This window comes from Lycium barbarum, chromosome 8 (genome assembly GCF_019175385.1).
Source record: "Lycium barbarum isolate Lr01 chromosome 8, ASM1917538v2, whole genome shotgun sequence".
In the NCBI taxonomy this organism is placed as follows: Eukaryota; Viridiplantae; Streptophyta; class Magnoliopsida; order Solanales; family Solanaceae; genus Lycium; species Lycium barbarum.
In genome coordinates this window covers 90,157,317-90,229,405 of record NC_083344.1, presented here as the reverse complement: position 1 = coordinate 90,229,405, position 72,089 = coordinate 90,157,317, and the positions used below count along the sequence as shown (strand labels likewise).

Below are 72,089 nucleotides of genomic sequence, written 5' to 3'. Positions count from 1 at the left end.
TTTTTTTCTCTTCTTTTCTTAGTCTCGACCGAATGCCCCTTTTTGTGGTGTTCTTGAATTTGTTAGTTGATCTTGATAATTACTAAATGAGGATGATACATATCCATATAATTGATCATGTGCATAGCACATGATCATTAAGGGAGAGGCTTGGGCCATGGATATGGCCGGCCACTTCACAAGTTTTGGGCCTCAACTTTGTGTCATATTTTTCTTGGCCCAATTCATGAAAAGTCCCGTTTTGTAATTCCCGAAACTAATTTCCGAAATTCCAAATTTACCCTCGGCCTTCCTCGATGTCTTAACATTTAAGATTCCATAACCAACATAGTCATATTCACCAAAATCAAAATATTTCCTTATAACACATAAGTCGTAATTATTTCTCGATTTCCAATTATACGAAAACACGGGACATAACATTCTCCCCCCCTTAAGAACATTCGTCCCCGAATGTTAAATTAATCTTATAAGGTCTTATGATCAAGGCAGGAGTGTCCCTTTTTAATAATGACATACATAATTCATTTTATCAATCAACACAACAAACTGAAAAAAAATTAGATTACCTGTGGACGTCGGGAACAAGTGAGGGTATCTCCTTTTCATCTCGTCCTCCGCCTCCCAAGTCATCTCCTCCCGATTATTGTTGCGCCACAGGACTTTGACGGCGGGCACTTCTTTAGTGCGTAGTCTCCGCACCTGTCGATCCAGAATAGATACAGGCTGCTCGTCATAAGATAACTACTCCGTCACCTGAATGTCATCAACTAGGAATATCCTGGAAGGATCGCCAATACATTTCCGCAACATAGACACATGAAACACCGGGTGTACGGCCTCCAAGTCGGATGATAAGTCTAGCTCATAGGCGACCTCGCCTATCTTTCGAACGATCTGATACGGCCCAATGTACCGGGGGCTCAACTTACCCTTTCTACCGAATCTCATGACACCCTTCATGGGCGACACCTTCAGGAATACCCAGTCGCCAATCTGGAACTCTAACGGTCGACGTCGTCTATCTGCATAAGCTTTCTGTCGACTCTGAGCAGCCAATAATCGTTCTCGAATAAGCTTTACCTTATCTACAGCTTCCTGGATCACATCTGGCCCAATCAGCTTAGTCTCGCCCACGTCAAACCAACCAATAGGAGATCTGCATTTCCTGCCATAAAGGGCCTCATACGGAGCCATCTGGATGCTGGAGTGATAACTGTTATTATAGGCAAACTCAATAAGCGGCAAATGATCATCCCAGCTGCCCCGAAAATCAATAACGCAGGCCCGCAACATATCTTCGAGCGTCTGAATAGTGCGCTCGGCCTGTCCGTCGGACTGAGGGTGAAAAGCTGTACTGAGGCTCACCTGAGTCCCTAATCCCTCCTGAAATGACCTCCAGAAATTAGCTGTAAACTGGGTACCTCGGTCAGTAATAATAGATATAGGGACTCCGTGAAGTCTGACTATCTCTCTGATATACAATCTGGCATAGTCCTCAGCCGAATAGGTAGTCCGAACCGGAAGGAAATGGGTTGATTTCGTCAGCCTGTCAACAATAACCCAGATAGAGTCGTACCTGCGTGGAGTGCGCGGTAACCCAACAACGAAATCCATATTAATCATCTCCCATTTCCAGGCTGGAATCTCCATCTCCTGTAATAATCCACCGGGCTTCTGATGCTCGATCTTAACTTTCTGGCAGTTCGGGCACTGACTAACAAACTCAGCAATATCTTTCTTCATGCCGTCCCACCAATACAAACACCTGAGATCCCGATACATTTTGGTGGAACCAGGATGAACAGAATACCGTGCATTATGGGCCTCGCCCATAATCTGCCGCCGTAAGCCCGCAACGTCCGGTACACAGAATCTGCCGTCATATAATAATACTCCGTCAGGCGAGATCTCAAACTGAGTCTTTGCTTTATTAAGGGCCACATCTCTGTACTGAATCAAAAGAGGATCCTCAAACTGGCGCTGCTTTACCTCCTGAATAATAGATGACTCAGCAACTGGACGAACAGAAATCTCAGAATCTCCAGAATCCGCCAAACGAACTCCGAGGCTGGCCAGCTGACGAATGTCACGAACCAAATCTTTCTTACCAGACGGTACATCAGCCAAGCTGCCCATAGACTTGCGGCTAAGTGCATCCGCTACCACATTGGCTTTCCCCGGATGGTACAGAATATCAACGTCGTAATCCTTTAGTAGCTCAAGCCATCTCCGCTGCCGCAAATTTAGTTCCTTCTGCTTAAAAATATACTGGAGACTCTTATGGTCCGTATAGATATCAGCATGGACCCCATATAAATAATGCCGCCAAATCTTCAAAGCATGAATCACCGCGGCCAACTCAAGATCATGAGTGGGATAGTTCTTCTCGTGCGGTCTGAGCTGCCGGGAAGCATAGGCTATGACTCGACCGTGCTGCATCAATACACAACCTATCCCAATACCAGAGGCGTCACAATAGACAACATACCCGTCAGATCCCTCTGGAAGAGCCAAAACTGGTGCTGTAATCAATCTCTCCTTCAGCACCTGAAAGCTGCGCTCGCAGGCATCTGTCCACTGGAATTTTGCTGCTTTCTGAGTAAGCCTCGTCAGTGGTGCTGCAATAGAAGAAAAATCCTCCACAAACCTATGATAATACCCAGCTAAACCCAGAAAACTGCGCACCTCTGTCGGAGTAGTAGGCCTGGGCCAATTCTGCACAGCCTCAATCTTCTGCGTGTCGACCCGAATACCGTCTGCGCCGACAATATGGCCCAAAAATGCCACAGAAGTCAACCAGAACTCACACTTAGAGAATTTAGCATATAACTTCTGCTGACGGAGAATGCCAAGTACCGTCCTCAAATGATCTGAATGCTTCTCGGCTGATCGTGAGTAAATCAAGATATCATCAATAAACACAATAACAAACATATCCAGAAAAGGCCGAAATACCCGGTTCATCAGATCCATAAATACTGCTGGAGCATTAGTCAGCCCGAAAGACATAACTCTGAACTCATAATGCCCGTATCGGGTCCTGAAAGCAGTCTTCGGGATATCTGACTCCCGTACTCGCACCTGATGATAACCTGAGCGCAGATCTATCTTTGAAAAATGCTTAGCACCCTGCAGCTGATCAAACAAATCATCAATCCGGGGGAGGGGATATTTATTCTTAATAGTCACCTTATTTAGCTGCCGGTAGTCGATACACATCCGCAGTGACCCGTCTTTCTTTCTGACAAACAATACCGGCGCTCCCCAGGGTGATGTGCTGGGTCTGATAAAACCCTTATCCAGCAAGTCTTTCAGCTGCTCCTTCAACTCTTTCAACTCAGCCGGTGCCATCCTGTACGGAGGAATAGATATAGGCTGCGTATCCGGCATCAACTCTATAGTGAAATCAATCTCCCGCTCAGGCGAAAGGCCAGGAAGCTCGTCAGGAAAAACATCTGGAAACTCACTGACGACCGGAACGGACTGAAGGGTAGGTATCTCCGCTGCAGTATCGTGCACACGAACCAAATGATAGATATAACCCTTCTGGATCATCTTCTTAGCCTTGAGGTATGAAATAAACTTACCCCTCGGCGATGCAGTGGATCCAAACCACTCTATAACTGGTTCTCCTGGAAACTGAAAACGGACTACCTTTTGCTGGCAGTCGACATTAGCATAACAGGAAGACAACCAGTCCATACCCATAATAACGTCAAACTCAAGCATGTCTAACTCTATCAAATCAGCCTTAGTGCTACGATCATAAATGGTCACAGAACAATCTCTATAGATCTGTCTTGCTATAACAAAATCCCCAACTGGCGTAGCTACCTCAAATGGCTCTATAGGCTCAGACACTATCCCAATTTTACTAGCAACAAGCGGGGAGATATATGATAAAGTAGAGCCAGGGTCAATCAATGCATATACAGATCTGGAGAAAACCAGCAATGTACCTGTGAGGACGTTTGGCGAAGCCTCCTGATCCTGGCGGCTGGCCAAAGCATATATGCGGTTCGAGGGACTGCTAGAACCTGAAGCGCCACCGCGGCCTCGACCGCGTCCTGCCGGTGCTGGCATACCTCGCCCTCCAGGGCGTGCAATAGATGGAGCAGAAGAAGAACCGGCGGCTGACCCTGTCGGCTGAGCCACACTACCAGAACCGCTCGCCAACGAACAGTCTCTCATAAATTGGCCCTGACCACCACAAGAAAAGCAAGCTCCAGTAGCTCGATAACACTCCCCAGGATGAGACTTCCCGCAATGAGGACAACGGGGCCTAGGTGGTCTGGCCTGGCTGGGACCCCTGGATACCTGTGAACCTGCCGCTCTGGAGCTCTGACCGGCCCCAGACGGTCCTTTACTGTCAAATCTCCGGCTGCCTGACTGAGTACTCCGGCCGGACGGAGGTAGCTGTCTGCCTGACTGCTGCTGCTGAGGCTGTCCGCCTCGAGGATCCCCGGAATAACCTGCGGACCTAGCCCTCTTGGGCGGCCTCCTATCCCGGTCTCTACCAGAATGATCAGACCTGTGACGATCCTCCATACCCATCGCATAGGCCTGAAGTCGGGCAATGTCCATATCTGTCTGCAATGACACTGCCATACAGCCGTCGATCAAATACTGATCCAATCCCATAACATATCTGTGCATCCGATCGGACATGTCTGCTACCACGACCGGTGCATATCGGGCCAGAGAATCAAACTCAAGATTATACTCACGCACACTCCGACCCCTCTGCTGCAAATGTAAGAATCGGTCGGCCCGTGCCCGCCGCAACTCTGGGGGTAGAAAGTGGCGGGTGAAAGCAGTCACAAACTGGTCCCACGTAGCTGGGGGAGCACCCTCACCCCTGGATAACTCCCAAGTCTCATACCAGTGAGCGGCAACATCTCGAAGCCTGTGCGAAGCCAGCTCGACCGACTCGGTCTCTGAAGCCCTGACCAAGTCCAGTGAGCGCCGCATCCCCCGAATAAAGTCGTGGGGGTCCTCGTCGGGCTTAGACCCGAAAAACTCTAGAGGGCCACATAACAAAAACTCCCGAACTCTCAGGCTATCCCGCCTGTCATCGTCATCATCGTCCCTCCGCCCGCGTCTGCGAGCCTGTCCTGCTACCAGTGTAGTCATCAACTGTACCGCCTCTCTCAGGGTCCTGTCCTCCGCCCCTGGCTGAGGAGCTGGAGTCTCAGGAGCGGGTACTCGGGCCTCTCGAGCTGCTGAAGGTCCTGCTCCAGGCTGTACTAGTGGGGGTGTATCAGACCCCTCAGAATGAGGCACAACCTCAAGAAAATCATAGACACGAGCTCGGGTAGATCGTTGTGCCTGACTAGTCTCTCCCGTCCTCGCTTTGCCCTTCTGGGCCGCCGTTGCCTTCTTCGGAGGCATCACTGCAAACACAATAGCGAGTCAGATCAAAATCACCCTAACAGCACAGCTCTATCGCACGATCTAAGATTCCAAAGAAAGTAACATCCTAAATGCCCTGTAGCTTCCTGTTTATAGATGTGGTGCACAACACATCGATAAACAAGACTCTACGAGACATGGCCTGTAGACATTCCGAGGACAAACCGCTCTGATACCACTTTTTGTCACGACCCAACCCCGTGGGCCGCGACTGGCACCCTACTTGGGTACCCAGACCAAATTACGTATTCCATGCCAAATCCAAACTTATTTCAGAATTTCATAAAAATCATATCAAACATAACTTATCGAAATATGTCTTAAGCGGTCGCACAAATCAAATACAAGCTGAGCGGCGGAATAGACATCGCCGGTCAAAAGGGCAAACATAAGCATAAGGGCCATTTGGGGCCATCATATCAAGCAGACCGCTTTAAGACCAGAAAACGAAATCAAACCAACATATACAGGACCCTCACCCTACATATGTGACTACAGGCCTCTACGAACTCAAAATAAAGACATATGGCGAGACAGGGCCCCGCCGTACCCAAATAGTCAAATGTACAGAATATATACAAAGCAAAAGGAGTCTGTACCAAAAGTGGACTCCGGATCAAAGAGGAGTACTCCGGAATAGCAAAGAGGGAAGCCTACTGTGGAGGATCACCAATGTCTGTACCTGCGGGCATAAAACGCAGCCCCCGAAGAAAGGGGGTCAGTACGAAATATGTACTGAGTATGTAAAGCACGGAGTACAGAAATATGGATCAAAACTGAAAGCAAATCAGATAACAAAATGGAATACAAATCGGTATGTCAAAATCCGTATCAAAATCATATACGTATATATAATGCAAACGAAATCATGCAAACGCTTAGGAACGTGGTCGCCACTCCGACGCTGGCGCCACACACAGCATAACACCAGAAGGTTTCAAATCTCCGTACATCCCCGAACACAAACATAATCATAGGTGAGCGTATCGCATCACGAGCCATATCACAGCATAACTCCAAACGGAACCCGGCCCTATGGCGAAGCCTCGGGAACCGTAACACAGCATACGGCCGAATTATCATAGGGCGCACGAATCATAACCAGCCCGGGAACCGGTGAACGAAGTCATAATAAGGCACGAGCGGAGTCGTGAGCAAGCAAATGCAAATCATACTTCAAAATAGTCTTTCAAAACATAATAGTTTTACAAATCGTTCCATAGCACAAGATAAGCGAATACTTAGTCGATACAAAGATCCGTTTCACAAAAGTTTCCAAAGTGGTACGTATGGCTCAAAACGTAACTTATCATATCATAATATTCCAAATATATCTCATAGGAGGGAGTTCCAAAATCGAAAGTATCATATCAAACTTTATTCACAAAGATAGCCCAAAAAGGCAAATAGGGCGTATCGGGGTTAGCGGGCCCACCTCGAGTCAAATTGAGGTGGCGAACATATTTTCTGAACATTTATAGGCCAAAGGGTCATACATAATCATTTCTAAGTTACCCGACCACATTTCGATAGGTTTCGGACGAGTGGTGGCATTCTAGCCAAAATAGAGCCCTTAGGCTTCAATTGAATTGAATGAATAGTATCTTTTCCGTGGATCGGGTTTCGAGGAGCAGGAATGCTCCGGAAGTTCTCATATTCGCCTATCATACTAAGATATGCCAAACGAAGGAGTGGGAAGCTTCACATACCTTACGGACGTCTTACGCTCTCCCAAAAGTCAAGTCCCGTTTCGCCCGAAATCTGCAAATGGTCAAAGTTACCAATTGAGACTCTTAGGCTTAAAAATGCCTTTAACTTCATTCTTGCCTACCGAAATTTCGGCAGCATTTCCCCTATAAATCTAACACCCCCGAGACCTAACTCGGCTCAAAATACATCAACAACAACAGCCCACACATCATCAAACAATACAAATCACTCTAGCTTCAAAGTTCTACTTTAGTACACAAGTTGACAACTTTTCATTCAAACTTCCAAAACTCCAAATCTATATCCACATCATTATATTCATTTACTTATTCAAGATTAGTCAATCACATCCCAAATATATTCCAAACCATATACGAAAGTTCCCGAAATTCATTATTCTCCATATTTCATTCAAAACATCAAAAGTCACGACGGACATTCTAACTTGCGTCGTTTCATTCCGAATTCATTAACATCAACTATATGTCACATTTAAAGTCTTTTGCATCAAAGATATACAATGATATACGCGAATATACAAAAGGTATATACTTTCCGATAACGTTCCGAAATCATTTTCCAACACCAATCCAATTCATCAATCAATCATTTACGACATAAAGATCACAACAACACATTATACAAACTAAACAAGATCAATTCACACCACTTTCTTCTTCCTAGGGCTCACGGCCAACATGCAATATACACACACACCCACGGCTTCATACACACATCAAAACTACGAAATTCTCGTCTATTCTCAATCCTTATCATATTCATACCAATTCCATAACATTAGAAGGGCAAAATTCTTACCTTTACTTGAAATTCTGACTTTCCGCAAACGTGATTCTTCCGCCAAATAAATTGTGTCACGTTGAAGAGCGTCTTGAGTACACTACAATTATGGAAAGAACGTGATATTTGGATAAAAAACAAAGCTTGGGAATTTTTTTTTTCTCTTCTTTTCTTAGTCTCGGCCGAATGCCCCTTTTTGTGGTGTTCTTGAATTTGTTAGTTGATCTTGATAATTACTAAATGAGGATGATATATATCCATATAATTGATCATGTGCATAGCACATGATCATTAAGGGAGAGGCTTGGGCCATGGATATGGCCGGCCACTTCACAAGTTTTGGGCCTCAACTTTGTGTCATATTTTTCTTGGCCCAATTCATGAAAAGTCCCGTTTTGTAATTCCCGAAACTAATTTCCGAAATTCCAAATTTACCCTCGGCCTTCCCCGATGTCTTAACATTTAAGATTCCATAACCAACATAGTCATATTCACCAAAATCAAAATATTTCCTTATAACACATAAGTCGTAATTATTTCTCGATTTCCAATTATACGAAAACACGGGACATAACAATAATTGTATAGCGAGTTGGTTGGTTGTGGAAATTGGGAAAACATCGTGTGGGATGTTTTATGGTACATATTGGTGTTGGAAGTGATGTTATTGATGTTGGTATTGTTGTTGTTGTTATTGGTTGCTGAATTGAGATTTCGGGTTAGGCATATAAATAGGGGAGATGCTGCCCGAATTTCGGCAGATTCTAAAGGGATTTTAATTAAAGGCTTAAGACAAGTGTATGATGGTGGGCCTAATAATAGTATGAACGATTTTATATGTAGATTACAAGTCAGGAGATAACTGGAAAGGTCAAGGAGCAAGATTCCAGGTATGTTAAGGCTAAACCTTTTTTTCTAAAGGCATGATTCCTTGTTGTAAACCTTTGTACTATATCCACAATATCGTTGCTTCCACAAATGCTAGAAGCCTATGAATCTCATGATCCTTATGATATTATTGAGCTTATTCATGACCTTTGGAATTATTCATTGTGGTTGATCTCACCTTATGATACTTGTTCCTTCAAGGTGAGATATAGCGATGGTGATTGTTCCAATAATCCAACGAGTTTAGGAAGGTGTCTTAAGGAATGTTTTGTGGGACATGAATAGAGTGCTAGTAGAGGGTCCCTAATGATGTATTTAACGTTCGGAGAGAGGGTTATGTTGTATCTTAGGACTTGGTTAATGTTTAGTCAAGCGGGAAGAAGTACTAATGGCCTGAGTTGTGCTTATAAGTCTTATGTGATTATGTAGACCCTACGAGTTAAGTGATGACCACAGGAAGGGCATAGAGATTACTAGTAGATGTTTAATTATGATGTTCATTATAATTACCACTGGTCTATGACCAGTCGAGCAGATGTTACCACTGGGCTATGGCCGGTTGGGCAGATATGTGTTTACCACCAGGCTACGGCTGGTTGGGCAGTTATTACCACTGTGCTACGGCCGGTTGGGCAGATGTATATATTTACCACTGGACTGCAACCATTCGGGCAGTTACCACCGTGCTACGACCGGTCAGGCAGTTACCGCTGATCAGTTGGGCAGTTGCGCTCTACCGTCGGGCGATAATCAGACGGGCGATTACCACCGGACTGCAGCCGGTCGGGCAGTTACCACTGATCAGTTGGGCAGTTAGTATAGGATGATTAGTAAGATAAAGGCACAATACTGTACATAGATATGGTTAAGCATGCGAGAGTATAGAGAGAGACATGTATCATATATGGATCGGGTTGCACGCCGCAACACATATTCAGATAACGTTTGATGATATGGTAACCAAGACTATGGTAGGGTATATAGACCTAGTAAAGATCGCAAGAAGATGAAGAGGTATGTTTACATATGCTAGATTTCCATCGGTAATTCAGAAATGCCAGGTTGATTCTTATTCTTCTCATCTTTAGTATATGGCTATTTTGTTTCACTTTCCGCCTTGCATACTCAGTACATTGCTCGTAGTGACATCCCTTTGTTGGGGGCGCTGCGTTTCATGCCCGCAGGTCTTGAGATACAGCTTGACGGATCTTTCAGTAAGGATACCAGCTCAGCAGTCAGAGTCGTGGCGCTCCACTTGCTTCGGAGTTGCCCTGTGAGACAGCATGGCCGCATATGCATTTGCATGGGTATGGCGGGGCCCTGTTCTGGCCACTTTATGTTATGTACTCTTGTAGAGGCTCGTAGACAGATATGCACAGTTAGATATCTTATAATTATCTCGACTTGTACTATGTTGTATCATTATTATGGATAGCCTTACCGGCACATGCACTCGAGATTAGTTTGAAGACGTAAGTATGTTATCTTTTGGACTTGTGCCCCTATGGCTTATAGTACCTTGGTCTTATGTTGCCCTTCGAGATACAGAAAACGCGAGTTACAGTTGGTTCGCTCGGTTCCCGTAGGGTGACGAGTGCCAATCACGCCTTACCAAGGTTAGGGTGTGACACTACCATTTAGAATTCAGCAGTCTCGTCGCTAGTAGCGGAAGTGCAAGAGCGACAATATGAAGATTCCATGCTAATGCATTACAGAGATACGCTCTCTCAGAAATAGGAGTCATCATTTGAGATTGCAGGAGACGGAGTTCTCCGATGCCGAGGGAGATTATGTGTTCCCGGTGTGGCGGGTTTACGCCACCAAATATTGAGAGAAGCTCATTGTTCCCATTTTTCTATTCACCCTGGAGCGACGAAAATGTACCATGATCTTAAGTCCATATATTGGTGGAATGGGATGAAGAAAGATATAGCGGAATTCGTAGCTCAATGTTATAACTGTCAACAGGTGAAAATCGAGCACCAAAAGCTGGGCGGATTGTTGCAAGCTATAGAAATTCCAACTTGGAAGTTGGAAGTAATTAACGTGGACTTCATTACCGGCTTACCCCGTTCTCAATGTAAGTATGATTCTATATGGGTGATTGTGGATAGACTCACGAAGTCAGCTCATTTCTTACCAGTCCGAACGACATATGTGGCGGAAGATTATGCAAAACTTTATGTTAAAGAGATAGTGCGACTCCGTTTACAGCTAATTTTGGAATTCCTTCCAAGAGGGTTTAGGGACCCAAGTGAGCCTTAGCACGACATTTCACCCGCAGACTGATGGACAAGCTGAACGTACCATTCAGACTCTTGAAGATATGTTATGGACATGTATGATAGATTTTGGAGGTAATTGGGATGATCATTTTCCACTCATTGAATTGCTTATAATAATAGTTACCATTCTAGCATTCGAATGGCACCGTATGAGGCTTTATATGGGCGAAAGTGCAGAACCCCTATTAGGTGGTTCGACGCAGGAGAGACTAAGTTGATAGGACCAGACTTGGTCCAGCAAGCCATAGAGAAAGTCAAGCTCATACAAGATTGCTTGTTAACAACTCAAAGTCGTCAAAAGTCCTATGCGGATAATCGTCGAAGGGACTTGGAGTTCCAAGTGAAGGATTGGGTATTATTGAAAGTGTCACCAATGAAGGGTGTAATGAGATTTGGCAAAAAGGGGAAGCTTAGTCCCCGATACATTGGGCCTTATGAGATTGTGCGCAAAGTAGGCAAGGTGGCCTATGAGTTAGATCTACCTGCTGATTTAGAGTCAGTTCACCCAGTTTTTCATGTCTCGATGCTTCGTAAATGTGTTGGAGATCCTACTAGGATCGTGCCAGTAAATGATGTTCAAGTGACAGAGAAATTGACTTATGAAGAGGTACTCATTACCATACTAGATAGGCAAGTACGGAGGCTTAGAAACAAAGAAGTGGCCTCAGTTAAGGTATTATGGAGAAATAACAAATGAGAAGAAATGACATGGGAAGCGGAAAAAATTATGAGATCCAAGTACCCGCATTTATTTAAGCCCCTAGAAGAGATTCAAGATGAGACGCCAAGATTATAAGGTATGTATGTTTTCCTTTTATGCTTTTTAGTCGTGTGTAGCCAAATTTTATTGCTATTATGTTGTGGCCCTGTGAGGCATTGTTATTATGGGTTGTCGTGATAGGATGGTAGTACCATAGTATAGGGGAAACACTGGCAAAATTTTTATAGAATCCTCGAGGACTTAACATTCGAGGACGAATGTTCTTAAGGGGGGAAGAATGTTACACCTCGGAAATTTCCGTAGGTGTTGCCTTGTGGATAGGCTAATGTGAGCTTATGGTAATTATGAAATACTTGCGAGGACAAGCGAAGGATTAGATAGCTTTAGGTTCATACAATAAGATTTTGAAGTTCTGAGAATATGTGAAGTTTGGTTTGTTGAAAAGAGCGAAACGTAAGTCGAGTTCGGAAAGATTCCGTTATGATTGAGCTAATGTTTATGTGGTGATGTTTTAAAGGACTGATATAGAGCCTATTGTATGGATAATGAAGTATTATACAAGTGTCAAGAAGGTTCCATAAGGATTGAACATCAAACGAAACGACGAGAACAACTTCGGAAAAATTGTGAGTTACACGACCATATTATACGGCCCGTGGAATGTTATACGGACCATATAATGGTCCGTATTACCTAACAGCAACAAAGTGTTCTATGGTGGTGAACCACGGACACTTATACGGACAGTATAATGTTATACGAACCGTATAAGGTGTCCGTATAACTCCCAGCAGGGAGTTGGTTTGATGGTTGGTGAACTATGACCGATTATACGGTCCGTACAATATTATACGGACCGTATAATTGCCCGTGGAAGTCCCGACGGGCCGTTTTTCAATGTTTGTATAAATAGATGTCTTGGGTTCTTTTACTTCATTTTTCATATTCCACAAGTGTTGAGAGCTCAAAAACCCTTCTCTAAACATATTCCACTCAAGTCTAAGAGAACACAAAGATCAAAGACTAGAATCAAGTGTTTATGTGTTAGAAAGCTTCCAAGGGTTAGAGGACCATAAGAAATTCCATTGGAGGAGAACTAGGGTTTGGTTCAAGCAAAGTATATCCACTCAAGATTCATTCCCTCACCATCTAAGGTAAGTTTTATGATATTTCCATGTTGTTTAAGGTGTTTGAAAGTTGAAACACTTGGATTGTAAAAGGATATAGAAAATGGGTCTTGAATGTGAGAATAGTGATGTTTGTGAGTAGTAGCTTGGGTTGAGTAATGATTCGTGAGATGATATGATTATAATCATGTTATAAATGATGTTAAGAACATGGGATAGACATTGTATATGAACGAATGTAATCGTGTGTTATGACCATGGATAAGGATGACTAAAGTGAATTGAGAAATATGGATAATGTAGAATGAATAAAGACTATTGTTATGATATTGTGAATGTATTATTGACGTTCGGGAGTTGATTTACGATATGGAGGAATGTCGTATAAATAAAGGGGATGTTGTACAATTTTCTCTAGCCTTAGTTATGTATGCTAGCTATCGATTTCTAATGATAGTATGACTTTAATGAAGGTAGAGACGCGAGCTTTGAAGGAGAACGTGCAAGTGGTAAAATAGTTGAACAGAAAGGTATGTAAGGCTAACCCTTCTTTCTTAAGGCATGGTTCTTTGGCCAATCATTTAAATCTTCTATAAGTCCATGATGTCCTTCAAATGATTCTATCTTTCGAGCTATTAAACTCATGATTCTCGATATGTTACGATTGCACTAAGTTCCTCATATGACGAGTAAGTCTATAAAGATAGATGTAATGAATGACGATCATAGTGACAATGATATTGATGATGACTATAATGATAATGACGCTGACGATGACGATAACGATGACGATAATGATATTGATAATAATAGTAAAGATGCTTATGAGCTGTTATGTATATGTATCTATATATGACTATTATGGAACCCCGAGCTTATAAGGCCGAGTAGAATATGTATATATTTATGTAACGTGCGCACACCTCTGCAGTTGGTACGGATAACCCTGAAGCCTTGGTAGGGCCAGGTAGATGTAACCCTGAAGCCTTGGTAGGGCCAGGTAGATATAACCCTGAAGCCTTGGTTGGCCAGGTATGTCTATGATATAAATATGTATGTGATTTGGATATGTATATGGTATGTAAATGAGTATGAATACGAATATGATACGAATATGAATAAGGCTATGTATATGAACACGACTATAGATATGAATGCAAACGAGTATGGATAAGAGTACGGATACGGATATGAATGTATGTACACGAATACACGCTAGAAATGGAAAGTCCCTATGAAAAGCAAGTAAGTGCATATGACGATGATTCTACTATCTTCCATCTTATGCTATTTCCCATGTTGCTTATTCTGCTTCTATATTGATATTGATCATGCTTTACATACTGAGTACATTCTTCGTACTGACGTCCTTTTGTTGTGGACGCTGCATCATGCCCACAGGTGCCCAGGGAGACAGACTTGATCCATAGCTACATTTCTCAGGGACTACATAGCGGAGCTCCATTTCATTCGGAGCTATAGCTTTTGGTATTAATTATTTTGTGTACATAATTATGGGCATAGCGGGGTCCTGTCCCGCCTATATGATATGACATACTCTCCTTAGAGGCTCGTCGACATGTTTATATAGTTAGACGTGTATGGCCTTGTCGGCCTATATTTTGTATATCATTTTGTTAGCCTCGTCGGCTTATGTACATTGATATGGGCATAAATGCCAATGATGATATAAAGGCATTATTGTCCAATGGGATTAGTATGATTGATGAGTAGAAATGTATGTTTTATTATGTGGCTCACCTAGATGTAAGTGTAAAGGTACGCTAAGGGGTGCCCGGGTGGGCTAGCATCGGGTGCTCGTCGCGGCCCTCCGGTTGGGTCGTGACATTACCTTTCTCTTTTTTGCAGCAATCACACTCTAACTTCATATCTTTTCCACAACATTCTTTCTCTAACTCCCTCTCAGGCAATCTACCACCACCTCCCCTGCTGAAGAGTTAGGCCAAGGAAGAATCTTCGACACTGGTATGTCGAAGAGGGAAAGCCCCTATATATGGGTGAGTCCTCGAGTGGGGTTGACGAAGGGCAAGCTCCTCCCATGAATTTTCACCGAAGTCACATTACTCAATCCCATCTATTTCAGGCCCTTTCATCACAAAGTATTCCAACTTATCATCTTATTGGATTAGCTCGGCCTGTATTCATATATGGTCTCTTGCCTATACTCGTAGCTGTGTTTACTATTAAGAAATCACTGTTTTTCACTGAAAAATGTTCGGTGGCTATTACCTCAGATATTTTGATTGAATGAGAAAAGAAAAAATAGTAGCGTTTTCGCACGGAAAAATTAAAAAGATTCCCAGCGTTTCAATGAGGACATGTTTCACACTATGCGTTCTTCCAGTAAGCTGGTTCAGTGGGAATGAGGTGGAAAAATCATATTTTATAGCAAAAAATTTCCATTGAATGTTAGTGGGAAAAACCTCAATTTCTAGTAGTGGTCGTAGAGTTTTGACTTTCAATTATAACGTTTTTTGTCATTTTAGTATTACTTGGGACCCAATTTTCAGTTTCATACATTGCTCTTTTTCTACTTGAAAATACTAAATGTATACTTCACCTCTTTGCATTAATTTTTTGTCGTGAAACTGAAAGACCATAAAATTGTGAAGGGGAAAATGAAAGAGGTAAAAAATTTAGCAAAATGAATGAGACAAAAGTAGAAAAAAAGGAGAAGCAAAATTAAATGTGATTCATTTATAATATATACGTAGTGTAAAAACTCAAGGTAAGAGAAAGAGAAGAGACAATAAAATATGAGAATTGAAAAAGTTAGCGGTAACAGATTGTATGAGAAGTTCAAGAAATTAAACTTTGTATTATGTGAAGAATTTAATTAGATACATGTACCTTAATAAGTTTTTTGAAAATTCAAACGAAATTTTTTAAAGCTCACAAACAATTTTTTGTAGCTACCTTTTTGTTAATATTGAAGGTATCGTTTATTATTTTAAGGGCATAAAAGTGTATCAAGATAATAGGGTCATTTTGGTCCATTTATTTTTGGATCTTCATTTTTAGAATAGTATAAATAAATATACAGTGAAATACAAGTTTTATAGACTGGATCACATTGAGTACCAAAATCTGTTAGTCAGATAAAATATAGAGTGAGTCACATGACTAGAGGAGAATATAATTAGAACCAAAGCGGGATAAATGGAGTTTAAACCATGCCATAAGCAATTCATCTTTCTAAAATCACAATCACCACGAAAAAATCGAAATTAGCTACGAACTTCGTCGTTAATCCTCATTAAATTGTTCATAGTTAACAAATTTATTTGACAATCCGTCGCTACATAGTATTAGTGACGAATTTTGCTCTTTAATACAGAATTTGTCCATCGCTAATTCCTATTTTTTCAGTAGTGTATGCTAAACTAATTGAGCGTGCACAAAATCACATATTAAGTAACAAGATCACAAGTAGTAAATTGCCATTTGTTACGGTTCACTTTTATGCGGGCGAATAAAAGCTACTAAGAGGTTGTTGGTGCTCTAATTGAATTTTAGTATTTTTACAATTGCCACATAATTTATTTAAGGAAAACCGGGTAAAAAAATATTTTTCAAGCAAGAGAGAAATCTTTTGGTACCAAAGTTCGAGGTAAGGGTTCTGGTGATCCCCTAGGGAAGGTTTTACGCACCCTAATATTAAAGATCCGGAGAATACGGTTGACCTACGAGCTTCAATGTATGATTAATATATGATTTGATTAAAAGTGTTTAGCTTTCCGTAAAATGTCATTTCTTTCTTTATCATAAACTCGAGAAACATTTGGCAAAAAGTCCCCTTAAAAAAGGGTTTTTGGGTTTGAAATCCGCGTAAGTGTTCAACTCACTTTAATGCCGGACTAGGACACACCTGAGATTTCTCCGGAGTAGAGTCACTACTATTCTAGTCCTAATAAAATGAGTTTAGTTCTTACGGATATTATTATATATAATATACAAAAATATGGAGTATATCTCCGATTTTTTATATGTATATACATAAGAAAAATGAATGTATTTTATTAAGTCCATTTTATACACCTTAAAGTTCATAAGTCAACTTTATATTCCAACCAAAGTCCATCTTTCCTCAAACTGGCCCAAATATATTTCCTTTATTTCAGTCCATGGGTTTATGGGCTTTAGGCCCAAATAGTCTCAACTTTCTTAAATTTCACAAGTCCAGAATTAGTTTTTAGTCTCTGAAAATGTCCAAAATGTGGTAACCTCTTATTTCAACAATTGGTCTCAATCTAGTAAGTTCTTTTACCATCATAAAAACGCATTTTGAAGTCAACTTATTTACAAACCAGATTCAGTTTTAATGAAAAACATTAAGCAGTTTTTATTCTTATTACGGGCTTAAGGCCCAACAAAATCTGCTAGATTTTACTAAGGACGAAAGGTCCAAAATTTGTTACTTGATTTTTTGAAAAAATCACCTAATCTTACTTACAAAAGAAAAGCCGAACTAGTTTTAAGTTTTGGCTTTAACACTATTAAATACTCGGTTCATATAACTTTAAAAATTAATCAAGTTTGGAAATGTTTTGAGGCGACTTTCCTAAAATACTAGGCGTTTTCCTAAGTTCTAGCATATAAGGGTTTCGATATACTACACATTTGTTTACATATACAATACAAATATACACATGCAAAATATATATGAAGCAAGAGAAGGGAGAAACAAAGTAAATTTTAACTAATGGGTCTACCAAAACCCATTAGTGTCATTTTCACCCTTGAATGGGCCTTCAATATATTAGTGTCACACCCTAACAATGGTTGGGCATGACGGGCACCCGACTCTCATCAGAGTCGAGCGAACCCTTAGACATTCGCTCTATCAAAACCTATCATTTCAAAAACTTTTAAAAACATGAAACTTTTCCAAATAGAAATCATTATCTTTATAACGATTATGAAAACCTTCAATCAAATAAGTACTTTAAACCAATTGAAATCATCTAAAATACATATTCTTTTAAAATCCACAAATGACTCAACTGACATCACTTTGTCGACATCTCGACAAACATTAGTCTGCAGAAGTCTCTAAGAAGTAAACTGAACATTATGAGTCAGGACAGGGCCCTAACATACCCATAATCATACATATCGATACATGACTCAGCACAGCTCCAGAATGAGGTGGAACTTGCCAATCCCAGCTGACGTCCAAGCATCCTAGCTATACACTTAACCTGCCAAACAATCTGGGGCTGCGGGCATGAACGCAGCGTCCGCAGGCAAAAGGACGTCAGTACGGACAATGTACTGAGTATGTAAGGTGGTAACAAGTCATAATCATAATTTGACTTAGGAGAGAAGAAATCACAATCTAACTTAATACTTGCAGCCTTCGCTGGAAGAAACATAAATGTGCACACGAAGTCTCAAACTAATCTTTAAGTAAATAATGCAATCCAACACATATGCCGCTTCCGACATCTTAACAGAATAGTCCCTTCGGACGGCCGCTTCCGGCTAGTATCACATTAGTCCCTTCGGACGGCCGCTTCCGGCATAATAATGATGGCCCCTTCGGGCAGCCGCTTCCGGCTTAGCTAGGGTGGCCCCTTCGGGCAGCCGCTTCCGGCTCAAGAATATCATAGATACGTATCAAGACCTAATAAAGTAAGTTCTGAGAATCAAGAACATTAGCCATCTTAGTGGCTCTAAGAATAAGAGCTTCTTTGGAGTCATATATACGTCATCTGTTTGTTTCATAAAGACCATGCCAAAAGAAAGAAGGGTTAGCTTTACATACCTGTCGTAGATCAACCGTAACCAAGCATGCTTCGTCGCCCCTTTAGCCTATTTAATATGAGAGTAACACTATTGTTAATAAACTACGACTTCCCAAACTTATAAATTTACGGCCAATCACTTATGGGAATCACTTCTTAGTTCATACTTCTTGATTAGTATTTTGATTAATTAAGAACTTAACGGAAATTGGGCAGCATTTCCTCTATATAATTCGCCTAACCCGAACTTCCAATTAATCTCCGATTATCACAACAATACCAACAACAACGATCACAGAAATAATCATATCAAATCTTTAAATTCCAGCAGATGCTCAACTCAACAACCACCAAACAACCTACACGACAACAACAACAAACAACTTATACGATTTGCGGCATAATTTTCGTAGTTCTCATCCCACAATTTAGCTATAACTTTAATGAATTTTAAACACACTTAGAAGAGGATAATTCTTACCTTATATGCCAAGAAATATTCTTCTTCCACCTTACTCCCCTTCAAGAATAGCCAAATTCAACAACGCGATAAAACGGTACAACGTGATCGAAGTAGTGCGCCAAACCCGTATGTTGTTCTTGAGAAGAATTACACTTCATGTTCGTGAAATTACAATTCACGTTGCTGCTATAGTAATACAAATACACGTTCCAATCTTTATATTGATGTATGTCAATGTTGCCTATACGAAGTAGATGCTGTACATTTATATTTTCAAGTGAATTCTCCCAAAAAGAAATCAATTAGAGATATACCTATATATAGCGTTTTCTTTTGTTAATGGGGGCCACACTTAATATAATGATACGTCCATATCTGTAATGACTTTCATGAAATCACTACACTATATGTAATGATGCCACCTCAGCTAATGATATGTATAGTCACCAGCCCCTTTTTTTCCATGGCTACACGTACATAGTACTAACCTTAGAGCCCGTTTGGATTGGCTTATAAGTTGGCTTATAAGCTGTTTTCAGCTTTTTTGAGTGTTTGGCTGGTCAACTTAAAGTCATTTTATGCTTAAAATAAGCTCAAAAAAATAATTGGACCCATTTGACTTAGTTTATCTAAAGCAGCTTATAAGCTGAAAACAGCTTATAAGCCAAAAAAAATAAGTTGGACTACCCCAACTTATTTTTTTCAGCTTATAAGCTGCAAACAGCTTTAAGCTGTAAGCCAATCCAAACGGGCTCTTAGTCATTAGTTTCTTGGTAGGATGCCACATGGCCGCCCACCAAAATTCCTCCTCCACTTAATTCTAAATAACACTTTAATTAGTTCCGTACTCTTCAACTTTATCCCGGTATTTAATTAATTACTCACATAATTAATTTCTTGATTTCAGTTCACTCAATATTGATCACTTCTAACACACTTCATATACTCATTATTATAATCATGTAGTATAACATAGTCCATAGCCTCATTTGCCACACATAAAATATTATTTTCAATCATCGTCACCACACTTTTTCGTCTTAAATAATTTTGGGACTTCATCCTTGTACACACCGAGCTCTTGATTTTCATCCTTGGATATGATCGAATTCTCCGGGCTCGGGTAAATTTGCTCATGCTGGACGATTCAATTTCCTAGTCCAAAAATACGGGATGCTATAGCTTGGACCGTATTTCATTCAAATAAATTTCGAACCTTGACGAAACTTATTTTCTTTGATTTGTTTAACTTCTAATCTTTATGATACATCCGAAATCACTCTAACCACCTATAAGCTTGAGGGATAACCTCATTTTCATTACTAGTATCATTTAACTCGCACACTTTCCAACGCATGAGAATACGGGATGTAACATCCTTCCCCTCTTAGAAACATTCGTCCTCGAATGTTAAATGAAGACCAATACTCGTATCCAATTTCAACACTTACTAATATCACGTTACTCCCTTTCCTCAAACACATATAATCATGTTTCTTTCTCCTCCTTGTTTCATTCTTGACTCGTTAAAGTTTTTTTTTTTTTAATACTAACTCACCTCTCGAATGACTCCCTGCTTATCATTGCTTCCCCTCTTATGTCTCTTCTCGTAATCTTATCACATTATTCGAATCACATTAATCTTAGTTCACCAACCTTACTTCTAATCCCCGAGAGAACTTATCTTAACCCTCGACTCACTTCTATATCATCGAGTAATTTCAACCTAACTCTCAAACTCATTCTGAACCCATCTCATAACCCTCCTTTAAGCCGATTTACAACTATTATTAACTTTTCATTCTTCAGTTTACACTTGTGCATCTTATAGATCATAACACATATATATATATACACATCACAATCAATTTTTAACCAAATTTTAGCAGAACCTCCTCTGTAATTTGTACTACCCACCTGTACACAGCTAACCAACAAGCCTCACAGGGCAACAATCAAAATATATCAACATATATATTATATCATAGCCACACAGGGCTCCCAATATCAACAACAGTATGAAATGGTGAACTTACCTCATATATCTAACTCAAACTGTGCGTGTTATACTTTCCTGCTTACTTTCCCTTTCAATATTTAAATGCAGGTTCCAATCATACCTGCAACATTCATACCATATCTGACATATACCCTGCTTACCGTTACTTATCCTTTTACTGATTCCTTCAGCTCCTTCTATTCACACCTTATAACTTGATGATGACCGGTTCGCCATTCTGTATATACAAATTTTGATAACGTAACCTCAATGAAATATCTTGCCTCTGTAACTCCCAGTATCATCATTTACCTCCTCTTGTCGACACCGCTCTCCTGCTGAAATAAAAGGTTAGCACAAGGAATCTCATTTCCTATGGCTTGGCTCTATCGCACGATCTTAGATCTGAAAGAAGAGTAACCATCCTAAATGCCCTGTAGCCTCCTGTTCATAAGTGTGGTCGACAACACACCCATGAACAAGACTCTACCTGACACAACTTTGCAGACAACCCCTAGAACGAACCTGGCTCTGATACCACTTTGTCACACCCTAACAATGGTTGGGCATGACGGGCACCCGACTCTCATCAGAGTCGAGCGAACCCTTAGACATTCGCTCTATCAAAATCTGTCATTTCAAAAACTTTTAAAAACATGAAACTTTTCCAAATAGAAATCATTATCTTTATAACGATTATGAATACCTTCAATCAAATAAGTACTTTAAACCAATTGAAATCATCTAAAATACATATTCTTTTAAAATCCACAAATGACTCAACTGACATCACTTTGTCGATATCTCGACAAACATACCACAAGACACTGTCTGCAGAAGTCTCTAAGAAGTAAACTGAACATTATGAGTCAGGACAGGGCCCTAACATACCCATAATCATACATATCGATACATGACTCAGCACAGCTCCAGAATGAGGTGGAACTTGTCAATCCCAGCTGACGTCCAAGCATCCTAGCTATACACTTAACCTGCCAAACAATCTGGGGCTGCGGGCATGAACGCAACGTCCCCAGGCAAAAGGACGTCAGTACGGACAATGTACTGAGTATGTAAGGTGGTAACAAGTCATAATCATAATTTGACTTAGGAGAGAAGAAATCACAATCTAACTTAATACTTGCAGCCTTCGCTGGAAGAAACATAAATGTGCACACGAAGTCTCAAACTAATCTTTAAGTAAATAATGCAATCCAACACATATGCCGCTTCCGACATCTTAACAGAATAGTCCCTTCGGACAGCCAATTCCGGCTAGTATCACATTAGTCCCTTCGGACGACCGAGCTTCTTAGTTTAAAAACCTTCTTTATTAGGTTCTTAGATAAGTGATCAAAGACTAATAACTAAGCCAATCCAACATGATCCCAGATAAAAGCTAAACAGGTCCTTCATTTTAAAAATCAAGAAAAACAAAAGGGCATATAGAACATCACAAGTTTAGACTTTAACAGACCCAACATAGTATACTTTCTTAAGTAGTTGTGACTTCAGGAAAACAGGATCTAGACCACTTAATCATGTTTCCAAACACACACATATACATCACTATATCTTAACCTTTAAAACAGACAACACAGCCTCAAAGTAGAATCATTCCTTATCACATGGAAACCATATTAGTCAACCTGTTTACAAAGGCATTCCAAACACCTATTATCTAATGCCAGAGTTACTTAGTGCACCTTTTAATCTCACTCATATAATGAGTATGATTCTAAACAGTCTCACCATAATATTAAACCAAACAGGACAAGCTAAACCAACTAAGCATAGTTTTATACTACACTACTATATTAAATTAAGCAAAACCGGCTAAGCAAACAAAGCATAATTCTATACTAACTAAAATATTAAACTAAGTAAAGAAAGCTAACTAAGCTAAACACAGTTTCATACTAACTATCATACAAAACTAAGCAAAAATAAGCTAAGAAACTAAGCATATAACAAATTAGTACATGATTAACCAACAAAAGGATAAAATATTACCTTTGGTCGAGTATTGAAATTGGAGATCCTTATGCTCCTTCCACCTCACACTCAGCCACAAAATAAAGAAAAAGACTTAAAATTTTAACTTAAAACTCGAAATTAAAGTTTTAAAGCAAAAAATTGCCAAAACTTGAGAGAATCGAGTTTTTTGAGTGAATAAGTGTATATTCAGTCCTAGCTCCTCTCTTTCCTTTTTTTTTTTTTAAAAAAAAAAATGTGAAGAATGGGTTTCTTTATATAGAACCCCCAAATTCTCAAACCCTAGCTTACCACCGATGTGGGAGTATAGCAAATTGAGATTTGCTTCTCTCAAAACCACATCTAATGGCCAGAAAACAAACACACAAATAAACTAACGGTCAAATTTGACTCAATCAACTTCAATCCGAGTGGTTCCTTGTGAACCAATAAAATTTGAGGATTCAAACGTATGCAAACAAAAACCATTAAGATTTTTCAGTCATGCCCGTTGAAATCACAGAAAAAGCAACGAAAGATGGAGGTTTATACCTTGTTTGGGTGGCATTAGGTGAGAAAGAGAAAAACAATTAATCTTTGCTCGATTCATGCCAGGCCTTGTTAAAGCATTGTACGTCCGAAACATTGCCAAAATTTGTGAAAATGACGATGAGAGAGAAAAGGTTGAGCCGCCGCGGCGCTTAGGGTTTCCTTAGAGGAAACCTTTTCTTACGCGTAGAGCGTCATTTGGCTGTTGAAGGAAATAAGGGGTTTTACCCCTTTAATTTGCTGACTTGGGCTGGGTCTCGGTCCTGTTGGACTGTGCCTGGTCCAAATTTTAAGGGAAGGGAAAGGGGACAGGTCCAATATACATATGTACATGTGATTTACACGTGTATATCTATACACGGGTGTATATCCGTGTATAAATGTATATGGGGGGATAAAATACGCAATATTTAATAAATAGCCAAATCTGAAACAATGTTCATTAATTGAAGATTTCAATTATGACTGGATTATAACCAAATGACTAATTGACTGCTAATTTTGTAATAATAACCTCAATTGACTTAAATCATGAAAATTGGTTGTTTCAATTAAGGCCAGTATTGCCCGACAATTGATTATTTCAATTGTAGTCTTAATTAGTCATACAGTAAGCAGTTTATGAATGTGACCACAATTAACCACCTGATTAATCATGATTAACTTCAAAACAAATGCACAAATGCATATTGAATATGCATAATTAAGAATTAAGGAGTAAGAAGGATTAATTCATTTAAATAATCAGATTTCTTGAATTTAACGGAGTAAAATGCTTGCTAATTGATTTTCTGACTATTTTAACAATCAGATAAGTAATTGTTTTTGAATTATCTTTTTGATTAACATTTGACAAATGCTCCATATTAATTATAAAAATGTAAATTGATTTCTAAATTATTTATAATATTATCGAAGTTATTTTGCCAAACGAAGTGGAAAAATATTATCTAAATAATTTTATAAAATCGTTTTGACTTGTAGAAAATACACATTTTACTCCGTTTGATATCTAAAGATTCTGCATAACTAAATAAATTACGGGAGATAAAAAATTAGGTGTCAACACCCTTACTAATTATGAATAGTGAATAAAGAGAACCCAAACATAGATCCACAACATAGCAATAGATTCTTACTAATAACAACCCATGATCTAGTGACAGAACATCAGAAAGTACAAAAAAATAAGTAATACTCAATCTAGAATATCTTATTATTACATGGACATTAGATTCCTAGTGTAATTACATCAATAGGGTGAAGCAAACTCAAGTATCTTTTGTGCACTTTCAAATGCATCCATCTTTTGTTCTTCTAGTTGTACTAGTGCTTCAATTCCACCCTCTGCTCTAAAATTATCCGTCAGAAAAATCACATTTTTAACATAATGTGAACGGGGAAACATTAATCTTTTAGGACTGCCCCAACCAAAGTCCATGTCCTTTACTGGTTGTTTACTTAAACAACTTAATAGATATAGGTCAAGTTGGTCAATTTGATTGAACATACTGGCTGCCTTTCCAACTGATTCAATTGTAGTTTGAGTAAATTTTCTCTTGTAACATTCTTATATGCACTTGAAATTCTTTCTTTTTCCTTCTTGAATTCAACAACCAATCTTTGCGACTCCATCTCTGGTCCCTTTTCGGATACAAATAAATGTAATGGAACAACAACATTTCCAATGTAGTTTTGAAGAATTGTCTTAGTATGTCGACGAATATCTGTTGTTAGAAAAAGTAAAGATGATCTGTTTGAATTACCGGCTGTAGATTTTAACACAAGTGAAGAAATAGCTTCAATTGAGGTAGTGGTTCCCAATTTCGATGAGTTATCTATATTAGTAGTCGCTATTTTATCCTTTAAGGCATATATTTTTGTACGGATCCCATGTCGCCACGTGTGTCTATCTAAATGCTTCTTATTCAAATCTCAACATGTTTTTCACATCACATTCAAACAGCCTTTTATCCAAGCTCCCATTTTCCATATAATCATAAACCAAAATCAGGCTGCCCTGCCTTTCTTGCACCAGCCTCTTAATGCTACCAAATTTCGGTGCTTTAGCCTACCAAGACTTGATATCTCAGCCAACAATTATGTTTCCCCTTCACTATTTTCATGAATGCGCTTCATTGCAACCTCTGAACCCCCAGCTAAAACCCCTTTGTAAACCTTCCCATTACCTTCCATCCCAATCACATTTTCATCAGCAAAACCCTTTGTTGCAACATCGATTATTACTTGATAACTAATCCTATATGGTCAATATTCCAGTTCCCAATCTTCTATAACCTCACTTTCCCTTTTCATTATCCTATTTCTCTTAATCAGAAACAATGAAGCTATAGAAGCGACCACGACAAGAAAGATGAGTGACATTGTCATACCTTCAATGAATCCCTTCGATCGATAAAATTGATGTAATTTAGAAAGCTCAAATAATGAAGGCAAACCATGAGTAACTAATACAGATAGTCCCCGCACTTTCCTGGTAAGTCTTGAGGCTGTCTTGGGAAGTAGAAGAGTTTTGCACGGGAAAGAGGTATTAAACCTGATGTTTTGCTGCCTTGGGTGGGAATACTTCACAACCGTCATGTCATCGTGCAGATAGGCCAATAGGCACTGCCATTATTACTATCTTCGAATCTAGTCCGTCGATGCCTTTTAAGTCTGTCACTTAGGGCATGCGTCACGTTGCGATTGGGATGCATTTACGATTTCTTATGGCAATGATGATTTCTTCGCCTATATAAACCAGTTCAAGCTCTGATCAACCTCTTTTTTTTTCTTTCACTCTTCATTCATATAACTAGCAGGCTTTAGAGTCGTTTTCTTTTTCTTCATCCTACCTTTCCGTTTCTTGCAGCAATATTCGCACTCCAACTCCATGTCTTCTCCACAACATTCTTCCTCTAACTCCCCCTCAGGCAATCCTCCACCGCCCCTCTCCCTCCCCCTTTCCTCCCGGGCTAAAGAGTAGGTCAAGGAAGAGTCTCCGACGTTGATATGTCGAAGAGGGAAAGCCCCTATATATGGGTGATTCCTCAAGTGGAGTTGACGAAGGGCAAGCTCCTCCCTATGAATTTTCTCCAAAGTTACATTACACAATCCCATCTATTTCAGTCCCTTTCATCACAAAGGATTCCACCTTATCTTCTTATTGGATTAGCTCGGTCCATATTCATATATGGTCTCTTACCTATAGTCGAAGCTGTGTTGTAGAATTGCGATATTTAATTATATCATTTTTTGTCATTTTTGTACTTGGCATCCTTCTTAGTTTCATACATTGCTACTCCCTGTTTCTCAATTTATCTGATACATTTTTTTTTTAGTCTGTCCTAAAAAAATGATATATTTTTATATTTAGAAATAATTTAACTTAAAACTTTCCCTTTTATCTTTAATGAAATAATTTACAGCCACACAAATATCTATGGCTTGTTTTAGACCACAAGTTTCAAAAGTATTCCTTTCTTTCTTAAACTCCGTGCCTAGTCAAACTATATCACATAAATTGGGACAGAGGGAGTATTTCTTTTTCTACTTGAAAATACGAAACATAAACTTTACCTCTTTGCATTACTTTTGTATCCTGTAAACTGGAAGACCATAAACTTGTGAAGGGAAAATCAAAGAACTCAAAGGTTTAGCAAAATGAATGGGAAAAAAGCAAATAGAAAAAGAAGAAAAGGAGAATAAAATAAATGTGATTCATATATAATACATAAAAAGTTAGATATATTTCCCGTTTGTACAAGAATTTGGTAAAATAACTTTGAATCAATTGTATCTATAAGCAAAGAATTGCATTTAGAAATCAAGAAAATTTTAAAAACTCAAGCTAAGAGAAAGAGAAGAAGAAGATGAAATATGAAATATGAAATAATTGCAAAAGTTAGCGGTAAAAAATTGTTAGCGGTAAAAGTTTGTACGAGAAGTTCAAGAAATTAAACTTTTTATTATGTGAAGAATTTAATTAGATACATGTACCTTAATAAGTTTTTTGGAAATTCCAACGAAAAGTTTTAAAGTTCACAAACAAATCTTTGCACCTACCTTTTGCCAATATTAAAGTATATTTATTATTTGTAGCTGCCCTTGGAGCGCGGCCCTTCCGCGGATCCAGTTAATGCGGGATGTTCTGTGCACGTAATTGTTCTTTTTTATTTATTTTTTATTCAAGGCATGGAAGTCTATCAAGATAATACGGCCATTTTGGTCCATTTAATTTTGCATCCAATTTTAGAATAGTATAAATAAATATACAGTGAAATACAAGTTTCATAGACTAGATCACATTCATTACCAAAATCTTTTTAGTTAGAAAAAATAGTAGAGTGATTACATGACTAGAGGAGAACATAACTAGAATCAAAGCGGGAAAAATCGAGTTTAAACCATGCGATAAGTAATTCAATTTTCTAAAATCACTATCACCACAAAAAAACTAAAATTAGCTACGATATAATCCGTTGCTAAACTGTTCATAGTTAACAAATTTATTTGATAATCCGCCGCTAATCCGTTGCTAAATAGGATTAACGACTAATTTTGCTGTTTAGCTACAAAATTTATCCGTCGCTTATTCCTATTTTATTTTATTAATGTATGCTAAACTGAACGAGCATGCATAAAATCAAACATCAAGTAACATGGACACAGGTGGTAAATTGCCATTATTAATTATGTATACATTGAATAAAGAGAACTCAAATATCGATCAATCCACAACATAGCTGATGGAATATATGAATCCACCAAACAGTATAGAGAACCAGGTTCTCTATCTATTCCTTAAGTCAGACAGAAAGTAAATAACACAAGATATTTACGTGGAAACCTCCTTACTCAAGGGAGTAAAACCACGACCCACTGCAGTAGGATTTTGCTCAAACTTCACTATAAATGAGCAAACTTCATATTACAAACTATTGCAACCTAGGAATTAAACTCTTAATCCCTCCCCCTTACAATAACCCTATTGAAAGACCTTTACAATAACTCTATTGCAAAAACACACCTTGACTAACTCTAGCCAGGTGAACAACTCAGAATAGTTGAGAAACTGTCCTACTATGACACTTCTTGAAAATAGTGTAGGAATACAAGATAAATAACAAAAGACAAAGACTCAACAAACCTAAGGACTTAAGACATCTTCAGTGATTGGGAACTGGTCCTTCTGTTTGTTGTAGCTTTGTTCTTAAGAGCACTTTGAGAGGCGGCGACTTGCACTTGAGATATGAGATATTTTTAGATTGTAAGTGTTAGGTTTTCACTTGTAACATGTTGTTTATATAGGTAGAGCAAGTGAGTTGATATGAAAGTGACATTTCATTTTGTTTTGGCCACTAGCAAATTGCAGCTGTGCTGCTGCACTGCTGCCAGTCGGTACAGTGTCAGCAGCTTTACAGCTGTAGAGTTGATCTACAACGTCTAGAACCTGATCCCATTTGGTTCCTCTAAAAACATATTTGGTTCCTCGAATTAGTTTGTCAAACCATCAAAATACATAATAGCATAACTTATCAATTTCCTCCTTTTTGATGATGACAAACTCATAATTGATGTTCTCCTGAGAACCAGATGCCCCACTTGTTCCCCCGTAGAATCAGAACCATCAACATAACAACATAACAACATTTACCAGCATGGTATCTTCCCTTAATTACCTCCCCTGATTTCTTCCCCTTTTTGGCATCATTGAAAAGAGTAAGTACAATAGCACGAGCAAAAATATAGCAGAAACAATATTAACCTATGGCCACTGAGGCAACACAACATGAGCAACAACAAAACAAATAAGGTTGAATAACGTTGCATAAAAAGAAAGATAATGCCCAATTTAATACCATAAAAAACTTAGTAGAGTCAGGAGCACAAAGTATGATAATTAAATAACCAAGAGTACCACAGTCATTACCAAATAAGGATTAAAAGGATGGAACAAACATGAGAACAGGGAGACACAGGGGTTTAGAAATAAGCACATAGGAAGTAAGGAAATTGGAGACTAAGTGGATGGACTAGCTCAAGGGATCATTTTGAGAAGCTTGTCTATCCTTTCATTTGCAGCCCACTTGTCATGGGCCAGTTGTCCAGTCAGTTCCACCACTTTCGCCTTCAATTTTTCCACTTCAGCCTTCAGCTGAGCATTTTCTTCTTTCAAAGGCCCACTGGCACCTGGTTCCTCCCTTCCTGTTGCACATTGCTGAAGATCAGTCTTCAGAATGGCATTTTCAGCCCTCAACTTTTTGATCTCATCATTTGTCCTTTCCTGGGCATCAATCAGACTCGAGATCGTTGAGCTACTGCCAAAACCTCTGTCACGACCCAAATCAATGGGCTGTGACGAGTGCCCCACCAATACTGACCAAGCACCTCTAAACTCGTATTTGTCATATACTGAAAAACCTGGTGCCCCATTTCTAACTTATATCTGAACGATAACATCTGCTGTAAAAGTTATGCAATAAACTCTACCTCGAAAACTCATAATTTATACACATGGATATATATATATATATATATATATATAGGCATACGTGCAAAAGATGACAACGCAGTCCGACATGGCCACTACATGCACTGTACATAAAATAGGAGACCACAAAGCTACATGACACTTTCACTATTTACAACTGTCTACAGACCTCTATGGAATATAAGCTATAGAGAAGACAGGACAAGGCCCTACCATACCCACATATCTACATAGCAAAATAGCATACCAAAAAGGGCTGCAGCTCCGGACCAATAGAGCACACTGACTGCGGCTGAGGGGTGATCCTACTGGTCTGGATCGTCTGGCTAGCTACCTGATCCTGCGCGCATGAGCGCAGCGTCCACAAGAAAGGAAGTCAGTACGAACAGTGTACTGAGTATGTAAGGCATGAATAATAACATAACAAGAAGTATGGAACATAACATGAGATAAAAAGATAACCTGTACATTTGATTGTCTCATAAGGCGGATATCATGCATGCTTAGCTTTCAAAAGAAAACATTTCTCATATACATATATCATAATAGTGCTGCGGAACGTGCAACCCGATCCATAAATATATTATATTGCTGCCGAACGTGCAGCCCGATCCATAAATATATTATATTGCTGCGGAACGTGTAGCCCGATCCATATATATATCTTATTTCCGCGGAACGTGCAGCCCGATCCATACCCATATATCCCGCGTCCGGGACGATGTCATAATATACCAACTGATTAGGTGGCTATGCGTACATAACGCCTCGCCCTTTTCCCATATCCTATGTATATATACATATATATATACATATGTATATATGTATAGCATACATATATAATATAAGTAGCATGTATGAGAGCCCAAATAAAAGTTATCACTCTATTGCAGTGACGTAAGGTCGGTAACCTCCGATTTATATTATGGAATAATCGTCATCGTTATATCTCACCTTGAAGGAACAAATAACATAAGGTGAGGTCAACAACAATGAATGGAATCAAGAAAATCATGAAATAAGCTCCATAGTCTCATAATGGCATCAATTCATAAGCTTTGGAATTTCTAGAAATAGAATCATCATCATCATCATCATAAAACATACTTCATTTTTAGCATTATAAAACCTTGAGAATCATGAACTTCTAGGTTTTGGGACATAGGGACGATATGGAAAACATATATGGGATCATAAGAAGAGAGTCATGCCTTCGGAAAGAAAGGGACTAGCCTTAACATACCTTTTTGTCCTCTACCACTTACGCTTATCCTCCCGAGCTCGTAAATCTACATTTTAGAGAATTCATACTATTGTTAGACTTATCGTCGTATACTTATATTGAGCTTCCAAATTAAACTACTTCATATCCGGCCAAAAATCGGGCAGCATCTCCCCTGTTTATATGCCTAGCCCGAAATCATTATCCAACAACCAACAAAAACAACAACAATACAAACATCAACAACACAACAACAACAACAACAATACCAACATAAACAACAACATTATCAATACCAATATGCTCCATAAAACATCCATCACGATGTTTTCCAAATTTCTCAACTAACTAACTCGTTATACGATTATTTAATAACTTTATCTCCATAAATAAGCCAAAATCAATATCAATAAAGGAAGATTCGTACCTTACTTCCGCTAGAACCACAATATCTTCACTTTCCACCTTGAGTTCAAGCCAAGACTCGCTGCAATATGATTTTATAACCGCAACTATACGCTGTCTGGGCTAGAATCCGGAGATTATACTTGATTTGCATTAAAATTTGATAGGTGGAAGTTGTGGGAAAATTCCAGAAGTTTGAAAGGGGTTTGGAAGGTGTTTGAATGGAAAATAAAGGGGTAAACCCCTTTTCAAAAATGTTCTAGAGTCGGGTTGCACCGACCTAGAAATTGCTCAGCCCGTTCGCGCCCACTAGTGGCGCGTTTGTGCTGAGTTGGACCTTGGTCCTCTAAGCGTTCGCGGCACTCCCTGGCGCGTTTGCGCATACTATTTTCCTGGCCTGCAGCCCGACTTGTAACGTCCATATCTCTTTACTCCGATACCGGATCGATGAGCAGTTTGTTGCGTCGAAAACTGGACTTCATGAACATCACTTTAGGCTTCTACTTTTCCTCAAAACTCCTCATTTACTATAATATATTCTTCTTCCAATTTGGACCAAATTTTCCCTTCATACTTTCTCCAATATTCCAACAAATTCAATTTCCGTAATTCACATGCTCTCCAATCCTCCCTAACTTATTGTATGAGCTAGACCTTCACAACCGGAAGATAAAAGCATACAAATATATTTATCCTTGAAGGCAAATCCAAAGTCCATACTTGAAACGATCAGCACTTAGGAATTTCAACGTACAAAACTACGGGGTGTAACATCCTTCCCCCCTTAAAACATTTGTCCTCGAATTTGTAGTTGCAAATCCATGACATTTTCATTGATTTCTTGAAGTTATTTCCCTTCTCCTAGACTCCGATTGCCTTATCTTTAGAATATAAGTTGGTCAGCCTCTTCTCGTTCCCTCTTAGCTCTTTATTGAACTTTTTCATAAATTCTGTAGCCTTCTGTTCTTATGTATACAATCAGGAATCAACTAATACTTGGTCATCGTTCTCCTTCCATTAAGGTAGTTCTGATCAGCAGCTGCTATGGCTATCCGTTGACTTGCAAGTATCTCTTCTTACTTGCTGATACACAATTCTCTTATTCAACTATGGCACCTTCCTTTGCTTGCCTCTTTGGTGCTAATTTGGGCCATCTCTTTTCATACTTGTCGATCTCGCATACGCACCACATCATCTCTTTGTAGTCTATTGGTCAGACCCCTTGATTTCTCACAATCTCATCATAGTTACTTTCACAATAGTATTTTTATTGCCGACGAATCCCTACTCTTAACGGTTGTTTACCTCAACTATCCATTCCAATTCCTTTCCAAGCTTAACTATAACAATACCCTCACACAATCTCTCAGATATGTACATACACAATGTTCCCTCACCATCTTTATTATTCCTTGTAGCAGGGTTACACTAATGATAAGCTAATAATCATAGTTCAAACTAATTCATGACTCAAAATATACTTGAACTCATATTGGAACTTTTCCTTTACTTTCTTCTCCTCAATTTTTGCAATATAGACCTATAAGTATGGGACTAAGGTAAACTCTTACTTTACCACAACTTCCTTCTAACATAAGTACGCTTACTCTTGATTTCCTCATACCAGTGATCATTCAATTAACCTTTATTCTTCGTTGACTTTCTATTGCTGCCCTTACATAATTTTTATTGGCCATTTCTTCTCGATGATTATTCATATAGTTCTATAATACACGCTCTCATATTCTGCATCTCATAATACATGCTCTTTAATCCCCGGCAGTACTACTATCTTGCTACCCATAAGCACACTACCTTCCTCCTCTTTGGAGATCGCCGCCTGCCTATAATTATCCTTTTTGTTAAGATTCTCACTTATTCTGGCACTAAGATTCCCTTTCGCTGTAACTCAATTGTCCTTGGTATTCATTTCATTCTTCTTATTTTTCTGGATGACCTGCAAACCTTTCTTATCCTCTTGTTACCCTTAAGAATATGTCACTGTGTATTTAGATGCGGTCAAAATTTCTCCGGTACGCGCGATTCGAACCATGTTCTAGAAACATCATATCTCACGTCAATGAGAATCGTTCTCATTGACTCATTAATCCCCTTACTTTCCTATCATCCTTTCTTTCCCGTACCTGCCCCATAATATACTTATTTCTAATCCATTTCTGCTTTCTCCTGATACATTCTCGATATATCAATACATCTCAAACTTTGGCTTCTTTAAGCGAATACATTTCTTTCTTTGGAATTTTGGGAATGTCATAATTCATTTCAGGACTAAATCTTCTCTTCCCCCATTTTAAGAATGTTTTTATACACTAGTAACCTTTGAGTAGTAATCATCTTTGATAATCCTCTGGCCGACAACGATCCTTCAACTCCTCTGTTTCTTGTAATACTGGAGTTCCTTCATCGTATGGTTTGACTTATTTTCCTTTCTGCTAGTTGAAGTCTAGTATTAAATCAATGCTCATACATATCCAATCCAAAGCAGTTGCCCCCTTTATTGTCTTTCCAATTCTACCTTTTATGACTTGTAATTCCCTGGACTAATGGATTAATAGGGATAGTGAAATTCATTAAGCCCCTTTATGGAGCGTCCGATTATACCTCGCTCCTTCTACCCTAGTCTTTTTCCACGATCATCTTCTTAACACCCTTGAAATTCTTCTTGCTCTGCGTTCCCCATTCCGATTTTCGTCTATATTATACCATTAAAGTGAATATTCTATATCTTTCATTTGCTTAGCTCATTTGTCCCGTAACTCTCCCTAACTACTTTTCTGCATCACAGCTATGCATCGTAGTTCTTCCAGTGTCCTGCCGCTTCTTGTTCTTATCATGAAATCCTTACAAAGTACACTCTTTCCCTTCTTCTTTTGGTCAAGCCTTCATTTTTATTTTTGCCACTACAGCTAGTTCATATTTATAAATATTCCCCGTGTATCATTATTTCCTTTATGATCGAATCTCTATACTCTTTACAGAGGTTCTTATCCTCTGTCATTGATATATTGCCTCCTTTACAGAGGTTCTTATCCTCTGTCACTGATATATTGCCTCCTGGTCAACTTTGTTAACTTATTAGCCTCTCTCTTGTCCTTGGTGATTGCTCGACTTCCTTCAACCAATCCGTTAGTGTGCCCTTCTTACTTTCATCCTTGGGGGTTTTGAGTTCCTTTACTCCCAAATGCTCTTCTCTACTTGCCATTTTATAACGTTGGCCCTGGAGTTCGTAGAATAACCTTTCAGAAGTGCAAATCCATTCTATCTCTAAGTCATTTTTTTAGAAGGGCTTCTTCGTTTCCGAGGTAATTGTGGCGTGTTATTATGACTATGCATTCACCTCTTCGGATGCCCCTCAAAAGTCAGAAACTCTTTAGCATATTAGCAAAATCCTGCTTATTCTTTCCCAATTCACATCCATATTCGTTGTTACTGCCCTTCAATCCCACTTATCAAAATTTATTTTCGGGCCCTATACATTCGTCCTTTCGTTCCACACTACCATACTCTATTCTTTCTGTATTCTTACTTTTGAAATTCGCTCAAATGGTCCTTTACCTCTATCATCGTCCTAACTCTCTCTCGGAAGCTTTACTTGACCCTTGTTAGCAATATACTTCCCTTGCTCACACTTCTCCTTTTCTCAGGGCATCCTAATCTTCTTACTCTTGTATACTCACTTTCTTCTTTTCCCTGATATTATTATATTAGGCTTATCCAACTCTAACCTTTAGAGGAAATAATGTCAACTTGCCACTTGAACTTGAATACCCTGTTCAATTAGTACCCCTAACATATCGCAACGTCGATCATCGGGGCACGCATACCGGTTAACCACACATAGGATATCGTATATACCTTTACTAACACCTTACTTACAAAGTATCCCCCAATACTATTTAAACTCGTCCTAATTCTGTAGCTGTAATACGTCTTCTCTCTCTTTGCTAAGCCGGTCCACCTTATCTCTAGCAATCATTTAGAGTTTCCAACCGTGAGTTTCACACGCTTCCAATTTCCATCAAGCTATTCTAGTTCCTCATGCTTCTCTTATGTCTGGATCTGTAGGACTTCTTAGCATACTTCCTAAATCCTTGATTACGAATTTCTGACAATATAGGCTTAGTAATTGACCCCCACTCGAACACCTATTCTCTTTTCATAAGCCGACATCACTCAATTTTTGTCTTATGTTTTTTTTTCCTACTGCCAAATAACCTTTATCACCTTTGTCTAACAACTCGAGGTGCCCATAATGATAAGAATCGCATCCGTTCTGCTGCGTGGCCTTTATCATTTGACCTAAAACAAGTTGAAGTTATAACGGATCCCAATAAAATTCCTGTAATGCATCTCCATCCGGATTGGAAAGGTCCCTTACTCTTCTGACCGATAAAATGCTGGCTTAGTCTTTGGAACCCCCCAATAATAACCATCAATCAACACACACGACTGTCTTCCATTCCTAGTTTTAAGATTCCTAGTGGTGGCAAAAACATCTTAGTCGCAGTACCTAAAATACTTAGGTCATTGGATCCTTTAGAATTCCTATTGGTCAACTATGAATTATATCCTACAATGATTATACACACATAAGAAATTACAATAAAAGACTCATGTACCTGTAGCCGGCCTATCCTGCTCTTGGTCTGGAGGGCTGTGAAGTGAAGTATCCTCCTCATCGTCCTCCTGCCATCTACTGGTCTGGAGCTCCTCATCTCCTCTATCCGAATTCGGGGGGAACAAAAACCCTAGTAACTCCTGATTTACCGAAGGACAATATAAAGGGCTAGAATAATCGGTAACACGCTGCCCTAACATAGTTCTCCACCATAGAAGAAACTGGAGGGGTCAACTCTGGTACATCCTCGGGAGCCTCCTCCACCGGTGTCTCATACGAACCCTCAGACGGGTCCGTCTCATAACTGTCTTCCGACGGGTCTTCCTCTATGGAAGTTACGAACTCTAGGGGGATCGTTTCGATGTCCTCGGAAGGGTCTGTCTCAATATAATAACTAGAACTCCTCCTACTCGGTCCTGGGACCTGAGGTCTCGAATCCACCCTGGGGGCCTTCCTGGCACCCCCACTGTCTGAAGCCGATCTCTTCATCTCTTATCAAGCTGCACCTACCTACAGGAAAAGAGGGTCAGAAATGATATTTCCTAGACTCTGGATCTATTGCACGATTTAGGATAGAAGGAAAGGTCAATGATTCCTAAATGTCCCGCAGCCTCCTATTTATAAGTGTGGTCGGCTTCATACCCATAAACAGGACTCTACCGAACACGGTCTGTAGACAACCCTAGAACGAACTGCTTTGATACCACTTTTTTCACGACCCAAACTAATGGGCTTTGACGAGTGCTCGACCAATACTGACCAAGCACCCCTAAACTCGTATTTACCATATGCTGAAAAACCTGGTGGCCCATTTCTAACTCATATCTGAATGATAGCATCTGTCGTAAAATTAATGCAATAAACTCTACCTCGAAAACTCATAATTTATACACATGGATATATATATAGGCATACGTGCAAAGGATGACAACGCAGTCTGACATGGCCACTAAATGCACTGTACATAAAATAGGAGACCACAAAGATACATGACACTTCTACTATTTACAACTGTCTACAGACCTCTATGGAATATAAGCTATAGAAAATACAGGACAAAGCCCTGCCATACCCACACATCTACATCGAAAAATAGCATACCAAAAAGGGCTGCAGCTCCGGACCAATGGAGCGCACTGACTGCGGCTGAGGGATGATCCTGCTAGTCTGGATCGTCTGGCTGGCTACCTGATCCTGCGGGCATGAGCGCAGCGTCCACAAGAAAGGACGTCAGTACGAACAGTGTACTGAGTATGTAAGGTATGAATAACAACATAACAAGAAGTATGGAACATAACATGAGATAAAGAGATAACTTGCACATCTGATTGCCTCATAAGGCGGATATCATGCATGCTTAACTTTCAAAAGAAAACATCTCATACACATATATCATAATAGTGCTGCGGAACGTGCAGCCCGATTCATACCTATATATCCCGCGTCCGGAACGATGTCATAATATACCAACTGATCAGGTGGCTATATGTATATAACGCCTCTCCCTTTTCCCATATCCCCTGTATACTTATATATATAGCATACATATATAATATAAGTAGCATGCATGAGAGCCCAAATAAAAGTTACCACTCTATCGGAGTGGCATAAGGTCGGTAACCTCCGATTTATATTATGAAATAATCGTCATCGTTATATCTCACCTTGAAGGAACAAATAACATAAGGTGAGGTCAACAACAACGAATGGAATCAAGAAAATCATGAAATAAGCTCCATAGTCTCATAATGTCATCAATTCATAAGATTTGGAATTTCTAGAAATAGAATCATCATCATAAAACATACTTCATCTTTAGCATTATAAAACCTTGAGAATTATGAACTTCTAGCTTTTGGGACATAGGGACGTTATGGAAAACATATATAGGATCATAAAGAGAGAGTCATGCCTTCGGAAAGAAAAAGACTAACCTTAACATACCTATTTGTCTCCTACCACTTACACTTATCCTCCCGAGCTCGCAAATCTACATTTGAGAGAATTCATACTATCGTTAGACTTATCGTCGTATACTTATATTAAGCTTCCAAATTAAACTACTTCATATCCTGCCAAAAATCGGGCAGCATCTCCCCTGTTTATATGCAAAACCCAAAATCATAATCCAACAACCAACAACAACAACAACAATACCAACATCAACAACAACATTATCAATACCAATATGCTCCATAAAACATCTCTCACGATGTTTTCCAAATTTCTCAACTAACCAACTCATTATACGATTATTTAATAACTTTATCTCCGTAAATAAACCTAAATCAATATCAATAAAGGAAGATTCATACCTTACTTCCACTAGAACCACAATATCTTCACTTTCCACTTTGAGTTCAAGCCAAGACTCGCCGCAATATGATTTTATAACCGCAACTATACGCTGTCTGGGCCAGGATCTAGAGATTATACTCGATTTACGTTAAAATTTGATAGGTGGAAGTTGTGGGAAAATTCCAGAAGTTTGAGAGGGGTTTGGAAGGTGTTTGAATGGAAAATAAGAGGGTAAAACCCTTTTCAAAATGTTCTAGAGTCGGGTTGCACGGACCTAGAAATTGCTCAGCGCGTTTGCGCCCACTAGTGGCGCGTTCGTGCTGAGTTGGCCCTTGGTCCTCTGCGCGTTCGTGCCACTCCTTGGCGCATTCGCGCAGACCATTTTCCTGGCCTGTCAGCCCGACTTGTAACGTCCATATCTCCTTACTCCGATACCGAATCGATGAGCAGTTTGTTGCATCGAAAACTAGACTTCATGAACTTCACTTTACGCTTTTTCTTTGCATCAAAACTCCTCATATACTAAAATATATTCTTCTTCCAAATTGGACCTGTTACACCTCAGAAATTTTCGGACTTGTGCCTTGTGGATAGGCTAATGTGAGCTTAAGGTGATTATGAAATCCTTACGAGATTAAGGAAGGTAGTAGATAAATTAAGGAGCATACCATAAGATTTTGAAGTCATACGAAAATGTGTAATTTAGTTTGTTGAAGGAAGTGAAATATAAGCAGTGTTCGGAAAGGTTTTCGCTATAATTGAGCTAACGGTTATTTGGGATATCTTAAGGGGCTGCTATAGGGCCTGTTGTATGGTTAATGAAGTGTTATACAAGTGGTAAGAAGGTTCCATGAGGATTGGAAGTCAAACGAGTCGACGAGAATGAAAATCGAAATTTTCCAGTTGTACGGCCATTTGTACGGACTGTATAAATTATACGGCCCCTATAATGGTCCGTAGGTTTTCTCCAGAGAAGGGTGTGGCCTGGTGGTATTATACGGCCTGGTTATACGGACCATATAAATTATATGGCCCGTATAATAGGCCATATAAATCGGGCCGGGTCAAAAATTTTATTTTATAACATAGACGACCCTTGCTCATTTTCATTTCCCATATTCTTCCAAGCTCTCCAAAAACTCCAAAATCCTTCTCTAATCATATTACACCCAAACCCAAGAGATTACAAAGATCAAATAGCAAGAATCAAGTGTTCATGTGTTTGAAGGTTTCCTAGGGTTGGTAAATTTCAAGAAATACTTGGGCATTGTAGCTAGGGTTTTTGTACAAGTTGATAGCTTCTCCAAATCTTGTTTCTATGGGATAAAAAGGTTAGTTTCCATGCTTATTTCATGTTAATGAGAATGTTTGGTTGTAGCAAAACCTGGGTAGAAGAAAGTAGAAAATGAAGTCTAAATGTAGTTTTTATGATCTTTATGAGTAGTAAACTATATTGAGTCATGATTCATAGTATGATATGGATATAATCATGTTATGGAAGGTAATAATGGTGATAAAGAAGCGTTATATGAAAATGTGCTAAAATGGGTGTGGAGTTGTTGGTATAAGTTGAGCACACGGATAGATTTTAAAGGTTTAATGTAATATGATTGCTTGATTATGATAGTGTGAGTGTATTATGGATTTTATTGTGGTTGTTGGGAGTTGTTTTGTAAAATGGTGGAAGTTGACGAAATAGGGGAAATGCTACCCAATTTTCATTAGATCATGAATTATTCTAGTTTGAATTTAAGAGTATCATTAAAGCTTAACCAAGGTATGAATCCTTCTTAATGTAGATTATTCAAGATTCAATGGTGAACATTAAATAGTTAAGAAGACGAAGAGGTATGTAAGGCTAACCCCTCTTTCATTAAGGCATCATTCCTTTGGTATACATATCCTTTCATGAATTCCATAAAGTCTTCCAAATGACTCTATCTCTAAGATTTCCAAAGCTTACGATTCTCGATACGTACACGATTCTATTGCATCCCTTCTATCATAGTGATCCTCTAAGGATAGACGTAATGAAAACGATGATGGTAATGATGTTGATGATACTCATGAGCTCTTATGTAAATGTGTCTACGTATGACTAATATGTAACACCGAGCTTATATAGCCTAGTATGATACCTATTGTGCGCTCACCACTGCAGTTGGGTACGGATAACACTGAGCCTTGGTAGGGCTAGGTATGTATAATCACCGAGCCTTGTTATGGCCGGGTATGTGAAACCACCGAACTGTCATGGTCGGGTATGCTATGGGTATGAATATGAACATGAATATGGATATGAGTATGGATTTGGATATATGTATATATATATATATATGTATGTACACGAGTATGCATTAGAAAGGGAAGGTCCCTATGAAAGGAAAGTAAGTAAATATGATGATGGCTTGCTACCTCCCGATACTCCCATCTTATGCTATTTCTTATGCTACTTATTATGTTGTCTCTTATGCTCCTATTATGATGTTGATTGTGCTTTACATACTCAGTACAATATTCATACTGACGTCCTTTTGTTTGCGGACGTTGCGTCATGCCCGCAGGTGGACAGGGAGACAGGCTTGATCCATAAATTTCTTATTCAGTGACTGCATAGAGGAGCTCCATTTCATTCGGAGCTACAACTTTTGGGTATTATTCTTTTGTGTACATACATATGGGCATGGCAGGGTCCTGTCCTGCCTATATAATGTTACCTACTCTTCTTAGAGGCTCGTAGACTGTTGTGTATGATTAGATGTCTTGCAGCATTGTCGGCGCATATTTTGTATATCATTTTGATAGCCTCGTCGGCTTGTGTATATGGATATGGGCATCGTTTATTGATGATGATAAAAATGTGTTGTTGCCCAACGAGATTAGCTCTATTGATGTATGTAAATTATGAGTAATCCATGTGGCTCACCTAGATGTGAATATGAGATCACGATAAGAGGTGCCCGGGTAGGTTAGCACCAGGTGCCCATCATGGCCCTCCGGTTGGGTCGTGACCGGACCAAAGTTTCCCTTTATACTTTCTCCAACATTCCAACAAATTCAATTTCCGTAATTCACCTGGTCTTCAATCCCTGCCAACTTATTGTATGAGCTAGACCTTCACAACCGTAAGATAAACGCATACAAATATATTTATCCTTGAAGGCAACTCCAAAGTCCATACTTGAAACGACCAGCGCTTATGAATTTCAACGTACAGAACTACGGGGTGTAACAACCTCCCTTCTTAGGCACGTACTCGCACTCATCAAGAGTACCCAAAGTAAACATTTGCTTCCTGGTTCTCACAGTCACCTTACCAACCTTGATCTCAAAGTACTCGAACACTTTGGTAAGAAAGAAACCATATGGAAATCCATGCCTTCCATCCTTAACTGTGACCACTTTTACCATATGCTCTAGCATCAGAGCAGGCAGGCTGACTGCAGTGAAGTTGGCCAAGGCTTCTACGAGTTACAAGTTTGGGATGGCTTCCATAGATCTCCTCTCAGCACGGGTAACAACACCTTGTTTACCAATTCGAACAGGAGCTGGTACTTGGGCTTGTGCTGCTTCTTGTGTACTCGTTCCCTCGATATGGTCCCCTCCTACTTTGCAATGATGTTCAATAAATCCTCTGAGGTTGATCTCTTTCTAACCATCTTTAAGCTGTCAGGGGGAACTCCAAGAATTTCCCCAATTTTCTCTTCATCGAGAGTGAAGTCTGTACCATTCACATGCAAAAAGATAGATTCATCTGTGAAAACGAAGTTGGCATAGAATTCCACTACCTCATCTTCAAATAGGCTAGGAACTGGAGGTTTGAATAAATGACCCCATTTCTAAAATTCCACCATCTCTAATAGTTCCTTCATCCCAGGCTTCTCAGCAATCTCAAGATCAACTACCCTTCCATTCAGTACTTTTTGAGTTTTCAAAACTTCTTTCCTTTCCCATTCTGATATTTTAGTTTTTTGTTTCTTTGATGAGGAACCAGGTTCCTCACTCACACTTGCCTTTCTCTTCCTGAGAGGGCAGGTCTTTTCTTTCTTCTCCTCAGATTCCTTAACCTCAGCACTAGGTTCCTTTGCAGCAACCAATGCTGACTTACCATTCCTTAATTTTTCTTTCTTAGAACTTTTTTCTTTCAAATGGATTTTCCTCCACTTCATTGTCCCCCTCATCAATTTCCACCACCTCTGTTGGTGACACCTCCTCCTCATCTACCAAAGATCTTTTTACTAGATTCCACTTCTTATTTAAGAGTTTTTCTCCTTGTTAGCTTTCAGGGCAGAGTCTAACTGGGCTTTTTTTTTTTTGTCTAGTGGTTGGCTCCTTTTTGGCAATGTGCTTCTACTTACTCACTCGATCCTTTGGCAAGGACCCAAACTTTCTTTCAAATACAAGGTTCAAGGATACTTTATCATCATCATCAACCTCCTTAGAAGGAGTAACAGTAATCGGTTCCTTGTTTGTAGAAAGGTCTCCTAAGGGCACAGTTAGTTGACGCAAGTTGGGGAGTAGTGTCTAAGTTAAATCTTGTGGAACCTGGTGTCCCATGCCACATAGGGGTAGTCTTAAACACAAGGGAATGGGATTCCCTTGAGTTGAGGGACCTGCTCCCTCACCAGTTTCTCCTTCTTTTAGTTTATCAAAAGATTCCCCTTGAGTTGAGGCACCTGATCCCTCACAACTTTCCCCCATTTTAGTTTATCAACAACTTTCATAAACCCAACAATAATTTCAGCCTCACTTTCTAAAATATTAGACCTCCCTTTTCCATCCCTCATTGAGACTTCCATAAAAAAGATGGTCAACAGAGGACTAAGAGTGTCCTTTGTCTAACCCATCATACCTAGCACTATCTAGGGGTAGAGTGATACCTGATACAACAACAGTTTTCTCAGAGGCTTCCTTTTCTGCAATCTTTTCTTGTTCCTCTGCAGCAGCACCAGAGGAACTCTGTTTTACAGTCTTATCACTTTCTTTTGACGATTCGCCACTCTGATTTCACTCGGTTTTTGATTCGTAATCTCAAAACCCCCTTCTTTTTCTTCAATTTCTTCAGTGTTACCCAAGAGTTTTGACACTGAAACCGTCTTATCACTCTCATTCTACACAAGGTGTTCTTCAGGAACCAACGATGGTGACGCAGACACGAATATTTTGGGGGTTTGATTTTTCTGAGTGCTTGGAGGAATAGAAGGAGTAGGTTGTATGGGTATTTTTCACGACCCAAATCGAGGTTGTGCGGGACCGACCTAATCCCACCTAGTAGGCGGACCCTTTTTGCAAACAACACAATGCAAGACACCAGTTGAAAAACTCATCAAGAACTCATTTTTCCATGTCATTAATTAAATGTGAAACTAGAGTACTTATACAACCATCTCCCCAAAATCGGGTCTACACTGGTACAAAAGCTTCTAGATATAACTAGGATGAAATAATTACAATGAAGTACAACCCCTGTTGGAATGAATAAACATAAGTCTTCAAGATAGCCACCGGTGAATCCTCGGGAGCTACTAATCACGAAGTCAACCCGAAACAATTTTACACCCCGAAAAGGGTGTAGCAAGAGTAGCATCAGTACAACAATCGTACTGGTAAGCATCATAGGCCGACAACAATTAGAATATTACAATAACAATAGCAAACAACAGATAAGTATGGTAAGCAATATCTCAGTCAATTTACATTATTAATATGGGGGAGGGATTTTACCAATAGTATCGATACAGTATTCAAGCCTATATAGGAACTGATAAGCTCAAGTGCATTCGTGTTTTGATGATTGTCAAACTGATTCAGAACCAGATAGATACCTGGTCTGTGATCTGCTCTCTGTGCATCCTCCACGGTAGGCAGAGACAGCTGTAAAGCTGAGCTACTCACTGCACACAAGTACAACAATTGAGCTGGCCCTTGCTTTAGGTCATATATTGAATGAGTGGTCTCTAACCATCCCACATGCTTCCCACTATATATACAACATGTTGCAATATATTGTGTATCACTTGAAAAACCTAATCTAACTTGTGCAAAAGCCGTCGTCACAAGAATTCAAGTGATCGCAAGAACAAAGCTACTTTCAAGATGAAGAACCAGATCCTGATATGAGTTTAGTCTATGTTTTTTAGGTTGTTGTAAATCTTGGTTCATTTGTGCTTAAACTGAAAACCTACTATTCTTGTTTAGAAGCTGTTTGTAGGTACTTTAAATTCTCAAAGTGTGTTTGTTGGAAGTGTGTTTCCTCAAGCTGTTGACTGGTACATTAGGTTAGGATTAGTCTAAGTGCATTAGTGGTCATTAGCTAGAGTTAGCTGAGTGGAGGTTGGTTGCAATCGGAGTATTGCAAGTGTGGAGGGACAACCGGAGTTAGTTCTTAGGTTGCAAAAATGTTATTATAAGGGTGAGGGATTATGAGAGTTAGTTCCTAGCTTACGATAGAGTTGTAACCTGAAGTTGCTCGGTGTAGTGGAGTTGAAATCCTACTGGAGTAGGTCGTGGTTTTTAATCCCTTGAGCAAGGAGTTTTTCACGTAAAAATCTTGTGTTGATTCTTGTACTGCATTGCATAAGGGAATTGGTACACAACCAGGTCCCTCCTTATACTGTTTGGTGGACGCACAGCCTTTAACAATTGGTATCAGAGCAGGCCCTTTCTAAAAGGTTAACACCTAGAAAGGTTCATTCTAATAGCTGTCTTATCAAATGAAGAAGGAGATAATTTAAAAAATCTACAGTTCTGAGCAAGAAAGAGATGATATAGTGGTATGCATTATAGATCTGAGGGAACGGGTTGAAAAAGCTACAAAAGAAAATTAACTCCAGAAAATCCTGAACAAGGTGAATATCTTGCAAGAGACTCGTTCCTCAACCATATCATGGATCTCTTGTGTACAAGGAGTTCTTGTTGCATCAAAAAGTAGTAAACTTCCCTGAATAAGAAAAAGGGAGTTTAACTCACTCCACTCATTATTTCAAGGGACCTAATCTGGAATGTGGTCTCAAGCTGAGTCAGTAGTTGTGATGGAAAGCTTTAGTGTGAAAAAGGGAGGAGATCAAAAAATGAATATTGCTTTCTTACTCAAGTAACTGCCCAGGAGAGGGTGTGTCGCTGGAATTAGAAAACATGAAAATACCCCCTTCTGTGATTCAAAACACAGGATACTTCTAAGAGAAAATGTTAAAATATTTAAGAACCTATAGATGCTGAGTAAAGTTCCAAACATGCGCAGGTTGAATACAGAAAGGACGTTGCTGAAGATGGCTAGGTCAAGAGGAGTGGTACAATCCTATAAAAAGTGTTTTTCATCGATATCTAACTCACTTCTATACTGTTACATGTATACACGCATGGATGTCTCAGAACAACATAAGCAGAAGTGACATGGCACACTTCAGAGTTTTTGCCGAAATAATCTCAGAGACCTAGTCTCTGTAGCCCAGGTTAGTTGCCTTTTCAGCATTTGTATAAAAATAAAAATGTCATTTAAGTGCCAAGTCAGCTTTTTGAAAATCCTCCCAAAATGCTACATCTTCTCTATATCGACCCGACCCATTCGTCATGTTCCTTCTCAAATATCCTCAACTACATTCCCCCTCTTCTCAGTTGAAATTGAAAAACCCAAACATATCCTCTCACCTTTCCTTTTCGATTACAAACATGATCTCTCTTATTCTCTTAAAACTCTTCCCATTCCTTTTCAAATCAAACCATCGATTATGTCGAGTGAAGAATTCACCACTCAAAATCCTCCTGAATCAAACCAGCACATGCTCTCCCCAAAATCCCAAACCTCCATCAGTTTAGATCTTGGTACCTCCTCCTCAAAATACTCTGTCTCCAGTCAAACTCGCAGAAAAACTGTACCCTCTTCAGTCACCTCTGTCCAAATCAAAAAACCCGACTCTGTCAGCAGTAGGTGTACAGTATCAGTGTCTAAGTATTTTCAAATGACTGACGAAAGAGAAGAACAAGACAATGGTATAGAAGTTACTAGTTAACCCTTCGAGAACACAGAGAAACTAAATCAAGCTAAAGAGGACCCGGTCTCTTCAGGGTCTGTCAAAAGAAAAGTCACGAATGACAAAGAGGAACAAACATCTCAGTTTGGCAAAAACAATATGGAAAAAGGTAACTCTTCTTCTGTTGATCTTGGTAAAGGAGTAGAGGAGTCAACGGATGAGTCTCTCATAAAAGTAGATGGTACTATTTCTGGGATTGGTCAGAGACGTTTTTGTAGGATGAGTAGTGATGTTGCTCTTATGGAAGAACATGCTCAGACCATGTATACCATGAGTAAGTTAGAAAATGAGAGGTCTTCACAAGAACAAATGAGAGACCAGTTCCCTCTTCACGAGGAACCCTTAAAATTGGACCTATGATAGCTCCTGTGTAGGGTGAGGCACCAGAGTCATCTAGGAGGAACTTTGACCTGATCCTAAGTTCTGAGCCTGTACTTCATGATGTCGTATCTCTTACTAAGATGTCACCAGAGAAGGATCATGGTCAACGTGCGTATGTTGATAAGTCTGATGAAGATAATTTACCTCTTGTCTTTCAAATAAAGAAAAGGTCAAAGGTCAAAGAAACCAAAGGATCCACATCCTCGGTGAGAACTACCGTTCGTCGAACTGCACCAAGAACCAGGAAGAGTAAGCATGCAGAAAAGGCAGCCCTTGAATTAGCTCTTCAAGCAAGTAAAGCCAATGGAAGAAAAAGAGCTAGGGGTTCTCAGACGAAGAGTAGATTGATTGATGAAACTGAATTAGTGGACGTGGAGAGTTGCCAGAGGAAATGATAAAAAGAATGAAGCAGAAGTGCAAGATGTCTCACTTATGGGGGAAATTTCCAAGAAGAGGAACAGTAAGTCAAAGGTCACACTGGATAAGGGTGGCAAGTCGACAGATGAATCAAACCCTTCATAGAAGAGAAAACGTGAGATGATTCAGGCATGCAGTTCCTTAAATGAGCAAAGGGTGAGCAAAATTGTTTCTCAAAGTAAAATTGAGACAAAAGAATCTCTGGGGAAACAAAAGGTGTTGCTGGGAAGGGTGTTTGACCTTGAAGTTGCCAAAAAATTTGGAATGAAGGAACTGATTGAAATTGTTGAATTTTAGGGATAGAGTCATCTCTTTGCTCCACCTGCACCGAGTGTGTATGAGGAACAGGTTTCTGAATTCTATGCAAATCTCTGCTACTCCGATGATCTCAGTACTTTCATTGCATTAGTTTGTGGGACTAAATTTTTGTTGGAGGAAAATATATTGGGAGAAATTCTGAAAGTTCCTACTAAAGGGTTGAGAACCATAAATGAAAAGGCAGAGGCTTCAAGTGACTTCAAGGTTATGATAGTCAAGAATAGGGTAAGGGATGCCGGGTCAAGGGCTAGACTTTTGAAGAAAGAGCTGAAAGGAGAGTTTCAACTCATGTTTGAAATGGTGAACAAAGTCCCGCTTCCAAGAAAAGAGGGTCGCACCAAGACTTCTATCAAAGACCTAGTCATCTTGGAGGCACTGACTAGCTACCAACCTATCAACATTCCTGCTATTATGATTGAACATATCATCAAGGTGGAGAGGGCACCAGGGGGTCAACATGGGCTCCCATATGGTTTTTTTCTGACCAAGGAGTTTGGTCACTTCAAGGTCAGGATAGGCCATGCTACTATTGGCTCTAAGAAGCATATGTTTTCCATGGGAACTCTGGAAGAGTGTGAGTGTATATCTAAGAAAAGTGGTGTGGGAAGTGTCTCCACAATCACAAAAGTGCTTGAAGCTCAAGAGATCACTACTGCTGAACTACAAAGAGTAAAGGCTGAGAATGCAGTCCGTCAAGCTCAACTATCTGAGAAAGAGAAAGAAGTTGGTTCTCCGGGTGCTCTGAAAGTTGCAAGATTGGAAATTGAGAAGCTTAAGTCAGACAATGAGAGGCTATCATTAAAGGTGGATGATCTCAAGGATCAGATGATAGAGGGCCAAAGAGTCAACGGTGAACGAATGAACAATCTCCTCAAAGCCCTGGCCCAAAATTCACAGAAGCCCAAATCTCCTTAGCTTGTTCATATCAAATTCATATTCCCGACCCTTTTTGAATCCCATTCCCTATTTTCTGTATGTTCTGGCACTAATGATAATTTCTCCTTTATGCATTTTCTGATTTGACTACTATGCTATGTGTCTGTATTACCTGTTTGGGCTTTTTACTCTGTTTTGTGCCAGTCTAACTGCTTGCATGTTTCTCTTACTTCTCATGATAGTGTTGCCCTAGTGGCTCTAAGTTTGTAATGCCGAACCTTTTTGCTTATACCAACTCCCCTTTTCGATGATGCCAAAAGGGGGAAGTGTGATTATTGTTGAAAAAGATAAGGGGGAATAATTGAAAATTCACTTGAAATTTCTGTGGGTGACATGGTCTTCCGGTGTATGTGTATTTTGTCGCTAACATGTTTGTGGATGCTTTGAAAATGATGGTCTGCGTTACAGGGGGAACAAGTGGAATCTAGTTCTCAGGGGAGCATTGTCTATGAGTTTGTCATCATCAAAAAGGGTGAAATTGATAAGCTCAAGTGCATTCGTGTTTTAATGATTGTCAAACTGATTCATAACCAGATAGAGACCTGGTCTGTGACATTCTCTTTGTGCATCCTGCACGGTACGTAGAGACAGCTGTAAAGCCGAGCTACTCACTCCACACAAGTACAGCAGTTGAGCTGGCCCTTGCTTTAGGTCAAATATTGAATGTGTGGTCTCTATCCATCCTACATGCTTGCCACTATATATAATACATGTTGCAACATATTGTTTATCACTTGAAAAATCTAATCTAACTTGTGCAAAAGCTACCACCACAAGAATTCAAGTGATCACAAGAGCAAAGTTACCTTCAAGCTGAAGAACCAGATCCTGATATGAGTTTAGTCTATGTTCTTTAGGTTGTTGTAAATCTTTGTTCATTTGTGCTTAAATTGTAAACCTACTCTTCTTGTTTAGAAGCTGTTTGTAGGTACTTTAAATTCTCAAAGTGTGCTTGTTGGAAGTGTGTTTCCTCAAGCTGTTGAGTGGTACATTAGGCTAGGATTAGTCTAAGGGGTTGTTTGGTAGGTAGCCAAAATTATCCCGGGACTAAATTATCCCACCTTCTGGGATTATTTTATCCCATCTTCTAGATGGGATAAAATAATCCCAACCTTAGTGGGATAAGTTGGGATATCCTACCTTTGGGACTATGCTTCATTTTGTACCGTGTTTGGTAGGAGGTATAAATTTATCTTGGGATAAAATTATACCTCCTACCAAACACGGTACAAAAAATTAGTGCTGGGATATCCCAGCCTATACCATGCACCAAATGACCCCTAAGTGTATTAGTGGTCCTTCGCTAGAGTTAGGTAAGTGAAGGTTGGTTGCAATCGGAGTATTGCAAGTGTGAAGGGACTACGGGGGTTAGTTCCTAGATTGCAAAAGCATTATTGTAAGGGTGAGGGATTATGGGAGTTAGTTCCTAGCTTACGATAGAGTTGTCACCTGAAGTTGCTCGGTGTAGTGGAGTTGAAATCCTACTGGGGTAGGTCGTGGTTTTTAATCCCTTGAGCAAGGAGTTTTCCACGTAAAAATCTTGTGTTGATTCTTGTACTGCACTGCATAAGGGAACCGATACATAACCAGGTCCCTCCTTATACTGTTTGGTGGATGTACAACCTTTAACAGGAACCTATAATCCACCATACTCCAGCCATACGAATCAAGAACAGACTTTCACAAATACCACTTAAGACACAATAGGAATGACCATACCGAAACCAATCGGAGAATAAGTCACACTTATTATTCTGATTTTGACCTTAGTCAATCGCAATCACTTTCACCGCACTTATCTTAGTACAAGGGCTATCTACTAATACAACAATATGTGACACGTAACTCGAGATTAAATTTCTCACTTACAGGTTCAACAATACCATTCCCACAATACCGAACTAACACAACAAATACAGGAACGCCAAGTCCGAGTAGCATCACAAGTACAAGTACCAAGTCCAAATCCAACAGTACGAATATGCAAATAAGAATACTATGTAATGCAATGATACATACATGCTCCAGGCTGAAGACCTCCACGCCTGCTAGTCATGACCCACGGGGGACCCGCAAAGTCCATGTACCTGCTGTGGCACACAGCCCAATCCAATATATGTTGCAGAACGTACAACCCGATCTAATATATGTTGCAGAATGTACAACCCGATCCAATATATGTGTTGTGGTGCACAACCCAATCCCAATGTGCAAGTATGAATGCATGCATGATATCGATATCAACAAGAGTATATCAATGCCGAATCGTGCCACACATGGACACCTTATCATAAGAATCTATAAATATCAAGTCTAGTATCACAACAGGCAACAAGCTAATAGATCACAACAAGGAAACAAGCCAAAATCAAACAACAGTACCAACCTAAGTAATCCATCCCAACTTCATACCCGAAGGCGTAACATGCTTTCTCCAACAATAACTAACTCTAAATAGGCCTCGCTAATCGGAGTCTAACCATAAGGTAACTAGGATCAACAACAGGGCTCAACACAATAGTACAGATTCAACCAATCATAACAGACACTAATGTACATGACCAAGGAGAATTCGACACACATAACGAAGCAACAACCACACATCACAGTACCAATGTAGGACTATCCAACCAAACGCCATGTCCGGAGACCTAGGCATGCTTTCTCCGTTAGTTTCTACTGTACATATATGACCTATTAATCGAAGTCTAACTCAAGTAAGCTGTAACCTACCTAGAGGCCAAGCAGGTGCCACGAACGTCCATTTTGTCTTCAGCTTCCCATTTTCGAATCGGAGAACCGCGAAGGAAGGGTCTAGGAATAACAATAATCTGAGTAAGCAAGAATAAAGGTTAAGGCATTAGTAATCGCCAAGACTCTAGAGAATCTATAAGCAATTTTGGACCCACAAGGGTAAAATCAAAACTTTTCTCCAAACTAGATTTTCTAGGTATTTATGGATTAATAATCTAGATTCCATTGTTAACTACAACAAAACAAGTCATAAATAACATTTTTCCCTTTTTAAAATACCAGTTTCAAGAAATCAAATCTTGACCCATTTACAAAGTGTAGAAGGAGATATCATTTGGGCTGGTTAATTAGCCTAGAGTAAGAACCTAGGTAATTCCTTTGAAAATTCCATTATTTCAAGTCAAGAAAACCCATTTCACCTTCCTAGGGTTTGTACAATTAGGAAGTCTCTATTTTTATCAATTCTTATAGACAAAGCTTAGTAAATGAAGCAATAGATTCAAGGGGGATGGAATAAATAAGGCTTAAAGGTTACCTTTCCCAAGCGTCCATGTGATTATCTCTGAAAATGCCCTAAATGGCGGCATAGATGAAGAGTTGGGAGAAAAATAAGGTCAAATCTCGAAATGAGGTTTAAAAATTAGGTCTGGCCAGCGTTGGGCGCTATGGCGGACATATGGTCCGCGGTGGTGATTACCGCTGTAGTAAAAAATATGTCGCGGTAGAGGCTTTGAATATATAGGGCTAGTTCGCTGTAGCGGAGGCGAGGTCCGTTGGGGCGGAATTTCTAGGATTCGACTAGCCTGCCATAGCGAGGGTATCACCGCTGGGGCAGACCCGCTGTAGTGGTCCTCCCACTCACTGTAGCGATGTAATTTCTCCCAGTGGCCCCACACGATTTTAATCTCTTTCCAACTCGACTACAGATCAATTTAAACAGAAGAATCCCCCCGCTCAACTAACCGTACAAATGATCAAATTAGTTTTAAGACTCACATCGTGGAAAGTTCTGTAACGGTCAAATGGGTTGTTACAATGAAACTTGTGGGTTTGGCTCAAAAGAGATTGAAGGTTTTGGGGGTGAGACCTGAGGATTTGACTCGGAAGGAATCGAGAATTTTGGGGAGGAGGTTGAAGGGTTTCGTTCAGGGGAGTTGGAATGGTTGATTCTGGCTGAGACATCGTGGAATTTTGGAAGGAAATGCAAGAAGAGTTATGTTGAACAGTTAATGTTGAACAGAGGAAATAGGAACAGTGTTGGGAGTTTTGGTTTAGAGAGAGAGGATTTAGTGTTTGTGAGTAAAATGAGATTTTAGTTAAAAGATTTGGATATAAGTGAAAGAAGAAGGAACTGATTCTGATTGGGTATTAAATAAAAGGTCGGAGATTACAACTGGTCCTCTTTTAGCGGACCGATTCAGAAGAGTGATGACGTTTAGGATAGAGTTTAGGGGTTAAAAGGCGGGAAAATATTTAATGATGTGGTACTGCTAGTCAGTTTAAAACACATAAGTACTGATGAAGCTACTAACCTGAGTCATAAGAACCAGGTTCCTTGACATCTTTTCAAAATGAGGGCAAAGTCTTTGAAGAATGCAATGTCACTCATCCTGAGATTTCCATATGTGTATACCTGTAACAATATAGAACTGAGTTAGATGTCACCAAAGGAAATATTTTTCAGCATGCACTTATCCTTTAAACATAGCCAATCATTAAGAGATCTTGTAGGGGAACAATTAGTTGATATTGATCAACCCTAGCTCCAAGTGATTTCTTTCAAAATATTCCCTGCTCAGTGCTTTGGTGAAAATGTTTGCTACTTGGTCCTCCGTTTTGCAAAATTTCATGTAAATCAAACCCTTCTCAACATTGTCTCTCAGAAAATGGTGCCTAACATCAATGTGCTTGGTTCTTTTGTGTTGTATTGGATTCTTCGCCATATTGAGTGCATTTGTATTATCACACAACAAGGGCACACAACCTGTAAAAACACCAAAATCCTCAAGTTGTTGTTTGATCCAAAGCAATTGAGCACAGCAAGAGGCAACAACTACATATTCAGCTTATGTAGTAGAAAGAGCCACAAAAATTTGTTTCTTTGTACCCCCATGAGATCAAGCATGATCCCAAAAAATGAGCCTTTCTAGAGGTGATTTTTCTATCCACTAGATATCCAGCATCAGCATATCCAACCAAGTCAAAATTACCTCCTGAAGGATAGAAGAGGACCAGGTCCGGAGTCCCTTTGAGATACCTCAGAATTCTTTTTGCATCCTTCAAATGAGATTCTTTTAGACTGGATTGAAATCTTGCACATAGACTAACACTAAACACAATGTCAAGTCTGCTTGTAGTCAGATAGAGTAAAGAGCTAATAATGCCTCTGTACATAGTTTCAATCACCGGAGAACCACATTTATCCATCTTTAGCCTGGTAGCAGTGGCTATAAGAGTATCAATGGTTTTAGCATTCCCCATTTCAAACCTTTTCAGCAGCTCTTTGATGTACTTTTGTTGACTGATCATGGTGCCTCTTGGAGTTTGTTTGATCTACAACACGAGAAAGAAGTTTAACTCACCCATCATGCTCATTTCAAACTCACTTCCCATGAGCTTTGCAAACTCTTCACATCGAGACTGATTTGTGGCATCCAAGATGATGTCATCAACATAAACTTGCACAATCAACAGGTTTCTGCCTCTTTTCTTTAGAAATAAGGTGTTGCCAATTTTCCCCCTTGTGACGCCATTTTTAAGAAGAAATTTTTACAATCTTTCATACCAAGCCCGAGAAGCTTGCTTTAAACCATATAGGACCTTCTTAAGCTTGTGAACATGCTCAAGATGCTCATGGTTTTCAAAACCAGGAGATTGTTTGACAAAGACTTCCTCTTTCAGATAGCCATTCAAGAAAGCACTTTTAACATCCATTTGGAACAATTTGAATTCTATATAAGATGAAAAACCAATAAGAATCCCGATTGCTTCCATTCTTGTAATTGGGGCAAGATTTTCATCATAGTTTATCCTTTCTTCTTGATTGTAACCCTAAACCACCAGCCTTGCCTTATTTTTTGTTGTGTTTCCAAATTCATCAAGCGTGTTGTGAAACACCCACTTGGATCCTATCACAGTTCTGTCTGATGATGTAGGGACCAGGTACCACACTTTGTTCCTCTTAAATTGATGGAGTTTTTGTTGCATAGTCGTTATCCAGTCAGCATTTTTCAATACTTCTTTAATATTCTTGGGTTCAATTTGAGACAAGAAGGCTGAGAAGGTAAAAATATTTCACGCCCTAGATCTAGTTTGAATACCAGAATCTAAGGGAGTAATCACATTATGAAGTGAATGAGATCCCTTGTGCTTCCAGTTTGACTCTTGCACCTCAGTTACCCAGTGCTTTGAGGGTTGGAGGGGTCCGGTTCCTCTGTGTTTGAACCGTTATTATCTTCATTAGAGACTTGACCTTCATTATTGGTTTTTCCAACCTCAGGGGTACCTGATACTGCATCAGCTACCTGATGCTCAGCTTCATGTGGAGTAATGGAGGAACCAGGTTCCTGTGTGCTTCTTGGGATTCTGTACTATCTTCATCATTTTTCTTGACTTGACTCATCAAATTAGTCTTTCCATTTGGAATTTTAATGGCCTCATTAGGAACTTTTGAAAATTTCCCATCTTCTGCTTTATCATCATGTGTACCTCTATCACCCAGGCTGTTTGATTCATCAAATATCACATGCACACTTTCTTCAATACATAGAGTTCTCTTGTTGTGGACTTTGTAAGTCTTACTGTGTGAAGAGTAACCAAGAAAAATTTCCTCTTCACTTTTAGTATCAAACTTTCCCAAAGGTTCCGTACCATTATTAAGAATGAAGCATTTGCAACCAAAGACTCTTAAGCAAGTCAGCTTGGGTTTTCTCCCATTGAGTAATTCGTAAGGAGTTTTCTCATGTAGGGACCTGATATGCACCTGTTTATCCAGTGAGAGGCAGTGTTAACAGCTTCAACCTAAAAACTTTTAGGAACACCACTGGCTATTAGCATTGTTTTAGCCATATCTTCAAGAGTTTTATTTTTTCTCTCAACAACACCATTTTGCTGAGGTGTCCTTGGTGCAGAGAAGTTGTGACTTATGCCATTTTCAGCACATAATTCATCAAACTTTACATTTTCAAACTCAGTGCCGTGGTCAGCTCTGGTACAGACAATCTGATTCCCCTGTTTCACTTGAATTTGTTTCACCAAGGAAACAAAGACACCAAAGGTTTCATCTTTGGTTCTTAGAAACAAAGTCCAAGTGAATCTACAATAGTCATCAACAATGACAAAAATGTACCTCTTTCCCCCCTTTAATTGGAATTCTCATTGGCCCACAAAGATCCATATGAAGAAGTTCAAGTGGTCTTGAGGTACTTACCACTTTCTTTTGTTTGAATGAAGATCTGACCTACTTTCCTTTTACACAAGCATCACACACGTTATGATCTGTGAACTTGAAATTTGACAGCCCACGAACCAGGTCCTTTGCAATCAGTTTGTTCAGCAGTGAGAAGCTTGCATGCCCCAACCGTCTGTCCATAGATCAGTATCAACATCAACAACATTGAGGCATGTCAGATCATTCTTATTTAGAGAATCAAAATCTACCACATAGATGTTCCTGTATCTTCTTTCTATCCAGATTTGATATTTGTGATAGTGCAGGAACTAGATGTGAACCTTACTTCATTTCCTCTATCACAGATTTGAGAAACACTCAGCAAGCTATATTTTAATTCATCCACATAGTATACATTTTCAATTGCATGGGAGAGTGTCTTGCTAAATTTTTCAACGCCAAGAATGTAACCTTTCTTGCCATTCCCAAAAGACACACTCCCTGCTTGAAAGGCCTTGAGTGAGAGGAAATCCTTCATATTTCCAGTCATGTGTTTTGAGCAGCCACTATCCATGTACCATTTTTTACTGCTTTCTCTCACTCCAGCCTGCAAACAGAGTCATTGATTAGATTTCGGAATCCAAACCAGCTTTGGTCCTTTTGAATGATAGAAATGATGAATTAGACTTCTTTTAGTCCATGAAGGTAATCCACTTTTTCTTTTTCGGGGACCAGGTCCATCTGTTCTAGATTCTCTCTCAATGTATTTCTTATTTTTCTAAACAACTTGAAATTTAGCTTTGCAAGCAGCCTTGTCATGACCTGTTTGACCACAGCGAGTGCATAACCAGTTTTCAGAGGTAGTGACATATTTACTATGTGGATTATAAGGAAATTTTGTTTTTTTAAAATCCAACACCTTGTCAACCTCCTGTGTTACTCTTGTACATAGAAGTAATCACATAAGAGGACCAGGTCTATATCATTTTTCGCCCTCTTTAAGTTTTCTTGAAGTTGTCTATTCCTTTCAAGCTCAGTAGTAAGATTCATTTTGGTTTTGTTAAGTTCACTTTCAAGCTCAAGCTGAATCTTACTAGCTTCTCCCTTTCCTCTAGCAGGTGTATCCATCCATTTTTTAATTTGACTTTTCACCAAAGAACTTTCTCTAGACCCTTCTTCAAGCTGTTCCTTCAAATTTATGATAGTGTCTACCATGTTATCCCTTTCTTGTTCTATTTCACCAAATTCTTTCGTTAGAACATCATTTTCTTTTATGAGGCTATGATAACATCAATTAACACATTTACTAATGACATTAATTCTTTTTTAGAGTAATTTTTCAAGTTTTTCTGAACATCAAGAAAATTTACCTCATCTTGCTCATCATCACGGCTAGATTTAGCCATGAGTGAAAAGATTGACTCATATTCTGATGGTCTATTATCAAAGCCATCATAGATGCATCTCCTTGATCATCTCCATCTTCAGATTCACTGGAAGTGTCTCCCCAGACAGCCAGAGCTTGCTTTACCAATTGTCAGCTGCATCTCTTCTTTTGAATTTTTGGTCGGGAACCTAGTTCCTTTTTCCTGCTTTTTCAGAGTTGTTCTTGTAATAGTCCTGCTTATGGAGAGGACACTCATTGATGAAATGCCTTGTTTCCCACATCTGTGACATCAGTCATTTCCTTTGGGGTTCTTGCTAGAGACTTTAGGAACCTACCATTTTTCCAGACCATCTTTTGGAATCTTCGAGTGGGGTAAGCCATGTCAGACTCATCATCACTAGAGTCACTTTTAGCAGCAGCTTTGAGATCCAGGTTCTTCTCTCTTTTTGGCTCCCTCATTTCCAGATCTTGTTATTTTTTTAGCTCATAGGTTTTAAGGTTTCTAATGAGCTCATCAATGGTCAGTTTTTGCAAGGCCTTGGCTTCAGAGATAACATTAACTTTGCTTTCTTAAAACTAGGCAGTACACTGAGTATTTTATGAACCAGTTTGTTCGTTGGAATGATTTCACCAAGGGAATGGAGTTCATTGATTATAGAGGTGAACCTGGTATGTATGTCCTGAATGGACTCACCATCCTTCATCTTAAAGAGTTTCATACTCTATGGTAAACATGTCTATCTTGGACTGCTTCACTTGACTTGTTCCCTTATGAGCGGTTTGAAGAGCTTCCCTGTTCTCCTTTGCGGTTTTACATGATGAGATATGATTGTACTCATCTGGTCCAATACCATAGACAAGAATTTTCTTTGCTTTGAAATTCTTTTGTACAGCCTTTCGGCAGCCTCATTATAATCCTTTCTTGTTTTTAGATCTATTACAAAGCTAGCCAAATCAGTCTCCGTAGGAACATGAGGACCATCACAAATGATGTCCCACAGCTCAGAGTCCTCAGCCATGATAAATTCATGCATTTTGCCTTCCACCACCCATAATACATTCCATTGAATCTTGGTGGTCGTGTGATAGACTGTCCTTCCTCTAGGTTTGGTGGAGCAGTCATGAGAAAGATCCTTTCTAGGTGTTAACCTTTTAGAAAGAACCCGTTCTGATAGAATATATGAATCCACCAAACAGTATAAAGAACCAGGTTCTCTATCTGTTCCCTTAAGTTAGACAGAAAATAAATAACATAAGATAGTTATGTGGAAACCTCCTTGCTCAAGGGAGTAAAACCCCGACCCACTGCAGTAGGATTTTCGTCAAACTTCACTATAAACGAGCAAACTTCAGATTACAAAATATTGTAGCCTAGGAATTAAATTCTTAATCCCTCCCCTTTAATTACAATAACTCTATTGCAAGACCTTTACAATAACTCTATTGCAAAGACACACCTTGACTAACTCTATCCAGGTGAACAACTCCGAATAGTTGATCAACTGTCCTACTGTGACACTTCTTGAAAGCAGTGTAGGAATACAAGATAAAGAACAAATGACAAAGAATCAACAAACCAAAGGACTTAAGACATCTTCAGTGCTTGGGAACTGCTTCTGTTTGTTGCAACTTTGTTCTTGAGAGCACTTTGAGAGGTAGGGGCTTGCACTTGAGATATGAGATATTTTTAGATTTGCAAGTGTTAGGTTTTCACTTGTAACATGTTTTTTATATTGGGGGAGCAAGTGGGTTGATATGAAAGTGTCATTTCATTTTGTTTTGGCCACTAGCAAACTGCAGCTATGCTACTGCGCTACTGCCAGTCGGTACAATGTCAGTAGCTTTACAGCTGTAGAGTTGACCTGTAACGTCTAGAACCTGATTCCATCTGGTTCCTGTAAAAACATATCTGGTTCCTCGAATTAGTTTGTCAAATCATCAAAACACAAAATAGTAACTTATCAATAGCAATATATTCTCATTAATAACAATTCATTATCTAGTGATAGAACATCAGAAAGTACAAATTAATAAGTAAAACTCAATCGAGAATATCTTATTATTACATTGACATTAGATTCCTAGTGTTATTACATCAATAGGGTGAAGCAAACTCAAGTATCTCTTGTGCACTTTCAAATGCATCCATCTTTTGTTTTTCTAGTTGTACAAATGCTTCAATTCCACCCTTTGATCTGAAATTATGTGTCAGAAAAATGATATTTTTAATATAATTTGGAGGGGGAAACATTAATCTTTTAGGACTGCCCAACCAAAGTTTATGTCCTTTGCTGGTAGTTTACTAACACAACTTAATACATACAGGTCAAGTTGGTCAATTTGATTGAACATACTGGCTGCCTTTCCAACTGATTCAATTGTAGTTTGGAGTAAAATTTCTCTTGTAACATTCTTATATGCACTTGAAATTCTTTCTTTTTCCTTCTTGAATTCAACAACCAATCTTTGCAACTCCATCTCTTGTCCCGTTTCAGATACAAATAAATGCAATGGAACAACAATATTTCCAATGTAGTTTTGAGTAATTACCTTAGTATGTCAATGCATATCCGTTGTTAGAAAAAGTAAAGATGGTTTGCTTGAAATAGTAGCTGCAGGTTTTAATACAAGTAAAAAAATAGCTTCAATTGAGGTGGGGGTTGCCAATTTCGATAAATTATCTATATTAGTACTCTGAAATTTTATCCTGTAAGCATTTATTTTTGATGCACCAAAGATGAATCTTTTTGATACGGATTGGCCTTCCGATTCTGGGGCTTTGATTTCTTTTATGGATGGACAATCATCTATAGGAGGGAAGAGAGACGCTCCAATGAATTGTGGACATAATCACGAGATAACGATGCCCAATCCTTAACAAAGTTGATCAAACTCGATGCATCGACCAATGTGTGTGACATGCATATACTCACAACAATTCCTCCACAGTCAAAGTGATTAATTTGGATCGAAGTTAAGCGATTTTTGTCACTGATCTGAAAAGGCAAACCTTTTGGAAATATTAAATGGTCAAAATCAGTATGAGGGCAATCGAGAAATTGTGACTTTGGACAATCAAATTTAACTTGTTAAAGCTCGACTCCCTGATCGTTGCAGAAAATATGCGTGTCATCGAGTAGAATCCCAGCAAATGGATAATATGATATTAGAACTTTTGCAAGAGTGTTCTCAAGAAGTTGGGATACATGATTCTTTGTGATCGAACTCGAGATGTCTGGTTTTGGGAAAAAGAAGGCCATTGGTACATATCTACTATCACTAACTTGATCCAAAAATGAAAGCTTGTGAGTTTTCCCAAAATATGGTGTTGGATACATAGGCTTAATCATTTTTTCTCCATTAAAGTTGCTCGTGGTGCTGCTATGTTTTCCGTGCTAAATCTCCGTATAATTTTCACCTGTAATATATTATATGCTTCAATTGTAATTTACTTTGAATTGTTTGAATTGAAAAACTATGACAAGTGTCAAACAATATATTGCAGTCAAATTAGATAAATCAAATGGAAACATAACGCTTCTTTCTATTACTGAATTAATTTCTGTAGAAGTGGTACTATGCACGAGAAGACAATGGGCGATCGTATTTATTGTATTCGAAAAGATCTATGTTCATTCGCTCTACTCGCAAAGCGACAAATTGAAAGAAAAAAAATGTCAGTAATTGACCTACCATATCTTTGAAAGTTCAAACAAGAAGAATAAAGGGATCCCTCGAGAACTTCTTAAGCCACGTACAGTAGTGCAAAACCAGAAGAATTATAAGTTGTTAGAAACTAATAATTCACACAAGTGATCGAATTTTATTCTTGGGAAGCAATTAATATTTCTTTGTCCTTTCTTCCGGGGGCAGATTTCCCTTTCATCAACTGGTGTCACGAGACACTGCTTCATTGATTTTTTAAAACCAAATATGTGTATTTAGGTAATAAGCAAACCAAAAATTGACAAATAAAAAAATGACACTACTTGTCACAAAATGTTTTGTTGGCTTGCTGGTGAAGTCTGTAACTTGGCGTTGAGCGACAATAGGTCAAACTCATGCTGACATAGTTTTTGTTATAAGTTTTTTGAGTAGGAATCTGTTTGGATTATCTAATCGTCAATAACATATAAGCTTTAAGTGTTGAAAACATTTTTAAGTATTGGAAGAGGGGGAAAGACAAATAGTGGTTCTTGGATGAACATCCTTCACTGGAAGAACTTAATGATTATTCATATGTATATTTTGGTTACAATGTGAACTGTCATTTTCCATAAAAGATAATTTTGGTATTATCTAGTGGAACAAGAAAGACACATCAACATAATATCAGAACAGGCAAGAGGTATTGGGTCCAAATGTTATCGCCACATAATATAGTTTCATGCGTTTGACTCGTAGAAAAGAGGGGTGAGGGTGTGTAAAATCAAAAGAAAATATGAAAAGAAATACACAACTAATAGGAAAGAATGTGAAACAAAATTTATTTAGAAAGTATATAGAGTATTAGAAATCCTTTGGGAATAGTCGCTTGAAGAAGGAGGGGTACATGCATACTTGCAGGTTTGAAAATTGAAAGGGAAAAAGAAGGGTTTAGTCACTATAAGCTACTAATATTGCTAATTGCAGGCTTGTAAATTGAAAGGAAAGAAGGATTATTTATAAGTATATGCTATCAGTGCATTGTCACAAAGTCGTTTGGCAAAAGATGGGCATTAAAGGGACCACGAACTAAACTCTTTGGTGCTTGACATCATTAATGGAAATTTAATTTATAGTAATATAGTACGCTTAGTCTAGTAGTAGCTGACAAGTAGATTCTGTTGAGTGTTAAGTGTGTGCATCTGACTGCGGGGTGGCAGGGGGCAGCAACCCCTTGCTATGGACGAAGCAAGAGGCCGCAATATTTAAGCAAGAGACGTAAGTTACTTGAAAAATAGCTGTTTTTTTTTAAGCCTATATAAATCATAGAGCCATAAAAAATGACAAAACAAAAGGTACAAAGGAAAAAAAATCGAATCTCGCTCATTTTCAGGTTAGATTTACTTAGCTCCTTGCTCGCGGAGCGCATACCAATAAAAAGAAAAGCGTTATCAGATTGGAATCAATAACTTAAGCCACTTTCTTGAGGACCTTTAAAGACCGGCCATTATCGTACTCTTCTTAATTATGCTTTTTTTTTCATCGGGCTTTGACCAGGTCTCCCCAACAATCTCAGTACATATGGCACAAACCTGGCTTACTCGGTGTATTTGTAATTACTTTCATTAAGAAATAAAAAAAGTTAGTGATTGGCTGCGAATTTTATTCCAAGGAATTTGTTTTCCCCGGATTCGGTAACAATTAAATTTGTAAGTGACTTATAGGATATGTGGATGAATTTTAATCTATTTGGTTGGTATAAAATGTCTATGGATTTGTTTGTTGCAATATATATATATATATATATATATATATATATATATATGTGTGTGTGTGTGTGTGTGTGTGTGTTACTGTTCTGAGAACGTGTATTGTAATTGGTGGTTTATGCCAAATATAGATATTAGGTAATATATTATACTGAATGAATAAGTAAAGCTAAGGAAGAACACCACAAAATCCGGACCAATATCTGAGAGAGAGAGAGAGCTTCAATATATTTGATTATTACAATGTTCAGATCTGAAAAAAGCTAACCTCAAAAAGGGGAAGAATGTCCTCTATTTATAGGTATGCCTTATGGGCCATGAATACAACACAAAAGCCCTTATGAATAAAGAAACCCTAAAAAAGATAAGGTAGGACCGTACGGTCTGACACCCGTACGGTCGTCAGTGCAAATGGCAGAACGGTTTCCTGATGGGTGGCAACATCGCAATTGGTTAACCGGACCAACGGACACGTTGATCTTGGATCGGCATACCCGGACCAACGGACACGTATTTCTTGTCTCGGGTCAATTGCATCCGGTACGATACCCTGGTGTGAAGAAAAGACCGAACATGCTCGTGCTCATTTGGACTTACCCTCGGCTCCGGATTCACCGGTCACACATTGACCCAGTTTTTACCGTATACAGATAGTCCCCACACTTTTCGGATCGTAGTTTTACCGGAGTAACGGGAAGTGGATAAGTCCCAAAACCGGTGGTTCCATAAGCTCGTTCTTATCTTCAAATTTGGCGGGAACAGTTATGTCACGTCCTTCTGACTTCGGCCACATGTCTCGTCCCGAGTGGTCGACCTCGAGAACAGCCTTAACCCACGTCGCTTTAAATCATGTCCCATTAATTCTGGACACGTGTTGCCTCTCGATTGGTCGTTGTCTGTAGTAGAATGCTTATATAAGGTCCAAAGCTCCTCATTTTTTCACTTACACTTCTCATTATCTACCTTTTACTTCTTTACCTCTTTGTTAACTTCTTTGCTAACTTCTTCTTTTTCTCTGAATCTTCAAAGTTTCTTGCATCAAAGGATCAAATTGAGTCTCCAATCCTTCTAATATTCCTCTTTCATTATTTTGTTCTTGTCTTGAAACTCTCATCTGTCTCTTCAAATCCTCAAATTTTCATACCCACTCTTTCACCTTTAAAATGTCTACCAATACCGATTCTGCTTCAAAGGACGTTCTCTCGGTTTCTTCCCCGAGAGCCGAGCCTGTTTCAAAACCCAAAGGTAAGACCTTTATGGAATCGACTGCCCTGGACATAATACCGTCCAAACCCAATTACAACTATGAATTTGACATTGAGAAGCCATCTCTTATCGCGGATAGAGGTTTCGACGTAAGGCGATACCCTTCGTCTATTACAGAGGATCTCCTCCCTCAGATCCGGGCCGATTGTGGATGGGATAAGCATCCGGTGCAAGTGTTCACCCCCCCGGGCCCGATGAGTCCATTACCGACTACAGAGAAGGTTTCCTATAAGTTTACACATATCCGTTCACGCTCAAATTCGTTCCTCCAATTGATCCGGTTATTTTTGAGATGTGTCGGACGTAAATTGGGCCGATTATCTAGAGGATCGTGGCCTGCCTCCGCCTGCTGACCAATAATGCCAAAAGGGAATTCATGTTAGCGCACTTTATCCGGTTGTATTCTCTGAGAATCTTCCGAAGGAGGGGGGGGGGGGGTGATAAAGGTCGCCAAAAGAGGTTGGAACCCGATTCTTTCCAAACTCCACAAGGATAGAGACCGAGGATGGTTGGAACGTTATGTCCGAGTAAGGACCGCAGACATTATTCCGGCTGATCACATGCCCTTTCCAGAAAAGTGGAACAATACACGTAAGTTTCTCAGTTGTCTCCCCTCTACAATTGTCTTTCCTCTATACTATGTCCAAATTTTCTCCCTTACACGCATATGTGAACTTTTTTTTTTAGCTGAGGCATGGATACCTTCAACTGTCCGAAACCTCCCCGAGTGGGTCAAGGCAATCATTAGCCAACACCCTCATAGTGAACAGACATGGGGGGACCTGTCCCATGGTCGGTGGATTGCCTAAAATCACGGTAATCTTTCCCTTGATTCGGTACTTATTGCATCCTTCCGTTTTGCTTTTTATTTCGATAACTCATTTGGTATTCAGGCTTGCCCAAGGGCTCGGTAGAGCCAAGACCCGAACCAATGGAAGAGACTGCCGCATCGGCACCTGAATTTGATACGGCAGGGGCATCCTGGCTCATTGTTGCAGCCGGAAAGAGATGGAGAAAGCCCTCGGCCAAAGGGCAGAAACCAAAGAAGAGGCTGAGGAGCGATGTTCGGACCCTGAGGGATGAATCGGAGTCCGATATTATTATTCGAAGGGTTGGGGCGGGCCCCTTCGCCGCCTCTGTTCCGAAGGAAGAAACTACCATTCCGCTCTCGCCTACAGTTGAAGAAGGAACTTCCTTCCTGACCCTGCAAACGGGTGGGGAAGAAGATGTTCTTTTTCTGATTCCTCTAAGGTCCATTGAATTTATTGACATTTCAGGTGATGCTTCGCCCGATGAGGCACCCTTGGTGAAGAGGCCTAGAAGATCTGGACTATCTTCGAACATCGAGGTCGAATAAAGGGTAGAGTCGGCCCCGGATAACGAGGCTACAATGGTTACCAGCCCATTGCCCGGTGGCGACCAAGCTACTACATCTGAGGGACCCGCATCTACCGAGGTTGCTGGAGCCATTCCGGCTTCTCCTACTCTTGCATCGAGGTTCGACAACATGGACGACATGTTCTCGGATATCCCTCTTGCAACCAGGGAAACAGCTGGGTTCAGACACCTTCCTATTCTTCGAGCCACGAGGGCGGCTAGCCGGTCCACTAAAATGGGTGTGAGGGATTCCTTTGTAGGTATTTTCCCAGCCCCCAGTGTAGAACCGAGAAGGACGAGGTCGGCCGTGATCACCGTCCCCGAGGATTGTAGCTTTTTATCCCGCCCTGTGGGAGTAGCAAGTTATCTAAGGCCTCTTATTTTGGATTCGGATAAGAGAAAAATGGCCGGGGTTACTTGGCAGTGCCTTATAAACGAAGGCATGCATGCAGGCAACCGAGTAAACTTTACGCTCATCTTTCCATAATATTGATGTGCGATTTTCAACTCTCGTTTATGCAATTTCTTAACTCGATTTGCTTCTTCTTCGGCAGAGTGTTGTGCTCATTAATGAGGGATTTGTCCGTGCCCAACACGAGGTTGACAACTTAAAGGGCTAGCTGGATGTCGGGCCACTGCTCTTCCCAACCTTAAATCCGAGCTCGAAGCGGCAAAGGCCGAAAACCCTCGCTTGAAGGCTGAGTTGGCCGATATGGTTGAAAAGAACTGGCTCCTTGAGGCGGATAATGCCGGTCTTAACCAAGACAACGCCCATTTTATTACGAAGCTTGGCGAACTCGAGGCCACTATTTCCCAACTTCGGAGTGAACTTGAGTCGATCAAGGCTGATGCCGTGAGGATGGCAGCAAGGCATCACCAGTTTGAATTCGAGAGTGCTAATGACAAGGAGAAGTTGAGGGTGGCCGAACAGATAGCTGAGACTCGAGCTCGGATTAGTGACGAACTCAAGAGCAAGCTCGAGGAGGATACAGAGACCAATGATGTACTTCAGGCTGAGTTTGATTCGGCTAATCAAATTTGAACAGCTCTTCTTTAAGAGAGATCCAAACTAGAGGCAAAATTGAAAAAAGTCGAGGCCGACTTAGAAAAGTCTCTTAAAGACATGGAGACTGCCAAGGCTCATTCTACGATTCTAATCGAGTACGAGCGGTGGAAATCCCAGAGGGTTACCCTTGAACAGGTTGAAAAAGGGTTAGGGGACCTCCAGGCCCGGATACTCGAAGCCAAAGAAATTGAGGAGAGGGCTAAGAAGGCTCTCGATGCTGATTCTGAAGATTCTGAGCAAACGATTTCCGAGAACTCCGGTTCCAACCATACCGGATAGATCAGGTCCTGTACGAGCCTTTATTTTATTTTTGTTTTTGACTTGTGTGAAAAGTCTAAATGTAAAGACTTAGTTTATTTATGAAATGCGTATTTCCCTTTTGGCTATTGTTTTCTTCCTTCTTTTATCCGAATGTACGTTATGACATTTGCCTTAATCGTTTGTCCCGTAAGGAATAATCAAAGGTTCGGAGCCACTTCTTTTGTTCGAATTGCGGTTGTCTTAACTCATTGAGTATTGGTTTTTATTTCATTCGGTAGGCTTTTGACCGAGGATTTTATCAAATGATTTGCCCAAGGGGCTTATTTATGCTTTGTGAATTCAGACGTCTCCGAATCACATTGGTTATTTCGGGTCGAGGTTTTTAAATCGTTTTAACCTTTTTCGACCGGTTACGTATAATAGATTAGGTTCGGATACCTGAATCCTTGCCTTTGTCAAGTTTTGAGATGTCAGCCCCTACTCGAAGATGTTAAAAGATTTTGGGCTCGGTTCATCTCGAGCTTGCTGCCTTTGCCAAATTTTGATAATAATTCCCGGCATAGGGTATTTAATACAAAGACGTGTCTGAGATATATGTTTTCATAACGCTTTCTTATGTAGCCAGTGTCTGTATGTACATAAAATGGGAATTTCATCCGTTTCCTTCTGTTTTTGCCGTAGTAAATACTAAGTGGACACGATTCGTTTTTGATCGTTTGGTCCTTATATCGAAACCTAACACAGAAGGTCCGGGTTTACACAAAAATAAGAGACATAAAATTTCGAGGGCCTTTTCGGGGTAGCACGTAATAGTGTTTCTTCATATGTTTTGGTGAGTTGAACTCATTCTACCTTTCTGGGATAGGCCTCGATGTGGGTACGATAGTCCCCTAGTGTTTATCCGAGCTGCATGATCGGGTAAGCACTATTAAGTCCCCACTCGATGGGCAGACCCTCTGCTTCCGGGTACTTTGCCTTGTTTTCATAAAGTAACACACTGTGCTTGTTAGCTCGTTAAAAACCTTGTCGGAAAACCCACTTCAGGACAAAACCGTACTAAGGACAAGAGTGAAACGCGTGTTTTCATACCTAACTTCATTCGACACTACTTCTACAAAAAGGGATAGGTTAATAAAGGATAATCACAAGGGTAGGCATCCATACCTTAGCAATAGTATTTCTTCAAACGAGCCACATTCCAGTTATTGCGCAACCGTTATTCGTCCATGGATTCTAGTTGGTACGATCCTTTGCTCGTTACTCCGATTATCTTGTACGTCCCTTCCCAGTTCGGACACAACTTCCCGTCATTGGGATTCTTGGTGTTCAAAGTAACTTTCCGAAGTACCAAGTCCCCAACTCGAAAATGTCGAAGATTGGCCCTCCGGTTGTAGTACCTCTCCATTATTTATTTTTGAGCCACTAAACGGACCAGTGCATTTTCGCGTAGTTCGTCCTCCAGGTTGAGTTTTACAGCCATAGCCTCCTCGTTTGACCCGCTGGTGATGTATTTGAACCAGAGGCTCGGTTCGCCAACTTCTACGCGAATCAGAGCTTCGACCCCGTAGACCAACGAGAAAGGTGTTTCTCCCGTGCTTGATTTTGATGTAGTTTTGTAAGCCCAAAATACCTTCGGTAGTGTCACGACCCAACCCCGTAGGCCGTGACTAGTGCCCGATCTGGGCACTCAAACACATTCTAATATACAGCAAACGCCGACGAGGCTTTATTTCAAATTTAGCTAATTTCCAGAAAAATTTTGGCAGAGTTTCCTTTGTTTTACGGACTATCCCATATACCCTGCACGCAGAAAATACCAACAAAGGCCACACAGGGCCAACAAAACAACATTTAAATATATGCGGACCGGCCGCCGCGGCGAATGGAATCGCCCAAACACAACATAAGCACCCAACTGTACAGAAAGACCCCAACCCACAAACATGTCCACAGACCTCTAAACAGACCGATAGAATCATATGACGGGACAGGGCCCCGCCGTACCCATGAACGAGAATATACATATACAGTGATGACAGACTGTACCAAAAGATGGGCTCTGAAGAAAAGAGCGCTCCAAAATAGCAGAATAGGATCCTAAGCGGGCGGATCTGCAAACCTGTCGTCGGTACCTGCGCGGCATGAAAGCGCAGCCCCCGAAGATAGGGGGGTCAGTACGAAATATGTACTGAATATGTAAAGCCTGAATTATAGAGACAAAACCATAACTGGTACAGAACATACAGAAGGTGAGCAGAAAATCCAAAGTATCAAATACATATTTCCAAAACATGTAGAGGGTGTACAGAAACATATGTCATATCAAATCCGGACCCTGCCAAGGGGCTCGGCAGACAGAACGTGGCCACCCTCCCGACGCTGGTGCCACAACTCAAAAGAATCAGAATAGGGGCGTAACCCCGTAACATAGTATATCATAGCAGATGGCCATAGCAAATCATATCAGAACAAGCGTACGTGGCACAACATACTCCACAAACCCACGTACGCGTATACCTGCCCCCTCACATTGAGGCACGGCGAACAATGCAGAGGATTACGCTTGACAACATATCCTGGCCCGGGCTCAGTGTGGGAAACATTGGGGCATCCACGAATGGAGTAGTGAGAGACTAATGCAATTAAAATATCATGAATGTTTCCATAGACTCGATGAGGCATATCAAAGGCAAACCGATCCAATAAAGTCGGAAGGAATCATAGTAAATGAGTTTCGAGTATCAAAACAATTTATCAGACTTAATGGAATGTTTAAAACGACGCTTGTTAGGTAATTAGAATGGTAGTCAAAACATTTCTTTCAAAGACCGCTCGAAAAGAAAACTTAAGTACATTAAGGGCAAAACCGGGAATAGTGGGCCCACCTCGGAACAAACAAGGCGGTGGGCTCAAATTATGCATTTTCAGCTTATGGGGTCACCTACGAAGGTTCTATGGACATTCTATAACTTTTCATAAAGTTTGGGGAAGGTTTGCATAATTTTCAAGAAAGCATACAAAAAGGGTTCAATTCTATTGAACGAAAATGTGACAATTTCAGACGCGGATTCCGATGAGCAGAATATCCTCCGAGGCGTAAATCTGATCCTAGTACTTCTAGGACATGCCAAAAGAAGACTCGGGATAGCTTTACATACCTTTCAAGCTCCTTACGCCTTTCCAGGCTCACTTCCCGTTTCGTCAAAAGTCTGCAAATGGTCATGTTTACCAATTGTGAGTTATAGATTCTACGAATTCAACTTAACTCATATATGTCTACCGAAATTTCGGCAGCACCTCCCCTATATATATAGCACCCCCGAGAATTCAACTCGGCCAAATCAATCAACAACAACCCAACAACAACACCCACAACAACCACAATCAATACAAAACACAATATGACATAACTAGTTCTACTTGCCGACATAATGCCATAACCTTCACTTTAACCTTAACTTTCAAACTAAGCTCAACGATTTCACATTCATTATCAATCTAGATTACCACAACATAGTTTAAAAGCATTTCATAGCGTTTCCACAAAATATTCATACGATATACATAATATACAAACTTTCCGCTAAAGTCATAACTCATCCGAAACTTCTAATCTTTAACAAACATATTCATAATATGTTTCTAGCTTCCAACTTCATCAATACTCATCATAATTTGCAACTTAATAACTTTATTTTCATAATGTCGTAAAATCATTCTAAAACGACATAAGCCACTACATTCCTTTTCAATACAAACTTACATCATTTTACCTTCATTTACATTGCAAGGATCACAACAACACCACTAACATATTAAACAACATTAATTCATTCCCATTTCTTCAAGAAGTGCCACACGGCCAAGTGCCCATTTTACAACTTCAACCAAATTAATTTAACTTCCACTTCCAATATAATTCCCACCATAACCACAATTAGAATACAACATAAAATTCAACTCATTTTGCCTACACCACATTGCACACACACGGCTACATATATATCTATATACCCACTTTGCAAACTTCCATATTTCCATACTTTCTACTCATTCCCACATACTACAACACAAACAAACCTTCATAACATAATAAAAAGGGATGAGTTCTTACCTTTTTCTCCAATCTTCTTCACTTGAGTGAGTTGTCAATTTGAAGAAACAAGTCCTCTTTCTTCCAAACCAACTACACCAAGTTGTAAAGGACACTTAATTTAGTAGACAAACCACAAGATAATAATTTTTGGAGGAAGATTTTTGAAGGTGAATTTGTGAGGGTTTGGGCCGAATGCCCTTCAATGTTTGCTCTTCTTTTGTTTTGTTCTTTCTCTTCTATGCTTCTTGAATATTCCAATAGATAAGGGCTTCTTATATTAATTCTAACACATGGAAAATATTCATTAAATTGGTGGGTTTGGGCCTACATGGCCGGCCATCCCTTAAGTGTTGGGCCTAAATTTTTCATTCAATTATTTTGGCCCAATGACTTATAGATCCCATTTGTAATTCCCGAAACTAATTTCCGAAATTCCAATTTTTGCCCTTGGCCTTCTTCAACACTTCCACATTAATATTCTTTCATGAACAACTCATGTGTTAAATAAAATCAATTATGACCTTATTTCTTACAAGTCCTAACTATTTCCAATTTTCCAAATGTGTGAAAACACGGGATATAACATCCTCCCCCCCTTTAGAACATTCTTCCTCGAATGTTAAATTAATCTTATAGGGTTTGAAAATACTTTGGGGGAAGTTTTCTGTTTATAGACAGCACATATGACCCTCATTCATCATTGAAGTGGAATTAAGCAAAGATTCAAGATTACCTGGGGGCATAGGGAACAAATGAGGATATTTCTTCTTCATCTCCTCTTCGGCCTCCCAGGTCATTTCTTCCCTATTGTTGTTCCGCCACAGCACCTTAACAGAGGCTACATCTTTGTTCCGGAGCTTTCTTACCTGGCGGTCTAGAATGGCTACGGGCTGCTCCTCATATGATAACTGCTCCGTCACCTGAATATCATCTGCAGGAAATATTCTGGAGGGATCACTGATGCATTTGCGGAGCATAGATACATGGAATACCGGATGTACCGTTTCCAAATCTGATGGCAGATCTAACTCGTAGGCGACATTTTCAATCTTTCTAACAATCTGATAAGGCCCAATATAACGCGGACTGAGCTTACCCTTTCTGCCGAACCGCATCACGCCTTTCATAGGCGATACCTTTAGAAATACCCAATCACCAACCTGGAATTCCAACGGTCGACGCCGTTTATCGGCGTATGACTTCTGTCGACTCTGGGCTGCTAACAGTCGCTCTCGGATA

General features: G+C 39.7%; 1 long non-coding RNA gene and 1 pseudogene across 1 annotated transcript; both read right to left on the bottom strand.

Moving 5' to 3' along the window:
* Positions 1 to 17,963: 17,963 nt before the first annotated feature.
* Positions 17,964 to 19,461, bottom strand: LOC132605132 (uncharacterized). The gene is made up of 2 exons (XR_009569052.1): positions 19,197 to 19,461; positions 17,964 to 19,074 (listed from the first exon to the last, which is right to left on the bottom strand). It is a non-coding gene; the product is annotated as an uncharacterized LOC132605132 (long non-coding RNA).
* A 40,004-nt stretch (positions 19,462 to 59,465) lies between these two features.
* Positions 59,466 to 61,928, bottom strand: LOC132607852 (acylsugar acyltransferase 3-like; annotated as a pseudogene).
* Between the last annotated feature and the right edge of the window lie 10,161 nt (positions 61,929 to 72,089).